The sequence below is a fragment of the Nuphar pumila genome, chromosome 5 (genome assembly GCF_984573655.1).
Source record: "Nuphar pumila chromosome 5, dmNupPumi1.hap1.1, whole genome shotgun sequence".
NCBI classification, from domain to species: Eukaryota; Viridiplantae; Streptophyta; class Magnoliopsida; order Nymphaeales; family Nymphaeaceae; genus Nuphar; species Nuphar pumila.
Window position 1 is genome coordinate 4,468,349 of NC_143253.1, and position 60,948 is coordinate 4,529,296.

General features: G+C 38.0%; 1 protein-coding gene across 4 annotated transcripts; it reads right to left on the bottom strand.

Moving 5' to 3' along the window:
- Positions 1 to 6,047: 6,047 nt before the first annotated feature.
- On the bottom strand, positions 6,048 to 37,285 carry LOC149836541 (putative LRR receptor-like serine/threonine-protein kinase At1g07650). 4 transcript variants are annotated; one of them, XR_016431805.1, is made up of 25 exons: positions 36,667 to 37,285; positions 35,070 to 35,241; positions 26,229 to 26,300; positions 25,597 to 25,665; positions 23,780 to 23,851; positions 22,471 to 22,542; positions 22,081 to 22,152; positions 21,731 to 21,802; positions 21,451 to 21,522; positions 21,056 to 21,127; positions 20,899 to 20,970; positions 20,497 to 20,568; positions 20,311 to 20,376; positions 19,477 to 19,539; positions 19,358 to 19,396; positions 19,141 to 19,190; positions 18,650 to 19,020; positions 17,618 to 17,813; positions 17,097 to 17,249; positions 9,188 to 9,306; positions 8,451 to 8,661; positions 8,159 to 8,262; positions 8,025 to 8,079; positions 7,410 to 7,560; positions 6,140 to 6,600 (listed from the first exon to the last, which is right to left on the bottom strand). XR_016431805.1 is itself a non-coding variant. In XM_090005416.1 (24 exons), exons 1-24 carry the CDS (start codon positions 36,803 to 36,805, stop codon positions 6,397 to 6,399), a joined length of 2,889 nt encoding a protein of 962 aa, XP_089861542.1. In that variant the 5' UTR covers positions 36,806 to 37,285; the 3' UTR covers positions 6,048 to 6,396. The 4 variants fall into 4 exon arrangements, 3 of the variants coding, with proteins under 3 accessions (XP_089861542.1, XP_089861543.1, XP_089861544.1); XM_090005416.1 differs by having other exon boundaries at positions 6,048 to 6,600; positions 8,025 to 8,262; XM_090005417.1 differs by lacking the exon at positions 22,081 to 22,152 and having other exon boundaries at positions 6,048 to 6,600; positions 8,025 to 8,262.
- Positions 37,286 to 60,948: the final 23,663 nt, after the last annotated feature.

A 60,948-nucleotide genomic window follows, 5' to 3' on the forward strand; every position in this document is an offset into this window, starting at 1 on the left:
AGTACAATGGTATTTTACTTCTTCAAATCCGAGTCCCGGTTGGCCCAGAATTCACGTTTTTCTAAAATTTTAGCAGTTTGTTGGATCGGATCCGAAATTGGATCGGATTGAATCCAAGGTATAGGATCCAAATTTTTATGGATTTGGGCCCTAGTTAGGTCCTACAAAAATCTGGAATGGATATAAGTCTTAATCCAAATCTTGTATGAGTATGGGTTTGGATCTTGGATCTTGGATCCGGATCCGATCCAAAATCCAAGCTTAACATTTTTGTTTTATGACTTTATATTCAGCTGGGAGCTTTAAATTGGGGTTGTTTTTATATAAAAAGTCTCCAGGGTCAACATGACCAATTTTGGGAACTTTTGAATACCTATTAATAAGTAAATTCAAAAAAATGTATTTATTAAATTAATGATTTTTATTAATTTCGGGAATGGAGTTAAGAGGGTTTAGGGTTAGCCCTCTTCCCTAATTAAAAAAGGGTATTGAGGATTCCATACCTTTTAGGATTAGGAGGTCAAATAGTCAACCAAATGTACCTTAGGGAAGGAGTCTAGAATTTGGAAACTCCTTAATGTGGGAGACCCAAATCTGGAAACTCACTAATGAGTTTCCAGCATTAAATAGGAGAAGGAAGGGGGGCGGCAGCCCTTTCCCTTTCTTTTGGTTGGAGAGAGAAAAAAAAAACAGGAGAGAGAGAGAGAGAGAGAGAAAGAAAGAGGAGAAAGCAAAGAAGAGTGAAGGAGGTAGAAGAGGAGGTTAGAAGCATTGGAGCTCAGCCACACGCCCCCAGAGCCTCTATTCTTTTCTTTTTCCAAAAAGGTACGGGTACTTCTTCTTGAAACGAATGAGGAATAGGGTAAATATTGGATTTTCCATGCTTCTTTTGATGGAAATCCATAGAAGAACAGTGGACCCTCGATTTTCCACCGTTATTCTTTTTCGTATATGCTGTATTTTTGTTGTTTCAGAAAAAGAATAAATAGGTATATATATATATATGATACTACCGGTGGTCAGTTTTGCAAAATAATTGGTGTGCTGTTGTTTTTGACAGCATACACAGGTCCAAACGGGACCTGTGTACATGCTTTTGGACCCAGCCGACAGGGTCGGCTGGGCTGGGTATTCCTCTTTTATAAATATATATATATATGCATTAAATAGAAAGACCAGTTTTGCAAAATCTGTGTACGCTGTTGTTTTTGACAACATACACAGGTCCAAACTGGACCTGTGTACCTGCTGATTGGACCCAGCCGATAGGGTCGGCTGGGCTGGGAATTAAAAAAAAAAAAAAATCAGTTTTCGTGATCAATGGTGCTGCTGCTGTTGACAGCATACACAGGTCCAAACTGGACCTGTGTACATGCTGTTGGACCCAGCCGACAGGGTCGGCTGGGGCAGGTGTGTGTTCTTTAAAAAAAAAAAAAAGGGGGTTATATGCAGTGATAAAAAAAAAAATCAATTGCTTTCGTAATCTGTTTTGCTGCCATTTTTGACAGCCTACACAGGTCCAAACTGGACCTGTGTGTGTATGCTTTTGGACCCAGCCGACAGGGTCGGCTGGGCTGGGCTTTGGCCTGTCAAAAAAAAAATTATATAAACATATGATATTGTTAGTAGGCAGTTTTGCGTAAATGTTTTTATGTTGTTGTTGACAGCATACACAGGCCCACACTGGACCTGTGTATATGCTGTTAAGCCCAGCCAATTAGGTCGGTTGTGCTGGGCAGGGTTGTAACAAAAAGAATATATATATATATATATATATATATATATATATATATATATATATATATATATATATATATATATATAAATTTTGAAGTCTTCTTTGTTTGCAATGTCGGCTGTTGGATTGGCTGGCTGGCAGCCAGCCGAGTGGCACTCGGCTGACTGCCAGCTGCTGGCCGAACCAACAGGCCTAGCCCAGTGCTGGGTTGGGTGTGTTTCTTTTAAGAAAAAAAAATGTATATAAAGTAATAAAATGTTGGGTATCGAAATTTATTATGCTGTCGTTTTTTACAGCATACACAGGTCCACCCTGGACCTGTGAATATGCTGCCAGACCCAGCCGATAGGGTCGGCTGGGCTGGGTTTAATCTCTTCACATACATATATATAGGTCTGTATATATATATATATATATATATATATATATATATATATATATATATATATATACATGTATATGAAGATATGTAAGCAGGGATGTTAGCACATGGCTTCCCTTTTTGTGAGACGTTTCCGAACAGCATACACAGTCCCTGTTTGGGCCTGTGTATATGCTGTCACACCCAGCCGACAGGGTCGGCTGGGCTGTGCTGTTAATTATATATAAAAAAAAAAAAAAACTTCTCTTATGCTGGGAATCATGCCATGTTTGAAACATAGGTTGTTAGCATATGAAAACCTGGCCTGGCTATGTGATTGGTAAAGTTAAAATTTTAATCTTTTGATGCATGATAAATCTTGAGCATGAATTATGTATCTACAGTTTTATTTCTCTTTATGTTAGAAGTTGAGATGATTTACCTGACCCTTGAAGCATGCTTACATATTGATTAACATGACGTGTGTTGTTACATATACATAAATACTTAAATGCTTCTTTGCCCATCTCAATACAAATCCTGGTTAAAGGCATATGTAGCAATGATTGCACAAAGATGCTTGCATACCATGCATATGCACGGGAAAAAGGGGTATAACATGGGCAGTTCAATTTGCATATGGGAATGTCATATTCATTATCAATGGATTAATTTGGTACATATATGACTATACCTTGCAGGCATGTTGATACCACTGCACACATTTCATATGATTGTGATTCTTGCATTAGTGCTCCGGTGATCTAAATGAATCATCGAGGGCTTGGTAAACCCGAGCTGTGGAAATGTTTTCCCTGACTCATTTCAATGCATTGCAAAGATCATGCTTTATTAATATTTCAGTTTTATTGCACTGTTCTATATATTTCCACAGGCCGGAGTCCTGTGATGGCTCTCGCGAGGTAGATGCGAGCTTTTATCTTTCTTTTTGCATATGATGTTGCAAAACTTAAGAAATTAAATTTTAAATAAAAGAAATAATAAAGCACAGTGTAATACACCTTCTGGGATCACCCATCTGAAGAATGGGGATCTTAGAAATCCGGTCTTGGGGAGACTGTGAGGATACAAAACTCCGTGTGCGTAATTTTGGTCCCCTGAACCCGATATTGAGGTTCCTTCTCCTGGCCACGGTTTTAGGGAGAGTCCGCCACTTTACCCGGGAGTGGTGTGTTTGACACAGCTGTTGTTTTTGGTACCAAGAAAGTGGCACTTGTGGGCGTGGGGTGTCCCTTGTGTCCCCGACATTAGATGTGGAGGTCTAATGTTCCGAAGGTGATTCGGTCGAGGGCTAAGTTAGAACCCAGTAATAAAATATAAATTATGTGCTAAGCTACCCTGGGAACCTAACTTAACCTCGGGGTTTGTACCCGTTTGGTGTATCCGCGGGCAACGGTAATTAAAAAGAGAAACTTAAGATTGTATGCATTTAATAGGGCATGCATAAGGAAACAAAAGACTTAAATGGAAGATAATAAAATGATTCATGCATTGCATAAAAGACATGCATTTTTCCTGTTATGCATTAGACCATGCATACTTTAATGGTTTCCTTACTCAGTACATGAGGGTAAGTGTTGAATGTTTAATTCATGTTGCATGCTGAAATTTTAGTAGATGCTACTGCTTTACTGTCTGTGGATGCTTAGTAATTATGATTGTTGCATGAATAAATTCTCAATTTCTATAAACTGTCTTTTATGTATTTCCATTAATTGTTGCATGATATCTCATCTTGACTCTTTATCTCACTTGTTTCATTAAGAAGTAGCTGTGCTCAGGATTTCGATTCTGACACCCTACTTTATTGGTTTTTCGCAGGAACAGGTGATCAGTGAGGTCGACAGCTACTGGGAGGGCGCAGGAGTCACAACGAGTTTTGACAGTCTTCTTTGTGGACAGAGTGGCTCCTTATTTTGGTTTTTCAGTCTAGTGTTCTTGTTATTTCCTTATTGTCATCAGTGGTTACTTGAGACATACACTTTATTTTGAGATTTGTTTTTAATTCATGAATAAAGGTAATGGTTAGTTATGGATGTTAATTGCAAGTTGATTTGTGGTTTGTGGCTATCCAGTTGGAATTGGAACTGTGAGGACCCCGGGTCTCTGGGAAGTTTTCCGCACTGTCTTAGAAAAAAAAAATTCCGCATTTTCAAAGGGGATGAGTTGGGGTCGTTACATTGACGGCATTGTAGGGTTGTCATTTTCCTTTTCGTATGGTCGGTTGGCAGATAAAGATGTTTCACATCATGTCATTTTCTTTCCATGTAGGATCTTGGATTTTCGGATTTAATCCGATATCGCTTCAGGTTGGGTCTATACTGAACCTAGGAATCCAAACAGTTCAGATATAGGTCGGGTCATGCTTAAACAGATAGTGCATCTGGCATCATAAGATGGGCGTACTTTTTAATCCAGAGCCTAAACAGATTTTACAATTGAATCCTGGATCCAGATCTGATTTGAGCCTCTGGGATATTGAGTTTGGCAAAAATAGAGAAACTCTATTCATTTTATTGAAAAGGCAAACTAGTCATCATAGGTCATGACTCATGAGAAATTCTGTATTTATATTTACATTCATATTTATTGAAAAGTGAAACAGATTTCATTTGTACTCTCTCTCTCTCTCATACATTACACTTATATGTACAAATCAGCAAGATTTTGGCTTTCTGACATCACATCGTTGAAGTCATAATAGAATTGTGACAAATTCAAAATCTCCCCTTTCTTTATATATTGCAATTCTATAGTGATTTTTAATATGTCCCTTTATAGTTTTCTGTACATTTTTTACATTTCTTGTATTCTTAATTATATATGTACCAGGATTTTTTTTGCAAAAAAATAATTTATTTGCATTTATCATAAGATTTTACCTTGAGAAATGTCCCAAGAACAAGATTTTTGACTGTTATAGATCCAGATCTGACATTGATGTAAATGAATCTAGCCTGGAAATTAAACAAGATCCTAATCTTTCACTTTATCACATAACTAATGCGAAAGCTATGTCTTTTTGACTCTTATTTCTCACTACAGCAATTTCAATCACCATGTCAATCTGTTGACTAAGGAACAGTGTACAAGTGGTTTAGATCTTTAGGGTTGGCATTCATAGTTAGGGTTACTAATTGAGTTGAAAAGAGAAGGGGTTCATTGGACCATTGTACTCTTTTTTTTTATAGGCAAGCTGGGGTTAGGGCAGACCCCTACCAGTTATACAACTATACCATTGGGTTTTGAACCTGCAACGCCCCCAACACAATGTGACGTGCACTAGCTGCTCCTACCAGACAGCGGAGCTCCCGTTGGTAATTTTACCATTAAACTTTTCTCTGTATGCATGGACAATTTCAAATAGCCAATCGTGTTCACCATTCTCCTTATTCAAGCTATTGAATGCCCCACCAAATGGTCTTGGACTCTTGGATAGGAAGGTCTCCCGGTACCCTGAGTTCGAATTCCTGTATGGGCAACTTCTTCTGCAAGGCAAATCAGGAAGCTTTCTAGGGTCGAGTTGGGCACCCACAAGTTTTATGCCGTCAAAACCGTGGCTTTAGGTATGGCAGGTTAAGACCAGAGAAGCCATTTTGGCGAAAAGTTAGTAAAAGTCAATTGTTATACCAAATAAGACAAATAATGGCCCACAAGGGCTCAGCTCATCTGGTAGGGGCGTATTGTGTGAATGTCACCAAGTGGACAGGACATCACAAGTTCGAAACCCACAGGTGGCGTCCCTGCCACAAGGTCGAAGCTGGGTGTACTCCTCGGTGGGCAGGGGGACCTCCAGGGTTTTAACAACCTGAGGCCAGCCAATGTTCGGTCGATGATGGAGGGGGGGTTTTCCTTGAATTATCCAAAAAATAAAGACAAATAATGTTACCATACAATTAGAAACAGAATAAATTATGTAAACAATTCCAAGAATAGAGATCAGCTGGCTCCAAGAACCGTTAAACGCCAAGACTGGGCATTGTGATCCAACGATGTGTATGCACTATGAAGTCAGGGAATTAACAAAAAGATTGCAATGAATCATAACACAGGACAGTACAATCAGAACTGCTCCTATAGCATCTATCTAACACTTACATTGAGCTAATACACAATTAATAAATAATTTCACAGAACTCTGTAATATATCCATAATATTGATTGTTACTTCTTGCAACAATTTGTTACGGTGGATGACACACTTGAATTAACACGGATGGAGAGTACTTTACCTGCACTCACTTCTTGAGAAAGCTCCACTCCAAAATGATGCTGCTCAAAAATTTAGGACATGGTGAATTGTTGTTCGCCCTTCAAGGATATCCACAATCACGGACATTTTAGGCCTAAGTGAAGGAGAAGGGCTGGTGCATACAAGAGCCAAATTCAGCATCGTTGTTGCTTCTTCCTTCGAAAAATTTGAACCTAACTTTGGGTCTACCAATTCCAAGAGGTCCCTCTTTTCTTGTAGTACATATGCCTGTGGTGTTATCTTGCAGATGTTAGCATTGGCACATCCTTTTATCACAGTTGCAGATTTAGCAGCATTAGCAAAGGAATCGTTACTTTTCAACTACTTGTTATTATAAATAAACCTCTCCAATCATAGCATGAAAATGTAACACTGGAATATCAGAAGATATCCTTTATTGAGTTTGGAGTAAAAGGATAATCTTATAATGAGCTCATTGATTCAATATTAGGAGCCTCCCACTAGGAAGAATGACCATTTTTTCTTGTTCACCTGCCAAGTAACTTCAATGGTTATATTTGCAGGTGACATTTTTGAACGTTTGCAAAACAGGAACGCCACTTGAATGGAATTATGGAACCAAGGAGTAAATGATCATATTTCCATTTTGACAAAAAGACAATATGTCAAAGCATCACCCTGCTCGCTAATGTATCCTTGGATTAAACATGGAGTCTAAGCTTTTCCTCGATACACAAATAAACATTTCACAGTTAAACCAATAGTCCAAATAATCCCAACCAAAACCCTTCTAAGTGATGATGAAATTTGCCACCTTTTTATGACAGGGAAAACTAAGTTTCTAGACCGAATAGGTTATCCAAAAAAGAAAAAGTCCCAATTAAAGCTATTTTGCCACACACTGACAATTTAATGTCAAGATATAACGGCAATCGTTCTCATGTATCTTGGTGAGTACTTTCATCTTTTACTTTTACTTATATAGTTCACTTTTTAGTATTTTCACCTTGTACTTTTCTTTTTTTATTACCTAAGAGGTTGTTCCAAATTATGAAAGAACAAGTGAGGAGATATACCCTGTCCAAAAGGAAAGCACAATCCTCCTTAGGCAAGGCACTTGCATTGCTTTGGCCACTCACGATTTCCAAGACTACCACTCCAAAGCTGTAAACATCTGCCTTATCTGTTAAGTATCCCCGAGTTGCATACTCAGGAGCCATATATCCTCTGCAAGGATAATTAACAATGTCGACCAAGTTATCATGGTAAATCGCAACCAGAAAACATGAAAGGATCAGAGAGTGAATATATATATGTAGAGAGAGAGAGAGAGAGTATTTAAAAGCAAAGATGTGTATTAAAGCATATGTCAAGGGTTTCCATTAGAATATTCAATGATGACAATTCTAATTTATTTGAACAGTGATTCCACCTTAGTGCTCTTCTTAAATGATTCTTTGAAAAAGGAGTTTCGATACCATATGCAAGGGATCTTGTAGAATATAGTATACATGTATGTAATATGATATAGCGTCGATGGAATTATGGATATGTTGCCCAAGTTTATGACAATTTCTCACGTACTAACTTCACTTGATAATTCATGGAAAAAGAAAGACTTGAAAGAACAGAGATGGCTGAGACCTAACTTTCTACTGAAAGAGAGAGAGTACTTAAAATTGGTCACTCACATAGTCCCAGCTATTCGCGTGCTGATGTGTGTATTTTCATCTTCATCAAGCTTTGCTAAACCAAAGTCAGATATTTTAGCGTTGAGGTCCTTATCAAGAAGAACATTTGTAGCTTTGATATCTCTGTGAACTACCTTTAGCGTGGATTCTTCATGAAGATAAGCTAGACCTTTTGCAATTCCAATGCAAATCTTGCATCTTGTTGCCCAATCCAAGTTTAACTGGTGTTCAGGTGGACCTGCAAATTACCAATTTGCTATCACTGGCCTGAGATGGTGGATGATATTGTATCCTTTATAAATCATTTCAACAGGATAATTGATCTTAAAGATCACAACTCTGGCAAGTGGAGGGGCTCCTGCAGAATAATACATGGATGCTTCCAGCATTATACAAGTTCATGTCAAGTAGATTACAAAAGCTTACCAAAAAGAGCACGTGCAAGAGAATTATTTTCCATGTACTCATATATTAGCATCAACTGGTTGTTGTCGATACAACAGCCCAATAACTTCACAAAATTTGAGTGTTGCAGAGCAGATATCATGCCTATCTCATTCAAGAATTCTCGATTCCCTTGTCTTGACTTTGATGAAAGCTGTTTAACTGCAACCATTCTACCATCTGGTAATGTACCCTGTGTTTATGGAAAGCATGCAATATAAGCAAGAAAGCAAACACGAAATATTGATTCTGATCACACACTTCAGAGTATTGGTGTGGAGTAAAATGAAAAGTTTATTTTGTGGAGACCGAGACGGCCAGGTTACTAAGCCTAGAATAAATATTAAGTGTTATCTCTTTCAAACTATGCTACTATGGAGGATTGACTATTAGCATGTGCTTGCCTGGTATGAAACTGCTTTAAGATGGATGGTACACAATAAAAACATAGTTTGTGGTAGTCTCCCTATTAACCAAATGCACAATAACATTGTAGGGAACCATGCACAATTATTATCATGTTTGACTGCAGACGACGTCCATTATCCATTTCCTAAAAGATATTAAACATGTTGCAGTCATTTCTTGTTAAGGTGATTTTCATAGAAGACAAACTCAAAGTTACAGAATAACAAAACACTTGTAATACAAACATTTCATAAAAACAGATTCAGTATGAACAAAAATAATAGTGTTATTTCATGATGTTAGAAGTATACCTTGTAAACCGGTCCAAATCCACCTTCTCCAATCTTGTTTGCAGGATCAAAGTTTCCTGTTGCTGCTTTTATCTGCTTAAAGCTGAAATACCCAGTTTTTAGTTTTAGGTCTCTGAGTTCTGCCAAGGACAAGAAAACAATCAGTAAACTTCATGCATAAAACCTAAATATTCAACTAGGGGTTTGGACAACATTTACAGTTGCAAATTATCAGTAGCACTCAAAAGTTAGTACTGAAACTTGAAGGCCTACAAGTCACAGGAATCAGCACTTTTAGTTACAGTGCCTAAGAATTGACTATGAGGAATATATTCAAGCTTTCTCAACCATTGTTAACCTATGTAAAAGTAGTTACTTTAAAATGCACAGACTACCTGCATTAACACTGGTTCTTCTGGGTGCACAAAGTGTGTCTAGGTTCTGCTACACATAATGTATTGTATGTTTCAATACAGATTTCAAATTTCTTTTCTTCTTTATTAGTAGAATGCTCCACTTCCTCTATGTGTGTGTATGTGTGTTCAAATGTGTATGTATGTGCATGTTGCATATATACCCAGCCAATGATGCGGCCTTCGTTTTGGAGAACAACCGTGTTGTACCAGCTATACCTGGAACATACTGTTGGATTAACCACCACGATTAACGTGGTGGTTATCCACAATGTGGATACATCCCCATTGAGGGATGATCATGCCGATAAATCAGCATGAGATAAAGGGGAACGGTGCGTAACCGTTCCCACCTTATGCATATAAATGTACAGGGTATCATGAGCGACCCTGTGTGTGTGAAAAAGGGAGATTGAAGGTCTGCTCACCGATTGCATACGGAAGCCTGGGCTCGTGAAGGGCTGCAGTCCGGCTGAGCAGAAAATTCCGGCGACTAACTCCGGCGACCTCCGATCTCAGTAAATGGCAGCATCAGGTACGCTGTCTACTGCTTTTCTTCTGTTTTGTTTCTGCAGGGTCACTGCTACAGTGACGCCGTAGGTAATGCCTCCTCGCCAGAAAATCCTCGCCGGGAAACCCAACATTGGGTTATGGGCCCACACCCCGTTTCCGCTGCGCGGGGTGTGCTCCGGTTTTGACCAGAAACGCAGGTCACCGGCGCCTGTCGCCGGCACCGGCGACTATCGCCGTTGGGCGATAGTATATATATATAAAAAAAAAAAGGTTCTTACCTCTGTTCATGGGGGTTTTACCTGTCGGCCAGGATCCCACCGGCGTCTTCATCTTCATCCGCCATCAGGAGGCTGCAGGAGCTGTCGCCGGCGACTATTGAGTCGTCGGATTTCTGGAAGTGCTTCTGCGGCATCAGGTTTTTTGGCTGGCGGATGGGAGTTTTCGCCGGAGAAAGGGCGCCATCTGATGGCGGCATTGGTCGCCGGTGGATGGCGGCGTTGGTCGCCGGCGCGAGGAGGCAATGATCGCCATCAGGCGCCGGCGTTGGCTGCCGGCAGGCGGCGGCAACATCCTGCAATTTTAGAAAAAGGGCGAAATGGGTTTCTGTAAACCCTAATTCGACCCTTAATTTTGTTTTTTCGGGTCGGGTTCATTTTTGAACCGGACCCGCCCACCCGAATCCGATCCATAAGGTGATTCGGATCGGATCAAGGTTTCGGGTGGGGACCCGCTCGGGTCCGACCCGGATAAGGTAAACCCCGGGTCAGACCCGGATCCAGCGATTACAGGGTCTGACCCGGATCCGGCCCTTACCGGGTCCGACCCGGATCCAGTAATACCGGGTCCGACCCGGATCCGGTCCTTACCGGGTCCGACCCGGATCCAGTAATACCGGGTCCGACCCGGATCCAGTAATACTGGGTCCGATCCGGACCTTACCGGGTCCGACCCGGATCCAGTTATACTGGGTTCGACCCGGATCCGGTCCATACCGGGTCCGACCCGGATCCGGTCCATACCGGGTCCGATCCGGATCCAGTAATACCGGGTCCGACCCGGATCCGGATAACCCCGGGTCTGACCCGGATCCAGCAAGCAGTCGGGTCTGACCCGGATCCAGAAGGGTCCAGGCACTATTTGGCCTGAACCGGATCAAGGACTGACTCAGTCCCCTTCCGGGACCGGTTCGGAGCCGTTTTTGGCCGGTTCCTTCAAGTTTCTCACCGGTTCCGAGATGCTAAGACCCTGTTTTCTTAAATATAAGAAAATATAGGGGTTTTGGCATACGGTTATAGGGTTTTAATGAACTTTTGTTCATATTTGACCTGGTTCATAAGGTTCAGAACCGGTTCGGACCCTTGGATGACCGGTTCGGGGTTGTTTCAGACCGGTTCAGAGTGCTTTAAGACCGGTTCGTGATACATATGACTGATTCATTCAGTTTAAGAACCATTTCGAGGGTCATATGTCTAGTCCATTCGGTTTACGGACTATTTTAAGATATAAATTTGCATATTAGCATAAAGGATAGTTAAATGAATCAGTGTTTTCATGTCACCAAAGTGACTGAATACACGTGAGTCATGAATGAATTTTATACTATCATACAGTTCCTAAGCCGATATGCACATTGTACTTATATTCATGAAACGATAGACGACCCAAAGGTAGTTTTATCGTGTTTGGAATTTAAATAGAGTAGAATAAGGTAAATGTGTCGAGATACATCACACATGAGTATCCAAAGGTACCTTGTGTTGATGGTCTATCTTCACAAGAACCTTAGTTTTACCGAATATGGTCGGTAGGCGAAGTGGTTTCGCGTGTCGGAGCTCTTACCAAAGTAGGACTCCGATGACCCCCTTCACTCGCCTGGAAAGAAGCATATCAAGGGCCTTTATCATTTTGTTTTTTCCACTAAAGTTTTTTAAGTCTCGTATGAATGCTTCCTGATACGTGTCTTTTGTCATGCAGTTTCTAGTTCTGTGATTTTAGATGGCTCTAGCTCAATTCCTTTTCTAGATGGATCCAATTTTAGTGATTGGAAAGAAACTGTTTTATTTGCATTAGGGTATATGGATCTAGATCTGGCCCTAAGGGTAGATGAACCTGCTGCCCTCACTGATCAGAGTACTGTTGATCAAAAGATTGCTTTTGAGAAGTGGGAGCGCTCGAATAGACTTAGCTTATTGCTTTTGCAATCTAAAGTAGCTAAGAACATTCGAAGTGCTATCCCACAATGCAGAACAGTGAGAGAATTCATGAATGTCATTGAGGCACAGTTTGTGAGTTCAAACAAGGCCAGAGCCAGTACCCTGATGTCAAAATTGATATCTATGAAATATACTGGAGGGGGAAACATTCGCCAGCACATTTTGGAGATGAGAAACATAGCGTCTCAGCTGAATGACATGAAACTCACTATCTCTGATTCTTTCCTAGTGCATTTAGTTCTAACGTCTTTACCTTTGAAATACGGACCTTTTAAAATCTCGTACAACACACATAATGATGAATGGACATTTAATGAACTCATGTCCAAGTGTGTTGAAGAAGAAGAGAGGGTAAAAGGTGAGAAGGTGCAAAGTGCACATATGGCTTCTCATACGTCCAAGGTAGGACCAAGGAAGAATGCATTTAAGAGAAATGCTAGGAAGAAGCCAACTGGGGATAAGTCATCCCAAGATAAGCAATCCAACTCTGCTCCCATAAAGTGCTTCTTTTGCAAGAAGAAGGGACACATAAAGGCAGATTGCATAAAGTACAAGAAGTGGTTGGAAAAGAGAGGTAATTTGTCATTTGTTTCTCATGAATGTAATTTATTACAAATTCCTGAAAATAGTTGGTGGATTGATTCTGGTGCTACTGTTCATATTTCCAACTGTCTACAGCTGTTCCTGAGCAGAAGGGAACCAACAATGCATGAGAAAAGCATCTATTCGGGAAACAAGATGCGTTCACATGTGAAGGGTGTTGGAACCTGCAGGATTACTCTGGATACAGGCGTAGTTTTAGATCTTCATGATGTCTTTTATATTCTATCGTATAGTAGAAACTTAATTTCAATTTCAAAGTTGGATAAATTTGGATATTGTTTTAAGTTTGAAAATTCCAAATTGTTCATATTCAGAAATTCAATTGAAATTGGTTCTGCATCTGTTTATGATGGTTTATATAGATTGAATGTGAAGATCCAAACTCAGGAGTCTTTGACTTCTGAATACGCATTGGTTGAAAATAAACGTAGCATGACAGATGATAAATCTTACATGCTTTGGCATCGAAGGTTGGGTCATATCTCTGAAAAGAGAATAAAGAGACTGGTAAATGAAGGGATCTTGCAATCTCTAGATTTTACTGATAATGACCCATGTGTTGATTGCATAAAGGCTAAGCATACAAACACATATAAAGAGGGTGCCAAACGCAGTAGTGAGATATTAGAAATAGTCCATACGGATGTATGTGGACCGTTTTCCCCATGTTACACAGGCGAAAAATATTTCGTCACCTTTATTGATGACTATTCTCGGTATATGTATCTCTACTTGATTTTTTAAAAATCTGATGTTTTTCAGATGTTTAAGGAATTTAAGAAAGAAGTAGAGAAACAAACCGATAAGGTTATTAAAATAGTCAGGTCTGATAGAGGTGGCGAATATTATGGTAGGTTTACTGAGATGGGGCAAAGGGAAGGACCATTAGCGCGATTTCTTAAAGAGGAAGGCATTGTGCCTCAATATACCATGTCTGGTAGTGCCTATCAGAATGGTGTAGCTGAAAGGAGAAATCGTACGCTTAAAGAAATGGTCAGGGCTATGTTGAATTATTCAACACTTCCCATAAAGTTGTGGGGTGAAGCCTTAAGGACTGCTGTGCATATTTTGAATAAGGTTCCTACGAAATCTGTGCCTAAAACTCCTTACGAGTTGTGGACAGGTAGGAAACCATCACTGTCTTATATGCACATATGGGGATGTCCTGCAGAGGCTAAACTATATAACCCACACATTAAAGCCTTTGATCCAAGAACAACCAGTGGATATTTCATTGGTTATCCAGAAAGATCAAAAGGGTACAGGTTTTATTGTTGAAACGGATAAGGCTAAATTACTAGAAGATGGTTCAGTAGGATTAAGTGCACTTCAAAGCATTGGTTTTGAGGAAATACAGGATCCAGTTTTATCACCTGTTAAAGAAAACATCGAAAGATACCACATTGTTATTCCTAATGATAGTGTGGTTGATCATTCGATTGTTAATACACAAATCCAAAGTGAACCTATTGTGGACAATGCGGAAGAACACGAGCAGGATGATCAGGTTTCATCTGAGCCTGAGGAACGACCCTTTTGGAGATCCACAAGGGTTAGGAGATCTGCCATACATCCTGATTATGTGGTGTACCTTCAGGAGCCTGGTGATTTCATAGATATGGATGATGACCCGTTGAATTTTATGGAAGCCGTTGAAAGCAAACAATCTTTGCACTGGATTGAAGCCATGAAAGAAGAGTTAGACTCTATGGCTAAAAATCAAGTGTGGGATCTTGTCATGTTACCTAAAGGAGTAAAGCCCGTAGGGTGTAAATGGGTCTTTAAGACCAAGAAAGACTCCAAAGGTAACATAGAGAGACATAAAGCAAGATTTGTTGCTAAAGGATTCACCCAGATGGAGGGCATTGACTATAATGAGACATTTTCTCCTGTCTCAACTAAGGAGTCAATGAGGATTATTCTGGCCCTCGTAGCTCATTATGACTTAGAGCTACATCAGATGGATGTGAAAACAGCGTTCCTCAACGGGGATCTAAATGAAGAGGTATACATGGAACAACCTCTTGGTTTCTCTGAAAATGATCGTTTGGTTTGTAAGCTTAACAAATCAATATATGGACTTAAACAGGCCTCCCGACAATGGTATATTAAATTTTCCCAAGTCATTGTGACTTTCGGGTTTACAGAAAACATTATTGATCAATGTATATACCTTAAGAAAAGTGGGAGTAAGTTCATTATATTGATGTTGTATGTGGATGACATCTTACTTGCAACCAACGATATGAAGTTACTTTCAGAGACAAATCAGTTTCTTGCATCACATTTTGATATGAAAGATATGGGTGAGGCTGCTTATGTTCTTGGCATTGAGATTCGTCGAGACCGAGCAAAAGGGTTTCTAGGCCTCTCCCAAAGATCCTATATAGAAAAGGTGTTAAAGCGATATGGGATGGAGAATTGTTCTCCTACTTCTACACCCATATCAAAAGGTGACAAGCTGAGCCTAAAGGATTGTCCACAGAACGATATTGACAAAGCACAGATGAGTGCTTATCCATATGCATCAGTTGTTGGCAGCTTGCAGTATGCGCAGACATGTTCTAGACCAGATATTTCTTTTGCAGTAGGGGTACTTGGCAGATTTCAGTCTAATCCAGGTTTACCCTATTGGAAGGCTGCAAAGAAAGTCTTGCGGTATTTGCAAGGGACAAAAGACTATATGTTAACGTATCATAAAGTTGATCACCTCGAGGTCATTGGCTACTCAGATGCGGATTTAGGAGGATGCCTTGATAGTAGAAAGTCTACTACTGGGTACGTCTTCTTACTTGCTGGGGGAGCGATCTCTTGGAGGAGTGGAAAGCAGACGACCACTGCTGCCCACACCATGGAGGCAGAATTCATTGCATTGTACGAGACTACTTCGCAGGCTATATGGTTAAAGAACTTCATATCACAGTTAAAGGTGGTCGATTCCATTGGGAAGCCACTGAAGGTCTACTGTGATAATGAAGCTGCGGTGTCCTTTTCAAACAACAAAAGTACTACGTCATGCAAGCATATGGAATTGAAGTATTTTGTTGTTAAAGAAAGGACGGAGAATCATTTAGTGCATATTGTCAATATTGGTACCAAAGAGATGATCGTTGATCCTCTTACTAAAGGGCTAGCACCGGGATTATATTCCGAACATGTAATGAGGATGGGATTGTTAAACTCTTTTTGACATATGCATGTAAATAAAGTGATCACTTCCAGTCTTTTGATTCTCATTATGGTTGTTGTTAATCTCATAAGGATTAGAGATTCAACTAAGGACCTTTAGAATAGAATTTAAAGGCCATTCTATTCATCAAGTTATTTCCATAAGGTTTTTCTGGTTAAAGATTTATCGTCGGATCAAGTGAGAGAATGTTGGATTAACCACCACGATTAACGTGGTGGTTATCCACAATGTGGATACATCCCCATTGAGGGATGATCATGCCGATAAATCAGCATGAGATAAAGGGGAACGGTGCGTAACCGTTCCCACCTTATGCATATAAATGTACAGGGTATCATGAGCGACCCTGTGTGTGTGAAAAAGGGAGATTGAAGGTCTGCTCACCGATTGCATACGGAAGCCTGGGCTCGTGAAGGGCTGCAGTCCGGCTGAGCAGAAAATTCCGGCGACTAACTCTGGCGACCTCCGATCTCAGTAAATGGCAGCATCAGGTACGCTGTCTACTGCTTTTCTTCTGTTTTGTTTCTGCAGGGTCACTGCTACAGTGACGCCGTAGGTAATGCCTCCTCGCCGGAAAATCCTCGCCGGGAAACCCAACACATACCACATATTTTGCACCCACACCTATGTGACATGGCTGCTAATTCAACTAGATTTCAAATCTCAATGCCAGTTAAAACATATATTATCGACACAGATAGAGGTGTCTATGTCAGGATAGAGGTACAGAGATACATCAAGGATTCTTTAAAAGCTAGATATATGGACATAGTTACATATCAAAGATGACACCAACTGTTGGACAGAGAAAATTGAGCATCCAAGTAACATGGCTTATAGAACTTTAAAAAGTAAACCTTGTTGTTTGTCAAAAAAAAACAAAGAATCCAGCTAGAAATCATGATGTGAAATGATAAGCATTGAAAAGAATATATGCATTAATCTTCACGGAACTTATTTCAATAACAGAAGGCACTTTGGTGTTGATTTCTGTGCACCTTTGTCCAGTTGACCTCTGCCCCCAAGATAGCCCTTTAACCAAAGGACTACTAAAACTAAGAAGATGATAACACAGCTGGCAATGACTACCACAATGATGACTGCAACGGAGGTCCTCTTTGCATGCTTATCAAAGTCGAAGGGTGTAAAGTCTGCAAAAAAGTAGCAAGTTCAAACATCAGGCAAGGATATTAAGGCTGTGTTTCAATTGGACAGCCAAGAGAGGTTTTTGTCCATTTATGTCAAAGCAGGACTCTTCATTTATAACTGTTGGAATAATTAAATTCTGGTGCCCACATAATTCCACTAAAGCAATGGAACCAAGTTGCTTTTTTTTATGGATCAGAAGTTTCCCAGATCCAAAACCAACATAATTATATTTTTTTTCATGCTATTGCGGAAAAAGATACTTTTTTATCTCTCTCCTTGTAAATACTTGTCAAGAAATTTTTCCCATAGAATAATACAGACCTCTGTTTTGAGACAAAAGGAAGCTAACTAAATTTGAAAAAAGACCCACTAGGCGTCACTGAGATAGCCGAAATGAGGGGACCATAAACTCCAGCTGTAGGAATTGCAAGAGTCCCTTTCCCTGGCCAATAGAAGTTGATCTCCAGTGTGTTGGCTGTCACATTGGCATTGAAACTTTTAGTGACTTCCTTGCCTGGGCCACCAGCTTCATTTTCAATGTTGAAATTCTTTAACACTCGTTCATGCTGCAAGGGAAAAAGATCAAAGAATTCAATTTTGAACATGAGAAAGCATAGTTGGCCCACTCAGTAACTTGGGTAAAAACCGTTTGGGGTCTAGCTCGTGATTCGGCATGACTCAGCGAGTAAAATTGAATGACTGGGAATATTTCAAAAAAAAATAAAAAACATTTAAACTATTAAAATATAAAAATAACAATATAATTAATATTTTACGGGTCCATTTCAAGTCAATCCATTAATACCCCTGTTCCAAAGGTAATATGGTATGGAGACTAGAATCCCAATTTTATGCCTGTGATTCTTAATACGCTCAAGTCAACCATGAATTCATTCGGCCTGAACATTAGCTATAGCCATAGGTGCCCACGTTTTGTTGGATCTTTTTTTCTTGTGCACTTGGTCCTACAAGGTCTTGCCTGTGTGTGTGTGTGGTCTTGGCACAGTTCTCATGGGAACCCAAATTTTGGTCAAAAGGAAGTACATAGGATTCAAAGAAAGAGCCATCAGTGATATGGCTATGCCTAGAGCTTACGACAGCCATCATTATTACCCGTTTATGGGTATGTGCAGTCGTTTATACTTTTCAGTTTCACTTATGCCCCCATCATTATTACCCATTTATGTGTATGATAGCGGTTCACCCGGAACTTGGCCGAGTGGACCGCTTTACACCGGTTCAGACTGATTTTTAACCGAGTAATGGACAAAACCAAGTTAAACCAATATTGGCACTCGGTTGGGATGCCACTCGAACCGAGTCACCGAGTTGGGCAGTTCAAACCGGAGAGTTTTCCAACTATGTGAGAAAGGTTTACAAAAGTGGCTGGTAAATTAATCACCTGGATGGATACATCAAATACGCGCTCTCCAGTACTGCTAAAAGTTTGGTCATCAGTGAAAATTATTTCAGCAAAGTGAAGTGTAACGTTGTAACTTCCACTCTGTAAGCATAGACCATAATATGTCAAGGTGATTGCCGTAACACGAGCACTCATGTATAGTGTTGGATCACTCATTAACAGTCGAGTTGCATTGGTTACTACATAGCTCACGCTAGCAGCATCCATAAATTTCCCGGTACTGGTGAAAGCCCAGTTTTTTTTTGTACTATAGAAGAACATAGACTCCCCCCTCTGTTCTGTGTCTGCTTCATACTTATTCCCATTGAATGTATATTCGCTCCCTCCACAGTTTATAAATAAGGAAGAATCTGCCAATAACATGTCAATGGCTAGTATAACTAAATATATACAAGGATTATGATGATTAATGTAAATATTGGTCAAAAGCTTTGAATATTGTCCTCAGTCTAACCAGTAATTATACTTACAACTTGCTAAATCAGAACAAGGGAAATCCTTTCTTAAGCATGTAGGCACACTACATGAAACAAAAAGGGGGAAAAAAAGAAACATTGTTAGCATTCTTGTCATGCTTGATACAACCACTATCATTATAAATATGGTAAGAATGGTGGCATGTTGGCTGAATTAAGATGACCATTATCATCTCAAAAGTTCAATTCAGGAAGGAAAGAAAGATCTTACGGTTCATCATTTGTGGAAGAGAAGCTGGACACCATGTCCCTAAGGCAATAAGAAGAAGCATATAAGCAAGTTCTAGTTATACTTAATGATGATGATCTCACATTGATGAGCATTCTTACAAGTTTCCTTGCGGACAAAACGATGATGAGGTTGTAGCCGTAAAAGAGTTTCCGGATAAATCCCTGCAAAATGATATTTTTTCATAATTGTGTGTTTCTGGAAAAACATACAATTGGTCTAAAAACAAGTTACTGACACAATTGGTCTGAAAAATGTACAATTCGTCTAAAAAAAGTACAATTAAACCAGCCATAGTATTTAAGTGTCATTATATATTCAAGATCGGGATTATCCCCAGTGAGATTTGAACCCAAGACGCTTGGTTAAGATAACATGACAATAACCAGTTTTTATTCAACCCCTTGTTGAAATAATTGGTATCTCCAAATAATGCCGGAGTGAAAATTCAAAAGCATAATTAAAAGTTGGTTGGGAAAACTAGACGTCTTAATGGGTACCCTTTTATTTTTTCACTCCCTCCAGAAAATGTCCTTGATCTATAACCCAGACAGAATCAGCATTAGATGTAGTCAAGCCATTCCTAGAAGTTTTGTATTAAACAACTTGAGAGGCTATTCTGGAAATAATTTATGACAACTTATTCCAGCATGGTAAGCTAAGACATGTGTATTAAGAAATGAAGATTATAAGTAGCCAACTTGATAATCGATTAAAACCAAAGATAAGTTGCATAAGTTTCAAGGAGTATCTTGAAAGATAAAGGCTCTTGAGATGTAGTATGAAAATCTTATGACTGTGTGTAGAAAACATTATGATTCAACAACCACACAAAATGTGCTGATAAATACAAAGTTAATGCGTAATTAAGATATCACTCAAGCAAACAGCAGTTAAAAATTTATGTTAAAAGAAACTTAAGCCAGAGCACATACAAGTTCCTATTGCTAGTATAGATCCAATCAGGTATTGTTCCAGTCAATTTGTTGTTACTGAGGAACCTGCATCAGGAATAATGAATTGTGTCTACAGCATGTTGAAGAGAAAATAATAGCACCACAACAAAAGTAAAGGCATGAAACTAGTTTCAATGACTTATAACATAAAGCCACTCAACTTACATATCTTCTAGACGTGCAAGACCAGAAACAGATGGTGGGACTTGGCCTGTCAAGTTGTTGAATGAAAGATCACTGCAAAAGGAATGTAACAAAGCCGAAAATTGACTACTTTGGCTAGATTGCAGGAAGATCATGCTTTACATGTAAATATGACATTTTCATGGTAATGGCAGTTTATCCAAACCAATAAAGGCAATTCTACAATTGGTGTGACGAAGTACTTGATACGTTATTACTAAATCCAAATGTCATTATCACATTTCCATTTCTTATTACAGGGATCCACATGCATAGCTAGAATCTAATCTTATCACAGAAGTTTACTAATGAAGTGCCAGAGATGACAATTAATCTTGTTTACAGACAGGCAGGAACTTTTGTATCTAGGAATACTAAACTCACAACATTTTTAGATTGGTCATGCTCCAAATGTATGGTGGAATTTCACCTGAAATTGAGCAATTTCTCAGTATCCTGCAAAAATACATCAATTTTACATGATTAATGAGAATTACACAACAAATCAGTCATGCAACAAGAAGTGATGGTGGAAACTCACAATGTTATCAAGTTTTTCATATTTTGCAGTGGTGGGAAAGTCGAACCTGGACCATTTAAGTCACTAATTCTCCTGAAAATCATGAAGGAACCAGTAGTTCAAGATAACATGCATTCCAGATGTTTTAATCAGCTCAGGCAACTAGACCATGCTTGCTAAGGTACTCGGACTTGGCAACCCAGACAGACTTGGTGAGTCTGTGAAAGAATTGTCACCTCAACCACACCAAGTCCCACTCAAAACCTTAAGAATTTGAGAGGACATCCATGAAATACGTGGACTGGGACTGGGACTGGCACTGGCATGACACAAGAATATTCTGAACCCCATGTTGCCACCAATTAGTCAAAATTTGACAGAAACATTTGGAAAAATACCAGGAAAGCTGCACTTACAGGTCAGTCATATTCTCCAAAGCAGATATGCTCGAAGGCATAGGCCCTTCAATGGATGTGCCTATAATCATCCTGTATAAGTTGGAAAAGGCAAATAAGATGTGTTTATGAAGAAAATAAGAAACCTCAGATGACAAGACTAAGTTGGAAGCCTGCAATATTCTAATTGGAAATTTCCAAATTGGTACGAGTCAGGCATAAAGGTCCTATTATTCAACTTGGTTGAAGTATAAGACCAACTCAATGCAACTGATTCGTATAAAGGAAAATATGTGCCTACAAGGTTTGAAGCTGAGTCCAGTTTCCAATGAAAGCAGGAATCTTCCCAGTGACATTGCTTCCGCTGATCCGGCTGCACATACAAAAATCTATAAGACTAAATTGTTCAATGATGCAAAAACAAATTGTTCAAATGATGCAATAATATGCATATCACTAGATCTTTAGTGGATTGTGTTTCATCCACCACTTATTTTCAGATTTGAGTGTGGAAGCCCCTAGAGAAAATATGGTAGTCACACCAAAGATTATGCCACCACCATTAATTTTGAAGATCAGAAATCAAGTATCCATTAAAGATGCAACAATATGCAGGGAACATGGTTATTTATCTAGGTGTAGTTCACTTACAAGTCAGTCATGTTAGTGAATTTAGCAAATGTTGATGGCAACTCTCCTGTAAACTTATTTGAATTCAGGGACCTGCATGAGCAGCACAAAGACAGGTATAACTATCTATAGATAATTGAACATAATCCTGTGCAATGCATGACCAGTTGATTAAACCATATTTAACATCGTGCATTACAAGCAACCTAGGATACGAGACATAGCAGTGGAATTCTTTTCACAGTTTTAAGTCACTACTCATCAACAAAATGAATTACAAACAAAAGGGGAACCTATCTTTCATCTCCTGCATGGAGGATTCTTGACATGACTCCAGGTTGAATACTCGTGGAATGAAACTCTTAATTGTTAAAATTCATGTAGCAAGTGAAAGTGATTAATAAAACATACAATCTCTTCAATCTGGATAAATTTCCAAGTTCCGGGGGAAGAATCCCTTCAAGCTTGTTTCCATCAAAGACCCTGCATTTTCCCATGGAATAAACAATGGAGATCATGCATATATAACATTCATTTATTGAAATTAGTATTCCAAATATCTTCTGAAAAAGGAATAATTCTTAACATCCACTAGTTCAGTATTGAGTCACAGGTGGTTATAATAGAACATGAAAACAGCATTTCTATCTTGCTTTTTTTAAGTTTTCAACTTATATGAAGGGATGGGGGGTTGATTATATGGGTTGTCGAATAGGGATGCTCCATTCAATTGCAATAGCATTATCCTCCTACAAGGAAAATCCACAAACAGTTCTCCAATTCTTTCCTTACAGTTAATAAATAAGCAAACTGAATGCAGAGAAGAAAATACATTATAAGATAAACCTAACAGAATAAAATACAATATAAGATAAATGTAACTATGCAGACCTCGGATCAAATTAATGGTATCCAAAGTTGCTAAACTAAAAAATAGAACTCAAAAGTGATACAGGAAGTGGAAGGAGGAAGACACTCTACATTGTCTAAGAAGCAAGAACTGAGAAAAAAATGGAACATGATTAGAAGCAAAATCAGAATTAAACCCAAAGTGGAAAAAGAATCAAATTAGAAGTGAATGATTTTTTCTTTAACTAATCAAAACATATGATCTATGTATTGTAAAAATATGAAAAAAACAAAATTATGATTCCCATTGATGGGACATGAGAACCATGATTATCAAAATTGGATAATCATGCTTCCCATTAAAAAATCTTTCATTTCCAATTGTTTTTGCATGTGAGAAACTTCTAGCTTCATCTTCTCAAGTGTGCTTTACTTAAACCATGTTTTCCACTATTACGGTGCTTTCAGTAACTAGTATGATACAATTTGGATGATCTAGACAGTAGCAGCAGAATTCTCCTTCAGAAATCAACCTAATTATTAGCCCTACACCACTTGGTTATAATAAGATTGCAAATGAATTATAGCAACGATACCAAAGAGATGAGTGCACTAGGTTGACATTGAGTCAAATCATTTGAACACTCAATGTTGCTCCTTCATGTGCAGTAGGTTGACATTGAGATACAAGAGTCAAAAGATCATAGAGGATATTACAGTAGCATGTAGATTAGAAGGCTGTTGTATTTACTAATGAAAAGACAGCTTAGTCTATGTGGGCATCCCTGGAACTAATTTTAATAAGCCCCTCTGTACAAAAGAAACTCGGTATTATTTAAGGCAGCAACCAACAAGCCAATTTGAAACTTACAGCTCTTCAAGGGTGGTGAGATTTCCAAGCTCCTTTGGGATCTGTCCAGATATGCGATTCCCCATAAGGGACCTATAATCGGTGAACTGATGAGATCAGCAATGTAAAAAATCTCAAGTAACAAGAATGATCTATAGTTTACAGTTGTCATGCACAACAACATTGTGCTCGATCTCTGACACAATTAATCAAGGCAACATGAGTTGGCTGTATGACTGCCACCCATACCTCCTTTTTGGGACCAAGTATAGTAATGCCATACAGATATGGGTGATATTTTAAAAATATCATGTTCTTACTGCGATATTCTAAAAAACCAGTAAAATGCAAAAGTACACTATTTGAAAATATCAACTATTTTCAAAAAAATCCTAATGTTATCAACTTTTAGTTTCCAGTATTTTTTATATTTTCATATTTTTACATTATTTTTCAATATTTTTGAAATTTATCTATGCCAAAATTTTCTTGAGATTTCCTTTTTTTTATTTATTGCATGATTTTTCCTTCAACAAAAAAAATCCTAATACCGATATTTTCGTGACATTGCTCCTCAGTAGCATATAAATGCAAATAATAGATATAGAAAGGAGTATATGCATGATGTTATTAGTTATGATAAAGAGTCAACCATGACCACATGTAAATTACTAAATCCATGAAGAACTGTTTGTTAAGATATATGTATTGTTGGGTATGTATTTACATACCAAAGTATACCTAAGTGTACTTGGTATATCTTTTGTCTTTGTATATCTTTTGAATTTCCTTTTGTATTCTAGGTATATCTTTGGTATACCTATTGAGTGTTTGGACATTAGCTAGGTATTGTATAGATTGAGTATAATTAATGTATACCATTAGGAGTAGAATAGGAATTTTATTTTATTTCTTAGTCATTATTCAAATGACTATTTTGTTATTTTTTTTTTGTTGGTTAAAATATGTTGACCAATCTAGCCATTGGACCTCTCCCAACTAGCCGTTGGGCTAGTCCCTCCTCTTTCTCCCTCTTCTTATCTTATATATTGTAAAGTGAGAGAGTGATGGGTAGTTTAGGTGTGTGTATGATTGTGTTTGTAATGAGGCCTACATGTAATCTTTGTATATTTTTTATTAATAAAAATATTTTTTTTTAATTCTTAGTTCCTACTCTTGTTTATGAGTTGTTTGTTGCTTGTATCCAAATGCATTTTGTTATGGCATTTGGATTTCATTTGTCCAATAGGATTTAGTTTTATTTTATTTTCTTGCATCTTGGATTCCGTGCCACTTCATGGCATTGTTCTGTCTTCATATCAGGTTGTTTATACAGTTACTTGACACCAAATAATAGATCCATCTTTTAAGGTGAATAACACAGATAATATCTTTCATATAAGGAACTTATATTGAGGTTTGGCGTAGTGGGATGGGACCTAGGCCGCTAGGCAGGTGGTTTAGGTTTAAATCCTATGGGCGTCACCCCTTGCGCAAGCCGAAGCGTGGTGACTCCCAAGGGGCAAGGGTAAGCCCACAGAGTTTTAAGCTGCCAGGACAACGACCGTAAGTACAGCAGGCAAAGCCAGTGTGGCTAGGTCTCTGATCCTGAGGGTGGTTTCTCTGTGTAAATATCAAAAAAAATATAAGGAGCTTATATTGGGACTCAATTCAAATAACAAAACTACAGAAAAATAGTATGGCCAGATTTGCAGTTATCATAAAGATAAAACAAATACAGAAAATGTACACTTCAAAATAGTGTACAGGATCCTATATAATTATGTATAAATGATTTAGAATAAGTACAGAAGGCATTAATTGTGACTTGAACTTACAAAATAAGCAATGGCAAGGACGCCCAACTTGCTGGAATGGTTCCATTAACATAATTAAGTGCTAGGTCACTGTAAGATAAAACATCAATATTAGCCAGACATGCAGACACTGAGTTCAATACATATGGCATGATTGGTCTACATTTCACAGATATGAATCGGATAAATGGGATCCAAGTAGAGAACATTTGAGGATTTGGATGAGATTGTGAGCACTAGTTGTTTAACCAGCCGGACATGGATTTGGGTTGCAAATAGAATTTAGATGTGGATCTAGGTCAAAAATCAAGCATAAGTTTTTTGGTATCTGATCCTGATCGTCAAATTTAGCCAATAAGAGACAATATACTACAATTTTTCATATCGATATCCAAAAGCTTCAGGATCTGGACCTATTTTTATCTAAAGTAGATCCATCCTAGAGGATATGCCTTCAAATCACTAACAGTATGCAGTTTACGTCCAGATACAGGTCCACTGGATCCCGTTAATTAACTGCCCTACAAAAAACACATTTTTTTCAGCAGAAACATTTCTTTCACATCTATCTTCTTGCTTGGAGTAGCTATCATAGTGATGAAACCTACACATTATAAAAAATACTATCCTATCAAAATTCAAGAATTGCTTACAATTTGTTTAGGAAGTTTAGCTTGTTCAACTCCTCTGGAAGCACTCCTGTTAGATTTTGGCTCTTCAGTTCGCTGGATCATACAAAACAATATAATATATTTGATTAACACCACACAGGAAAGAATAAGTATGACAACTACTGATGTATTGTACATACATACTAACAAACATATATATATATAGAGAGAGAAGGGAGTAGCTGCCTACGGCAGCCTGTCGTGAGCGAAGGGGGGTTTCCGAGTTGTTTTTCCCAAATCTGACCATGCAGATGCATTTGGCATAGTCGATTGACTAGGAAACGACACTTGGATAGTGTTTTTTCGATAAGAAACATGATTTAAGCCTTGAATATTTATGATATTTATAAAAAATTTACACCGTTGATTTTCAAACCTTATAAAAACCTACCTGTGTGTTGGAATTGAATGATGCAAGAGTCCATTCCCATAAAATCAAACATGTGGAACACATCTGTACGGTCATATTCTAAGAAAAACATGGAAAAGAACCCTTCAAAGGCCCCATAGGCAGCGGAAGGCGTGGATTGTTGTAGGCAGCTACTCTCTACTATATATATATATATATATATATATATATGGGGGGGGGGGGGGGAGGACAACATTGGCTAAATTAGAGTCTGTTGTACTTACTAGTAGAAACCACCTGTTTTTCACTTTTTCATGATAATCTGGGGAGCAAACCTTATGGATATCATCCACATGGTCTGTTTAGTCAACAACAGGCTTTGGATATGTCCCATTGTATTGGATAAGCAGGTTTTTAAAAACTTCAAAAATCAATGGTACACAATTTTGTCAAAATTTTACAATTAAGAAAACTATTTATTTACATAGAAAGAACTCAACCCAAAGTATGATTCTTAATAAATGAACCACACTGAATGCATCCGTGAGTTCAAAATTGAGTATATGAAGCTCACATCTGAGTTTCGGTTAAAGAGTACAGTACATCCAAATGTAGCCTCGGTGTGTGTTTCTGTAAACATTTGCTATTGATGGTACAGAACTATCAAGCTGGAAATCTTAGGCACAAGCTGCATCAGTTCAATCTGACCACGTAGATGCGCACAACATAGTTTTGTTTGATAGGGATCACACCATGGTTCATGTTTTTCCGATATAAACATATGATTTTTTTCATAAAATTTTGGTTAATTATGGGCCATTGATTTTGAAGACATTAAAAGGCCAGCTTGCATGTTGTGAACACATGATCCAAAACCTGTTTTCTACTAAACAAATTTGCAGACCAAATCTACAAGATCTAATTTATAAAAAAGAAAATCAAAGAAACAGAAAAAATGCTAATTCACATAAATAGTATGTTACCTTCAATAGTAGCAACATATATATATATGGGTAAATATTGGCTACTAATGAAGGTAAGAAACTAATGAGTAAAATTCACATTTTTCTTCAAAAAATTCTGATTTTTTGTACATCAAATGTTACGGATGTGATCTACATGGTTTGTTTAATAGGAAAGTTGTTTTCAATCATGTGATTATGACAAGTAATTAGGTTTTAAAGGGGTCCAAAAATCAACGGTCCACAATGTGCCAAAATTTCACATTTTTACATCAGAAAAGCACGATCCAAGGCTTGATTCTTAGCAAACAAACCATGTTGAACACATCTATGTGGTTAGATTGAGTCAATACAACTTGCACCTATGATTTCTAGCTCATTAGTAGCAAATATTGTAAGGAAACAAGGAGTCTTCACACACCTCACTCGGCACAAATCACACCCATTAAGGGCTTATGAAGAACGCAATCACAAAGTGCACATGCACAAGTCCACTATAGGACAATCCAAAAAGCACTAAGGCTTACACAAGCACAAGAGTGCATATAATATCAAAAGAGAGACAACACTTAAAAATAATGAATTTATTCATTAAGGAGCTTCAAAGAAGCTTGCAAATACAAGGGGCCTTAAGCCCTTATTTATAGACAAGAAGAGGCTAAGAGGGAGACTCCAAATAGACTATTGGGAGTACTCCCAATGACTATATGGAGGCATTTTACAAGAATGCCCTTACACCAAGAGATAAAATACAAAAAATTAAAAGAAGAATAAAGAAAAACCTATTTTCTAGCATGTACAAAATGCCCCTAGTGGGCAACCTAAATTACATTATTAATTATAGTTATATATACGTATATCTTGAATATATATATATGGAATTATACATATAACTTAACACCCCCTATCAAACTTACGGTAATGTAACCGTAAGTTTGCAAATACAAAAGAACCCATGTCTTTAAAAATCTTCATAGTCTCCATCATGTTTCTTCATTAATTCCTTCCATTGAATGGTATATAGAGTCCAGTGTTGTGAGAGGCGTAAGCCTCAGTACCTGAAGCATACGCCTCAGAGGCGAGGCGCACGCTCAAGGTACTGAGGCGCACCCTCAATACCTGAAGAGTAAGGTTAGTTCAAAGTGTGGCTTAATGAAGTTTTTTTTTGTAGTTGGGTCACGTGCGACGTTTTAATGAGCGCACCCGCCTGCACCATGACGGTTTAATGAAGGTTATTTCACTGAAAGTGTCTACTATCCTGCGAGTTGCTGATGCATTTATCACAATGTTTGTTTATAAATATTTTTCATATTCTGCATTAAATAGGATTGTACTTTCCAATATCTTTTTCTTCTGAAACAGATTTCGAACACAAACTTGTTTCGGTGTTGTTCATGTGCCTCAATCTATTTATTTCAGAAATTGTAGAATCTGATTTGCATTTACATGAGAATCCTAAATTTAATCAGAATCAGTTCCATCATTTAGTTTCTGAATATTAAATATGAATTTGTGAAGTCTTTGCGTGTGCTTATCCAAAAATTAATTTTACAGAAGTGGGAGAATTTCAAAATTGCAAACGGATCCGATTAGATAAACGGTTCGGCTTCATAAGCTCAAAATTTAAAACATTACTTTAATATTTAATATGATTTTGATGCCTTTAATAGTGTTTCACTAAAAATGTAAGTTTATCTATCAATTATCAAAAATAAGTTTTATTAATTAAAAATGAAAAATCAATGTCCTCTTTAATATTATATATTTTATTATTTTGATCATGAAGCTTACGCTTCAACACCTCGAGGCTTACGCCTCGCTTCATAACATGCTCAACGCCTCGCTTCGCCTCATCGCATTTAACAACCTTGATAGAGTCTTCAATATTTTTGTTCAATCATTTGCTAAAAAACGGCTCTTCAATCCTTGGAAACCTGTAAATAGATCAACAAGCCAAATAACCCAACTATACAAAAGAACATATATATCATAAAAAGAAAGAACATTTTAAAATATTATTTATTCAAAAAATATATTGATATTATGGAAGGAGGCATGCTCATAAATCATAAATCACTTTAAACATTCATGAAAACATTTAGAAAATATGCACAATACCCCAATACTTCGAAATGCGAAAGTAAAACCTACTAGAAAAACTTCATAGTCATGCATAAGATGTGAAAAACTCAAGAAACAGCCAATAAGAAAGTTAACTTTAGGATAATCAATACATATATTTATCAAGAAAAAATACATTAATGCATGCAAGACATGAAATATGATTTGTCGAGTAATATTAATACCATGAATAAATTACTCACAAAAGGCGTTTAACTCATAAACTTCCACAAAGAAGAGTATTTGACTCATAAATAGATTTTCTTGTGAGAACAAGTTATTTTTACACAATAGAAAATACAAGAAGTAATGTGTTTAAATCATTCAATAAAGGTTAAGATAGGACAAATATGACCGACACGGATCAATCAAACATTATGTTTTAAAAGCAACTAATGCATATATGAATGAATAATGTAATAGTTTAGAACTTTAGAGCCAATAAAAGAGTCACTTATGGACCAATTACAATAAAACTTTTTCAAGAGAAAATAAATTATAAGAAATTTAAAATTCCATAAATATCATGAAATAATATTTTACAAATAGTAATATAAATGCAAAACATACAAGATAGCCAATCATGAAACAAATTTAAGTATCCTTAATCATGCAATTAAAGCATATTTAATGCAAAATGCATGAAAATATTTCAATAACCATTTTCATATAAGGATAAATGAGTAGTAAAAATTCAGAAATTTTTGTGGAGAGATTTAAAAATCTCATATAATACAATGAATGATGTTTAAAAATCTCAACAATAGTTTGATCATCACAAGCAATCACCTTACTAGACCTCCAAACCTCAAAATTTAAATGTATCAGCTACTAGAACAAGAGCACAATTACAAATGTCAGCAACAATCATCTCTGTGACTATGTACAAGCAATACAGGGCTCCCTGACAATACAAATTAAGAGATTAATCACAAATGTCAGCAACAATCATCTATGTGACATGCACAGGAAATACAGGGCTCCCTGCAGTTACAATCCACAAGAAGTGCACATAACTCACCTAACAAATGATTGCAAAACAGTAAACATCAGTTTCAACAGGTGCACATAACTCACCACACTGATAATCAAAAATCTTTTTATAAACAATATCAATTTTAACGGGTGCACATACCTCATCATACTGATAATCAATGTCTCTTGTCTACATAAAGTGACACTTAAATAACAGGCATAAAAATGAGAAGTCACTTAAGGTAAGAAAACCTGTAATGGAAGCACAGTAATGTCGCCAAAAAGAATATCGATTTTAACAATCCTTCAAAACACTATAGTTTCAAACAATAGATTGTCATCACAGATAAATAGAGTTATAAGCATCCATAATAAAAGCAATGGTCAATCAACAAATGATTAGAGCTAAACCACAAGTTAATAATCTAAACTGACATAAAACGAGGTGCACACAACTCACCCCAACAACATCTCTAAACAAATAACAAGTTCAAGAGAATGATGCATCATATAAAATTTTGTGATGGACAATCCAGATGCAACAATAGGCAATACATACATAATTCAATTTCCAAATAGGTGTGAGTTCATATCAAATATCCGATTTGAAAAAACAAGTTTCAAATCAATTCCAATAAAGTTAAGTAAAAACCTTGTAAAGATTTGTGCAATCATATGCACACAAGATACTAATTTATAATTTTTCATAAATCTTGTAAGTAAAGACAATCAAGGTTACATCAATAACAATGAAGAATGAGTATGACCAATATAAACAAGCTATATAGAGAGATAGCTCAATCTAGATTATAAGTCTATTATGAGATAACAATGGTATACAACATAAAAGGGGTCAACACTTACAAAGGTTCTCAACTAACCATACACAAGACCAAGAGCATACCCAAGCACAATCAATCATGGATACTCTCAAATAGATTAAAATTCATGCATATCCAATAATCTAATAACTTTAAGTCCACATAAAATCCACTATAATATTTAATATTTTATAAATAAAAAGAACCGTTAATCAAAAAAATTAGTGTTCATTAAAGATCCAAGTGGACAAGCACAACAAGTATCCATTAGGGGCACACCAACAAAGCCCACAAAGGGGCATCCATAAAAGGTTCAAGATGAAAATTTTATTTTTTCAACAAAAAGAAGAGGCATAGAAAACATACAATCATAGTAATTAGAGTCCTTAGAAACTACATACTTAGAACATAATTTTTAATATATTACAAGAATATACACAAATAATTATAAAGACATTAATATACCCAAAATATACTTTGAATTAATATGCAACAAAATGAAAGTCTCCAAAGATGTTCACTAATGAAAGGAAACAAAGTCCTCCAAAAGATATTTACCAAAACAACAAAGTGGACACTCAAAGAGTTCCACCAAAGTACGAAAAGAACATTCACAAGCCACAAAATGGGTTCACACTAAATCACCAACAATGGACATTCAAAAGAGTTCTCAAAAAACCACAAAAAGGTTCACTCACAAACACCCACTAAGGGGTACAAGAAGAAGAACAAAAGATAAAAAATATTGATTTTATTGATCATAACATATGCATAAACCATTAACTTGTTTTTTTAAAAACTCTACATAGATTTCAAAGATGCCTTGACATATGCATGAAATTATCAATAATCATAAAAGTGTTCAATTTTTTTTTCAAAAATATATATACTTTGAATGAATACGTGCACAAATTTACTAATAAATGTACACGAGAGCATAGAAAATATATATTTTTTGTAGAAAAGTAAAAAATAGAGGATTTATCATAAAGAGCTCAACAATATGCTACTTATGAGTTAATATCAAAACACAAACTCTAGTTTCAATTTAATTTTTAAAGAAAACACATTTTGCACGCTTAAGAAATAACCATAATATTTTAAACAAAATTTTCAAAAATATATAAATACCTTTTTAAAGACAGAGAACTAAAAAATAGTCATATATATATAAGGATTTTAAAATACATACCGAAGCCCACATCATGCAGCTCTATTTAACTTGAAAGATTATAAGAGAGAGAGAGAGAAAGATGTAGACAATAAAACCTCTTGGGCACCACAATCACCATGACCACACGAGTACCACGATCACGTGATGATCATACTTCAAAGGTTCAAGAATAACCTGGCTTTGATACCATGTAAGGAAACAAGGAGTCTTCACACACCTCACTCAAAAGGCACAAATCACAACTACAAATGGTCCAAAGCACAAAAACTACTATGGGCTTATGAAAAACGCAATCACAAAGTGTACATGCACAAGTCCACTATGAGACAATCCAAAAAGAACTAAGGCTTAAACAAGCACAAGAGTGCATACAGTATCAAAAGAGAGACAACACTAAAAAATAATGAATTTATTCATTAAGGAGCTTCAAAGAAGCTTGCAAATACAGGGGGCCTTAAACCCTTATTTATAGACTAGAAGAGGCCAAGAGGGAGCATCTAAATAGACATTGGGAGGCTCCCAGCGATCATATTTGTGACCGTTGGGAGTACTCAAATATGACCGTTGGAAGCCTCCCAACATCTATTTGGAGGCATTTTACAAGAATGCTCTTACACCAAGAGATAAAATACAAAAAAATAAAATTAGAATAAAGAAAAACCTATTTTATAACATGTACAAAATGGCCAAAATGGCCCTAGTGGGCAACCTAAATTACATTATTAATTATAGTTATGTATACATATATCTTGAATATATATATAATTATATATGGAATTGTACATATAACTTAACAAATATTTTTCTTATCTTTTCCGTGCAAAAGACATTGTTTAGCGTCAAAATCACACAAAAAAACCTTTAGCGGTAGTTTTCGACCGTCACTAAAGGTCCGTTTTTCGACTGCGGCGGTCAAAACTGCCACTAACGTCCCTAGGGACGCACGCATCATTTTTTAAAAGACGCTTTGGCGGCAATTTTGACCGCCGTTAAAGGTCCTAATGGGAAAACAAACTTTTAGCAGTGGTCAAAAATTGTCGCTAAAGGTCTTTTTGCACGATTTTGATGTTGAACAACATTTTTTGCGTGGAAAAGACATTGAGCGTCCATCACTTGCAGCAGCATTCCACTCGTAGATGCACACCATCACTCATATATATATATATATATATATATATATATATATATATATATATATATATATATATATATAGAGAGAGAGAGAGAGAGAGAGAGAGAGAGAGAGAGTAGGGTGTAACAGTGGATGACATAGGTCATCCACTGTTAGCAGATGTGTGCCCACTGCTGATCGTGGGCATGTTTTACACTTAAAAGGTTTTTAGCGACGGTCCTAGACCGCCGTTAAAGACGGGGTTTTCCGCCTAGAGACCGCCACTAAATGTAAAAAAAAGAAGAAGAAAAAATTGCATCGGACATGCTGGGCGCGTCCAACATGAGTTCGACGACCCAATCGTGTGTGTATATATATATATGCATTAAACTAATTATGTTTAACATTATATAGATTCAATAATATTAGAATAACTAAAATACCCATAAAAGTAATGCATTTTGAAAATGTATGGTTATTTTTTAAGGTCAAAAAGGTAAATTTGATAAATTCATAAAGTTACTTTTTTTTAAAAAGGTGTTTGACTTTTCAATTTTCTCCAAGTTCAAATTAAAGACCTATAATGCTAAAAAAGATAGCCATGCATTTAAAAAAATGCCACAATTTTATGAGTATTTAGTTATTTTAATATAGTTGAATCTATCTAATATTGAACACAATTAGTTTAATGTTAGATTAACCCATGTATAAATATATATATATATAGAGAGAGAGAGAGAGAACACAAGTATATTTGTTGTGCATGCCTCTGTGTGTATGTGTGAGCACGTCTGTGTGTATATAGTTTATTTAACATTAAACACTTTCTATTGACTTCAGAATTGTTCAACTAGCATAGGATTACCAAACGATCCCTAAAGTGGTGGCACATTAAAAACTTGGGTTTTTTTTTACAAATTAGTTCTCACCTTATTCGCCGGACACGCGATCAAACACACCCTGACGTTAACAGCCGTTCCTCACCACTGCAATTTGTCCATGAGGTTAACGTTTGCACATTGGTCGCTTTGGTTAACAGCCGTCCCTCAACCCTTATAGTTGCATGTTTAAAATTTCCGTTTATTCCTTTTAAGAGTGGATCATGTCTTCTTTTTTGGAGGAAAAAAGTAAAAAATCAAACAAAATTTTGGAAAAAAGTGGCAAAAGATAATTTATCATTTTAATTTGATAGAGTGTAACCACTAAAAGGGTATTGGAGTAGTTTGGTGATTATGCAGTTGAATAATTCTAGAGTTCATATATATAAAGAATTTAAATTTGGATAAATACACAAGCACAAGTAAACTTACATGCTTACTACGTGGCAGACGGTTCCATTCGTAAAAGAGCAATCGCATGTAACATTGTTCCGATGCGCGTAGTCCGCATCAGGCGTGAGCCAACCCGAGTTTCCAGAGCATGGGTCCACACTAAAATCCCAATCCTTTTTCAACTTGCTTGCAATGGCCTTGAGAGCAGCAACTATTCAACAAAACGAAGTTGTGACAATCGTCGTCAGATTGCGTTAATGAGAGCAAGGGATAAAAATCAAGGGATAAGTCATTGCTTATCCCTTGAGCCACCGGTTTACACCGTGGGAAAAGCGACCTACAACAGGCTTAGCCAGCGCCACTAGGTCTCTGATCTCGAAGGTGAAAAGACAAAAGTTGTCAGATGGCATTGCATGTACACAAAGACCATAGCACATTACGAACTTGCATGATAAAAAAAAAAAAAGAAAACAAACAAGCAAGAAAAAAAAATCGTAACTACGAAACGTACAATACACGACGAAGTTTATTACTGTTCGTACGATTCCTTGCATTTATTACTATTTATCTTTTGTAAATACAATATTTTATTTTGTAGTGTTTTAAAAAAAAAATTTTTTTTTTTTAATTTCAACCCAATAATCATGTAGGCCAACCCTTAATAATTCTGCCTCATTTATTTTTTTAATTTATAACTCCAAAAAACCACACCCAGCATGAAGACCTGGTCGTGATGGCTCAGTCCTATTGTTGTCATTCCGGCAAAGTAAAATTCCGACGCTAGGACCCTGCCTCAGGGGCTATGCTAAGCATTGGCATGCGCAGAGGGCGACCGACGCCCATGAGAAGAAAAATAAAAAGACTCGTCATCACGCACTTTGACGGAAAAAGGCGTCGCCTTCTGCACCATCTTTTTCAAAGGGACAAAATTGAAAGATGATCACGGCAGAGGCAGCGCTGACGGTAGCACTGCCGGTGTTGCCTTGGATGTCGTTCAAACGACACCCATAAAAAACAGTGAACAAACTCATTGTGAGCCGTTCATTTTAAACCATTCGGATGCCGTCAATCCGAAACACGAACGAACGACATCGAAAAAAAGGAGTGGGGCCCAACCAAGTGCCGGGCATCTATTCGTTTACGCTTTAGACGCCGTTCATCTTGAGATCAACGGCATCCTCCGTCAGAGCACACTTTGACCTGATCCCCGTCTCGATAAAATTACTAGCGCTACCGTTTCCCAGGCGAACTGCGATCTACCAAAATGACAATTCTACCCTGAAACTACTCAAATGATAGAAATGCCCTTAGTAAACCAAGAAACGACACCAGAAGAACGAAGGCTCTGCCGGCGATTCTTCCACGGAGAGATTTTCCACGAGGACTAAGCTGCAATCCTACCCAATCATTCCAACTAAAGGAGACTAACGCGGGTGGAAAAGAATTTCGCCGATCGGAGGCGAAAAATCCGTTCGCTTCAGTGAAAATCTCAAATTCGTAGCAGTTTCTTCCAAACAACTCGTTAATGAAAAAGAAAGACAAAGAGGTGGAAACTTTTCCCCAGCTGTAACTTCAGCTCAAAAATAGAACAAAAAGAAGGAAAAAAATCAGAAAAATTTAGGGAGAAAACTCTTACCTTCGCTGTCGGGGAGTTTCGCGGCCTCGGATCCGAAATTCTTATTCGAATTCGCAGTGAGAAGCAAGAGGAAAACATAGAAGAAGAAGGGTGAAGAGAAGAAAAGCCTCGAGGGAGAACCGTTGTGAATTCCATCCATTTTCTTCCTTCTCTTTCACCGATCCTCCGCCTTCTTCATACGAATCGATCCAGCGATGGGAAATAAGAGAACAAAAGAAAAAGGGTTCTTGCAAATTAGGAAGCAAAAAAGTGGTTTTCGTTTGGGATCTCCCCGCTTTTTTTCTGGTTATTGTAAGAGCTCAGAAGCCTCGAATATAAAGAGAAAAAGAAGTACAAGGCGTCGAGTGCACGGATTCAGAGGATATCAAGTAGAGAATCACTAGGCGAGACTCAGGGGCGTTTTTGGAAATACCAAAGAAAGAGGGTGAAGAGGTGTAAACGCCGAAACGCGATCGCGTTCAGTCTGATGCGGGCATGATTGAGACCATAATTACAGTTACCGTAAGCTTCTTGTTACGTGGGGGAGCTCACTTTCGAAGGAGACATCTCTTGGCTTTACTAAAGAATGAAAAGCTTTGAGAAAGCTAGTTCCAAAATATAAGAAACTCGATTCTCTTATTGGGAAGCCGGCTTCTCTTGGTTTCACAAATTAATTTTCTTGGGCTTTCTTAATGTTTTCCTCATGCTTCTTGTCACCACTTTCCACTGCTTATTCTTCACTTCCAACATTTCTCCTGTTAAAAAATTATTTTTTCTGTAATAAGCTTATATATTGGTTTTATATAATTTTATATTTGTGTTTTAATCATTTCCTATTTGCTTTTCTCCGTTTTTCATATTGTTTTTTATGTTTTCGTTTTTCATGCACTTGCATAATCACTTTATAACCGCATCCTGCTTCATACTACGTTTTAACCCTCGTTTCCCCGCTTCCGCTTCACGCATCACTTCTCTTATCTTTGTTAGATTCCAGAGAAAAAATAATATTAGATCCATATGTGACTGCTTAAATAACTCATAGGATATACTCATAATCAGATCCGGATATCCATCTATATAGAAATCTGGATCTGATTGTAAATTGGATGATGTTTATTCCATTGGTTCCGAAGTAAATGAGTTTAGATTCGACCCAAATCCAAATATTGACATCTGGTTGGGCATTTACAGTTTTCAAACCTTATCCTCAAATCTTGGGGTTAGGGATATCAATGGATCGGATACTATCCAATATCTGACCGGATCCGACTTCATTTAGTCAGACCAAAACCATATCCGATTATGATCGATGAATATGTGGATTTGATGGATATCCAAATCCGTTTACATGTAAAAAAAAAAGTGAATTTGGTATGTCCTTTTTATCATCCAAGTCTGAGTCCGAATCCATTTAAGCAACATCCAACTAATCGAATCTGGTATTGACCACATGGTCCACATCCTATCCGAATCCAAACTGTCTGCATCCCTAATCGAAGTCGAATGAGATTGCTGGATGATTGGGTCCCAATCCGCACTATAATAATCAAGGGGTCTTGGGTTTAAATTCGAAGAAAGTTATCACCATTTCCCTACTAAAAAAGGCCACATACTACCATAGTTAGCAGCGTACTATCTAGCAAAAATTATAGGCGCAATACGCTCCGTTGCAACCAAGAGATCTTGCGTATGAATACCACAGAGTTATCCCCATTTGCCTATTTAAAAAAAAAAGAAATAAAGGAAAAAAAAACCCACATGCATGCTGCCATAGTTAGCATCATACTATCTAGCAAAATTTATAGGTACCAACTTTGATTAATTTACCCTTAAACGTATTGGACATGATCTGTTTTTCAAGAACTGTATTTTCAATTGTCTTGCTTCAGTGTGAAAACCTGGCTTTTTAAAATATAATTTTTCGTTGATTTTTTAAGTTCTTTGGAAAAACATGTTTAGTCATTCAAAACGCAGAATCTAAAATATGTTCTTTACAAAATGAACTGTGTAGATCATAGTTTATTTTGTAAAAAGAAAATAAAATTAAATATTGTAGATCATATTTGTAGAGCTTGGTTCACAAGACATATGGATGAGGTCTACTAACTAGGAAAATGGGGAGCTTTATTAACAAGACAATAGTTGTTCCCTTGCGACTTACAGTGTACAGTTGCGCTAGAGTCTGTTTTGCTTTTGTTGAGTCTGATGTAAGCTGCCCGGTTCAGGTGAATCAATACCCCGAAGGGACAGCCCGTATACTTGAACTGTAATCGCCTGCGGGCAAAATTGTGAATGAATTAAATGCGTTGAGCTTTCTTTTGTTCACCCTCATTGTGATTGCTTCTTGTGATTGCAATTTCTCTCCCTGTATTCTCTCTTGCTCTCTTGCACTCTGATTACAAGCTTCCGCGACCGGCAAGCGAGCTGACGAGTAGGCTTGCGGCGGTAAGGAAGGACCATCGTGCCGCGCTGGCCCATTGAAGGAAATATGCCCGTGACAAGTGGTACCAGAGCCCGTTCTCGTGCTGGGGAAGGGACTCCGGAGTCGGTGTCGACAGACACGCCGACAGGCTGCGATTTGTGAGCAAGACATCGTGGCGCCTTATCAACACTTGCGCAACACCAAGGGCAAGGCAGTTGCCAGAACTGAGGAGATGGGTTCACCTCGGGGCCAAGAAGAGTTGACTGCAACTGTTAACAAGCTGGTGGAAGATGTGACTTCGCATGATGAAGCGATTTCACGCGCATGTGAATCATTCAATGGATTGAATGATGTGGTGGCGAGCCTGCAAGAGCAGGTGAACTTACTAATGGGGCAGGTCACTTTGTTGACGACTACAGTGACCGATCTTGAGTTAAGGAACCGTACGTTGCAGCGGACGGTGACCCTGAATGGCGGAAATGGTGAGAGACCATCAAGGATTGATGTACCTAGACCAACAAAATTCAATGGTTCTCGCGACAGCAAGGCCATTGAGAACTTCTTGTTCCAAGTAGAAGACTACTTGGATATCCAGAATGTGACCCTTGAAGATCTGAGGATCAAGGCTGCAGCGGCCTTACTTGATGGTGATGCTATCGCTTGGTGGAGGCGGAAACGCAATGACATGGAGAGGGGTCAATGTGTGATACACACCTTTGACGACTTCAAAGTAGAGTTGCGCAACTACTTCATGCCAAGAAATGCGCAGAGACAGGCTTACCGGATGGTTCGTGAGCTCAAACATACTGGTTCGTTGCAAGACTATGTCAGAACGTTCCAGAAGCTTATGTTGGAGATACCTAACATGCCAGAAGACGACATGCTCAACTGGTTCATTGTGGGACTTCAACCATGGGCACAGTCTGAAGTGGAAAGGAGTAACCCCCGTATTTTGGAAGATGCATATGTGGCGGCTGAGCGCTTAGTTGACACTCAGCGCAAGCCTTTCACCCCATCAACCAAAGTTGGGAAGAAGCCTGACCACGGAGGCAAGAAGGATGAGCAGCGCAACGATAAAGGTGAGGCGTCGACACGCCATCAATCCGAAAAGAAACAAAACTACACAAAGCATAATAACAGCAACAAGGGTGCGGTTGTGACATGTTGGTTCTGTGGTGATAGACATATCGCCCGGCAATGCCCAAAGCGCCTTGTAAAGGACGACGGGCAAGCCAATGCTGCACAGGAAGAATGCAGCGACACTGAGACCATGCAACCGAGGATGGGCGCCATGCGATCGATTAATGCAGCCAGAAGTTGTGCAGCTAAAAACATGCAGGTCAGTAAGGAACTCATGTACGCTGAAGTTATTATGAATGGAAAGTCTACTTCAGCAATGATAGACTCCGGGGCCACACACAACTTTGTCTCGCGGGAAGAGGCAGAGCGGTTGGGCTTGAAGCATGGGCCAAAGCAGAGGACCATTAAAACGGTAAACTCTGAGGCCAAGCTCATCCTTGGTGAAGCAAGGGATGTGGCTATTCAAGTGGGAAGTTGGGTCGGTAAAGCCAACTTCTCTGTGGTGCCCCTGGACGATTTCAAGATGATTTTGGGTATGGAGTTTCTGCGAAGCCAGAATGTTATGATGTTGCCAAAATTCAACACGTTGACGATCATGGAGTCAGACCTGTCCCACACAGTGCAGTGCCTTACGCAGAAAGGCAAGTATTCAGTGTTGTCGGCAATGCAACTAAAGAAGGGTGTCAAGCATGGGGAGCAGACATTCTTAGTGGCAGTGCGCACAGATGAAGGGAAGGTGGAAGCAGCAGTGCCACCGACCCTAGCCCCACTGTTGGAGGAGTTTCGAGGGGTGATGCCCCCGGAATTGCCAAAGCGTCTTCCGCCAAGACGCGAGGTCGACCATAAGATTAAGTTGACCCCGGGAGCAAAGCCTCCCGCAATGGTTCCATACCGTATGGGGCCAGCAGAGTTGAAGGAGTTGCGCAGGCAGCTAGATGAGATGTTGGACGCAGGCATTGTTCGTCCATCAAAAGCCCCATTTGGTGCCCCGGTCCTTTTCCAGATGAAACATGATAGCTCTAAACGGTTATGTGTGGATTACCGTGCTTTGAACAAGGTCACGGTGAAGAACAAGTACCCATTGTCATTGATAGCGGACTTGTTCGATCAGCTAGGCAGTGCCCGTATCTTTTCCAAGTTAGATCTGCGATCGGGTTACTGGCAGGTGAGGATTGCTGAAGGTGATGAGCCGAAAACAACTTGTGTCACCCGCTATGGTGCTTACGAATTTCTAGTAATGTCATTCGGGTTGACAAATGCTCCAGCCACGTTCACGACTTTAATGAACCAGATCTTCTACCCTTACTTAGACAAGTTTGTGGTAGTCTATCTGGATGATATCGTGATCTACAGCAGTAACATGAAGGAACATGTCTGACACTTGCGAACAGTGTTTCAGGTGCTGAAGAAGAATGACCTTTGTGTTAAACGAGAGAAGTGTCTCTTCGGGCAGGAGGAGATCAGCTTCCTTGGCCACGTTGTAGGGCGTGGTGTGCTGCGTATGGATGGGCAGAAGATAAGGGCCATCCAGGAATGGGTTCCGCCAAGCAAAGTGCCAGAATTGCGGTCATTCCTCGGCTTGGCAAATTATTATCGGCGTTTCATCGAAGGTTATTCTCTCATTGTTGCGCCCCTCACAGATTTGTTAAAGAAGAATCGGGTATGGCTCTGGACAGGAGCGTGCCAAGATGCCTTCGAGGGCTTGAAGAAAGCCTTAGTGAGAGAGCCAGTGCTGCGACTGTCTGATCATTCGAGACCCTTCGAAGTCCACACGGATGCCTCAGACTTTGCCATTGGCGGAGTTATTATGCAAGATGGTCATCCGATCGCATATGAGAGTCGCAAGCTGAAGGATGCAGAGAGGCGTTACATAGTGCACGAACGTGAGATGACCGCCATTGTGTATTGCCTCAGGACCTGGCGGCACTACCTTTTGGGTGCCGAGTTCGTCGTCAAGACGGACAATGTGGCCACGAGCTATTTTCAAACGCAAAAGAAGTTGACGCTCAAGCAAGCTCGATGGCAGATGTTTTTGGCTGAGTTCGACTTTGCCTTAGAGTACAAGGTTGGAAAAACCAATGTTGTGGCGGATGCCCTGAGCCGTAGGGCTGAATTAGCTGCTGCGCGCGCAGAGCCTTCTGAAGTGCATTTGGAGGGTGCATTGCTGAGCCGCATCCGCGAGAGTACGCAGCAGGATCCGACCGCACAACACCTTGTTTCTCTGGCGCAGGCAGGGAAGACTCGGCGATTTTGGCTACAGGACGGCCTCCTCGTAACAAAAGGGGGACGCATCTTTATACCACGGTGGGAAAGCCTTCGCCGAGAACTACTCAAGGAGTGCCATGATACACTATGGGCCGGCCATCCTGGCCAGGAGCGGACCTTAGCACTCCTTGAGCGCGGCTACTATTGGCCGCAGATGAGAGATGATGTTGAGGGGTATGTGCGGACATGCCTCATCTGCCAACAAGATAAGGGGACAAACCAGAAGGTTGTCGGTCTCCTTGAGCCTCTACCAATTCCAGAACGTCCTTGGGAAAGCATCTCTATGGACTTTATTGTTAGTCTGCCAAAGGTAGAGGGCCTCAGTTCTATTTTGGTCATGGTGGATTGTTTCTCAAAGTATGCCACCTTCATCTCAGCTTCCAAGGAGTGCCCTGCAGAGTTGTTCGTAAAGCATGTGGTGAAGCACTGGGGCATACCAAAGAGCATTGTGAGCGATCGCGATGCTCGCTTCACGGGCAAGTTCTGGCGTGAAGTATTTCGGCTACTTGGCTCTGATTTGCTGTTTTCAACAAGCTTCCATCCGCAGACAGATGGGCAGACATAGCGCATCAACGGGATACTGGAGCAGTACCTTAGGCACTTTGTTAGTGCCAATCAGAAAAATTGGGTGAAGCTCCTTGATGTGGCACAGTTTTGTTATAATCTGCAGAAGAGCGAATCTTCAGGCCACAACCCGTTTGAGATAGCCACGGGGCAGCAGCCACTGACCCCGCACACTCTGCCGCACAAGAAAAGGGAAGGCCATCCTTCGCTTATCAGTTTGTTCGCGACTGGCACGAGCAGAATGAGTTGGCGAAGGCATTCTTATACAAAGCGGCGAAGAGAATGAAGAAGTGGGCGGACAAACACCGTCGGCCCGCAGGGTTCCAAGTTGGGGACCAAGTGTTGGTGAAGCTATATCCTGGTCGCATAGGCATCTTCCGCGGGCGGCACCGCGGACTACTCAGAAAGTATGAGGGACCCTTCACCATCACAAACAAGGTGGGCAAGCTGACATACAAGTTGGAGTTGCCCCCAGACTTTAAGGTGCACCCGGTGTTCCACGTGTGCAACCTCAAGCAGTTCCATCCAGATGATGGAGACCCAGAACGCAGTGTGCCACAACGCGCTCCCATCATGCAAAGAGCCCCGGCAGCACAACGGGCCGAGAAGCACATCAGTCAGATCCTTCGCCACAAGGTCAACTACTTGGGGAAAGCGAAGAAATACTTGGTGCAGTGGGAGGAAACAGCAGAACCAACGTGGGAGCCTGCATTTCGAATGAACAGCCGCTACCCGGCTGAAGTCAGGGCTTACCACGAAACAGATGGCGCCGAGGACGGCGCATGATTTGAAGGGGGGAGCATGTTCCCTTGCGACTTACAGTGTACAATTGCGCTAGAGTCTGTTTTGCTTTTGTTGAGTCTGATGTAAGCTGCCCGGTTCAGGTGAATCAATACCCCGAAGGGGCAGCCCGTATACTTGAACTGTAATCGCCTGCGGGCAAAATTATGAATGAATTAAATGCGTTGAGCTTTCTTTTGTTCACCCTCGTTGTGATTGCTTCTTGTTATTGCAATTTCTCTCCCTCTATTCTCTCTTGCTCTCTTGCACTCTGATTACAAGCTTCCGCGACCGACAAGCGAGCTGACGAGTAGGCTTGCGGCGGTAAGGAAGGACCGTCGCGCCGCGCTGGCCCATTGAAGGAAATAGGCCCGTGACAAAAGTAGTTTTACCCATGCCCAGTCTACCTAATGAGACCCGTTTCTATCCTTAACGCAACAAAGCCTATTCCTAATCATGGCTTCCGAAGGAAACTCGTTTCAGTCAACCACACCCAAGATGGTCATCCAGGAGTAGTTCAATCTCACTCTCAAGATCACAACGGTGCCTCCCAACAGCACCAACTACCTGTCTTGGTCTAAGTCGGCAACCCTGTACCCATCATTCGATTAATGGAAATCGTTTGACCATCTCATGATGGCATGAGCCTCGCATCACCAAAGGATTTATTTTTTTAAAGACTGCTGCCGGCATTTGGTACATGACGACAGAGGGGAAGGGGGGGGGGCATGAAAAAGAGATGATAAAAAAAGTCAAGTCAAGTCATGGGTGTAGAAAAGGAGGAGTGTCTCCTTAGATTAAGTGAGTGCATAGTGACAAACGTTTTAAAGGGCAATTTTTAGTTTTTGAAAAACTTGCGAGAAATTGAATTTTTTTCTTAAATTTGGCATTTTTTTTGGCAAAATCTTGGAAATAAAAAAAATAAATTAAAAAATATAAAATTTATTTTTTATAAAAAAATATTAATAAAAATATTTAAAAATAAAAATGCATGTTTTTTTCAGGATAAATAGCCGTTTAAAATATAAATATCGCATTTAAATCACGGTATTTATGTTTTTTCATAAATCTTGCAAAATTTTGAAAATCTCGCAAGAAATTGCCGTTTTAAACTTTCAAGCAATTTCTCATGATATTATTGCAAGATTTTCATAAATCTCGCGATATTTGTCACTATGATTTTGTCCCTATATATATGATTTAAACAAGTTTGGATCATGCGACTATGATATACATCTAGGGTTTTTAGGATCTTCAAAAAGTAATCGTTTACAGTGTATCAAAGTTTCATAACTTAAAAAAAAACCTATTTTGATGTCAAAAAACTTGATTCAAACCATGTTTTTCATCAAATATATTGTGTTAAGTACAACCCACAACTATGATTTGTAGTAAGTGGGAGCAGGTCGTAGCATTGCTATAGATATAGATGGAGAGAGAGACGGGGATGGAGTAATTTATTGAAGATGTAAGAGTGATGTATATAGATACAGTGAATGGAATAAATGAGAGAACTTCGGCTATCAAAGGACGATGGGTGACATTTAAGATGGACAGAATGGTCCTGATTTTCGGGGATGTCTTTGACTAAAGATGTTTGACTTTAAGGGGAAATGACCATGTTGATCCTATTTTTTGCCTACAAGAAAGTAAAGATTTTGATTTCACTCTCTAGGCAACCCACAAAGTGGGGGAGATTGGATTTCACAGACTCCTACGCCCTTACCTCCTATGATCCCATAACTATTCTTTCAAATGTTGGCCTTAATCGAAGCTGACTATGAAGCCACCCTCAGTCACATTCTGATGTCTCAAAAGACTCCCTCTCTCAACTTCGTCTGCTCGCTCATCCTGATGGAGGAAACTCAATGGACAGTTACGAGCAATCATGAGGTTGGGCTTCCAAAGTCTGCCTTCATCGTTGATAAGAACGAAGACAACTGTTAATCCCCTCTCGCCCTAACAAAATACAAAAGAAAAATATGGACACATCATAGACAAATGCTGAAGCTCACCAAGAAAGCATGAACATCTAAGAATGATAAAGATAAGCCTAAATCTGTTGCCCACATGACCAACGACAACCTGGAGGGGACACCTCTAACGATGGAAAAGCTCGCTCAAATCTTACAAAGTGTTCTCAAACCTAGCTCTGCAGGCATCGCTGCAAATGAGTGCCCCAACAAACAGTCCCTGGGTAAGTCAGGTAAATTCCTCTCATTTTTATATTTTGTTTCTTATAATGCGTGGGTGATCGACTCTAGAGCCACTGATCATATTATAAAAGTATATAAAATCTTGCATATTATTCGCATTATGAATTTGATCTTTGTGATTAGGGTGTGCTAGGATATGTATATTCATGTGTATGACATGTTTACATTAGATCAAAATCATGAAATGCATGTTTAATATTTTTTTATGAAAAGTATGTATTTAAATATATGTTTGTTAAAAATACATGATGTCCTTTGATTTCTATTCTAACAAATCTGAAAGAAATGCATGGTTCTCCAAAATACTGAATTAAAAAATACTCAAATTTTATAAGAATATTTTAATCATATATGAGCAGTCTCAAAAAAAAAATTGGGGTTCGTTTGAGGTTTGGATTGAGAGATACGACCTCTGAAAGTCAGAATGAAATTTTTGTTATGATAGAACTTTTGTAATAATTAACTACATAATTTTGTTGATTTTATTAATCTAAATTTGCTTCATGTTTATGACCAATATATTTATCAGTTTATATATTGCAGAAAACACGATAAAAATTCTATGCATAGATTCATTACGGTTTATGAATTAAAAATCAAGGAAGTTAGTTTCAGAATCTAGTATTTCTGAAACACAGTTTGTCCCAAAACATAAACATGTTATAGTTCATGAATTTTAATTTTCAACTGGGATAGAGTTTAGACCTGATTTCTATTGGAGATTATGTCAGACAAACTCATCTAACTACAATAAAATTTGCAAAATTTATTTCATTCTGTAAATTCATTGGTAGATAGTTCTTCGGTAAAGTCAAACTGAACAAGTTTGTTTTTTGAATAAAAAATTAGTTTCAGTAAAAGATTTATTTCTTCCTGATCTAAAATGAGATTGGACTGAGGTTTTTGTCTATATATATTTAACACATATGTGCATCTAATGTAAAAACTTTAGATTTTATTTCATTGTATTTTGACTATAACATAATTTACACAAACTGATAAATTATGTCCATGTAGTTCTGAATTGAAACTATTGTTTGCATTTATGTTATGTTCAGAAAATGCACCAATTAAACACATATGAGTCTGATGGACATAAACTATATTGGAGTACAATGTGTAGGCCCAATGTGGCTATATGGTTGTGCTTTGACTTGAAATCATGTATTGATCCATAACCTATCATTTTTGGTTTCAATAATAACATAATTTGCATGCCTATAATTTATGTATGTGATGGCATATGCTGAGATGTTATGTATGTTATGCATATGATGATATGCAGTATGCTGCTATGCACATGATATTAATACGTTGATAGAATGGTTAAGCATGGTTTGATATGTTAATATGTCATTATGCACCATGTTATTGCAGATGTTGATATGCATGCACACAGGGTGACTTACATGTTGATGCTATGTTTGATTTATTGCATACTTAGGAGATCATTGTTTTGACCTATTTGAATAATGAAATGCATATGTGTTGCATAAATGAAAACCCGATAAGAACTGGGCCAATTGCTGATTGAAGCCAAATTGATCTTATGCATGATTGAGTCCAAAATAGCGACTATGCATGTACCCAAAATGGAGGCTATTGACCCTGTGTGTGGTTAATTGTGTATAGCATGAATAACAAGAGAATTAATTAAAATCAATATGAAATGTGCATTAATTCTCGTAGTCTTATAAGGAGAGGGTAAGTGATACTCTAGGCTCCGTAGATTAATTTATAGCACGAAAAATTGTTTTTTCTCCGTAGATTAATTAAAATCATTCAGGCTTGATGAGTCTGACCTCTTTAATTTTAACATTTTTAGGTGATGAGGCTTGATTGTATAATTCAGTTGATTGGACGGTGGTGGGAACTCACATTGGCATACTCTGGGGGTTTGGGGTTTGGCAATGGTATATGGGTTTGGCTAATCGATTTTCAAAACTGAACTATTATGATCATAATATCTAATTCAATGTAATGAATGATGATTTTTAAACTTACGAATTTACTAGAATTGTTGGTGTTGGTATTGTGACTTATAACACCTGCAGATATCTCATAGAAGAGTGGATCTCGTATGATCAACTCGTCAACCATTATGTGGCATTTCTCAACTATTTATCTGCCCATCAAGAACCAAAAATGTCAATGAGGTTGGTGTGAGTTTTGAAAAATGATTTTTAAAACAATATTTTTAATGAAAACTAAGTGAAAGCTAGACACCAAAATAAATAAAAATTGGCTCACACAAGTGGTGGAGTCTTGGTCGTTCGCAGGGAACTGAAAAATACTTTGTATTCAAGTAAATAATCAACTACTCTTTATTGCTAAAAATAAAAAGAATTAATTAAATAAATAACTAAGAGAGTGTTGTCCTCTGCGGAGGACTGAAACAAATAAAATAATAGTGCCTTATTACAAATCCAATTAATGAAATAAAATAAAACCTAATCTAAAAAGAAGAGAAAAGTCTTTAGTGATTCGAGTCTTCTTGTCTCTCTTTCTTGTTTTCTTGAACTTTTGCTTTTCTTATTTTCTGAGGGCTCCCTGAGAGGCTTTCTGAGGGCCTGGAAGGCCTTTTGAGGGAACCTCAGATGGTTCTTTGAAGGTACTTTCGAGGGCTTATCGCACGTCTGAATGCTTCTCTGCAAAAAATCATAAGACAAAACACAAAATCTCACAGAAATCTAATGTTAGTTTCAGCCAAAAATCACAAAAAAATGTGAATTAAGCTAACATGAAATAAACTAACTACATGAAACAATTATGAACTAACTAATAACAAACTAAAGTGCTAAAAGACAAAATACTAAAATTAACTATGAACAAGTAAGAATCTATTTTGTAACCATTAACTATCACTTAAGCAAGAAATCAAGAAACTAAGTTAACCAAAAATCAAGAAAAGAATCAACTTAATATGACTGATTAGCTAATGAACTAATCTAACATTAATAAGTAATAAAAAGTTATCAAGAATTAACCACCACAAAAATTAACTAACAACTAATGCTAATCGACTAACAAGAATTACTTGAAACTAGCTATGGAACTAAATGCAAAAATTGATAACTAACTAAAAACCAAAGGACAAATAAAGAAACATGTTGTATGACATTCACAATTAAACTAACTACCAATTGTTGAAATAATATAAGGCCTAACCTATTCTACTTAATATAAAAAATTTGTAAACAAGAGAACGTAACGTAGCTCGGCTATTAACATTCAACAAAGGACCTAACTCTAAAAATATGATTGACATAACAACTAAATAATCTTACCATGGATAATAAAAAAATTAATAACAGCTGACTAAATACATTAAACTAAGTTTACCCTATAGCTTAGGTATTAATATTAACTATATTCATTAAAGGCAACATGTTACTTAAAATGAAACATAATTCGGCTACCACAATACTTTTAATTCCAATCTAGACAATAAGTTAAAAGCTAAAAAAAAGTATTGTCTAACTAAGAAGAGATAATAGAAATCAAAACTACGTTGTTGGACTGAATAGAATAACTAATCATAAAAAACATGCTACTTTCTATGCCACCGATTTTTCCTAAACTAGTAGGTAATTTAACAAACTAAAGAAAAACTAATCTAATTTTTTATAAAAGCTTAGTATCAGATATTGAATCAGTAAATAACTAACTCAGAATTGAGCATAAACACAGAAATTCAGATCTACTTGATGCCATACAAAAAAAAAATCAGAAAATAATGCAAGAAGCTAAATCGACTAATAAAAGAAACTTTTTACGTGATCTATCAAACACTGAATATTAACAACATGATATGGCCTAACTCTAAACTAGATCTAACCTAAAACTAATCAAGAATCGAGAAAAGATGCGAGGATGCTTTGTTAAAACTATCGATTTGCCTAAATTATTGCTATTTTATGCACAGATCAAGAAAACAACTAATCTAGATTAAGTGATATATATATATATATATATATATATATTATTTTCAGATGCTAAATCTAAAACTAATCTAAACTAAATATGTAGATGATGCAATGACATGATCTATGATATGCAAAAACTAAAACTACAGTGAAAAGGGGGAGAATAAGCAAACCGTACGATCCACTTTTACCGAAAGGATTGAGAAGAAGATGGGTTTTTTCGCTGCAATCAAACAAACTCCGCTCTCTCTCCGATAGAGGGGATGCGAGGAACCAACGACGATGGAGACTAAAAGAAAGATTGAAAAGCATAAGAAGCAAGAAAAACATGGTAGGCAACTGATCGATCGAAAAAGGGAAGAAATGAAGAAAGGGAGGCAGAGATGAGAGAGAGAGAGAGAGAGGTGCAGGCTATAGGGATGGAAAAAATTGTTTTTATCTCTCTTAAAAAACACTATTTATATTATGAGAATTAGGTTAACACATTTTTTCAGAAAACTCTAATATGTTTTCAAAAATTTCAAAATAGTACTTCTGAAAAAATGTGTTTCATAAAACTACCTCTCCTAAACCCAATAAAACATGACTAAGACACTTTTACGCTAATTAAAACACTAATCAAAATGTCCTAAACAAAATCAAACATTAAAAAATGCAAGAAAGTATTTAAAAACAAGGTTTTTCCTTTATTTCCAATTTAAATGTAGATTCTCAAAAATACCGATAAGACTCAATTTTTAACATGATTTTTCAATGAATCATGCATAAAAATAGAATAAATAAAATGTGCAAATATATGCATGATCAGAGGCCAATGACGTTGTATGGAAGAAAGACATGAATGAGGAGCTAAGAGATCCCGACAGAAACTACACTTGGGACATCATTTCTCTTTCAAGAGGGTAAAAACCTAGGAGTGTCAACGAGTCGGGTTTACCCGAACCCGACCTAAAACAAACCCTATAGGGTCCAGGTATGGTGATAAATAATAAGACCAGGGTCTAGACCCAAAGGTCTGACTAATACATGGACCCGACTTAGTTTACAAAATTTTATACCAGACTTGAACCCGACTTGAGTTCCGATTAAGGCTCGCAAATTTTCAATATAAAAATAATAAAAAATAAGGTTTTACCGGGTATGGTCTGGGTCTAGTTCTTGCAGTTCTTATCAGTCTGGGTATGGTTTTTCTTATAGTGAACTCGACTTGACTCAAGTCCAGACCCGATCCCCTACTCGAAAATCAGGTCCAAGTCTGGTACCACCTAGGTCCAAACCAAACCGACCCGTTGATACCCTTAAAAAAAATGGCCAGGTACGGATGAACCTTCAAAATAAAATTCAGCAACGATGGTTCCATAAAATTATATAAAGTCAGGCTTTCAGCTAAGTGTTACACTCAAACCCAAGGCATCAACTACTTTGAAACGTTCGCTCCAATAGCAAAGATGAGCTCTATTAGAATTCTACTTTCTATTACTAACAACTATAACTAGGATCTCTACCAACTCGATGTGAAAAATGCATTCCTTCAAGAAGAACTCAAGGAGAAGGTTTACATGCACCTACCTCCCAAACATTCTTAAGAGGGAAACCCCAACGTGGCCTGCAGGCTGAAAAAAGCAATATACGGATTAAAACAATCCCCCCGAGCTTGGTACTCAAAGTTATAGTAAGCTCTCCTAAGAAAGTGATATAAATGTTCCTCGTCAGACAACACCATGTTCTATAAAATCTCTAATAATATGAAAGCTTTTCTAATAGTATATGTGGATGACATCGTAATTGCTGGGAATGATAAAACGAGAATTCAGAGTCTCAAATACTACCTCAATCAAGTTTTTGACATAAAAGACCTAGGAAAGCTCATATACTTTCTCGAGATAGAGGTTGCTCACTGCAAAAAAGGTCATATTCCTCTTGCAAAGGAAATACTCACCGGATCTCGTCAGAGATACCAAAAAATTAAGGGCCAAACCATTTGACACCTCCATCAAATAGAACTACAAGTTTAATGACGAAAGAGAAGTCCTCAAGGACATCAAGAACTACCATAGGTTAGTAGGAAAGTTCATTTATCTCACTGTCACTAGACTCGATATCACGTAGCCAATTCATGCATGCCCCAAAACAACAACATATGCATGATGTGGATCGTATCCTAAGATACATCAAGAAAACTCTCAAACAAGGCATCTGGAAAAAAAGGAACAAACATCACAATATATTAGGATACTCTGACATCGACTGGGCATAAAGCAAAACTGATAGAAAATCTACCATTGGATATTGCATCTTCGTAGAGAGAAATCTAACCTCTTGAAAAAGCAAGAAGCAAAGCATCATTACTTGATCCAGTTTCAAGGCCAAGTACAGAGCCATGACATCCACCACCTACAAACTTACATGAGTCAAGTCCCTGCTCATCGAAATGGGATTCAAGGTGGACAGTTTGATTAAGATGTACTGTGACAACCAAGTTGTCATTCGCATTGTTGCCAACTTAGTCTTTCACGAAAGTATGAAACACAGAGAATTTGACTATCACTTCATCAAGGAAAAAGTCCAATCTGCAAAAATTTGCACACCATATACTCGAAGTTCAGAGCAACCTGCTAACATCTTCACCAAGCCCGTGACCAAGTCTCAATTTTTTAGTATTCTAGACAAGTTGAGCTCGATGGCTATCTTTGCTACAACTTGAGGGAGAGTGTTAATTAAGGCGACAAGTCTCTCTTACATTCGAGCAAGGTTTCTCTTTGAGGTTTCACGACATCTTCGTTGTTACTATTGATAAGGCTCATAGGTCAGGACTCGTTAGTTGCATTTGGATGAGAGTCCCTGGTTTCTCGTCGCTTCTTTAGAGATACGATAGGGATATCCCAATTCCTATCGTTTGGTGCTCTCCACCTTTTAAGTTGTGTAACCTCATGTACATTGTATGCATGTGTAATGGAGCATGACTTCTTGCCTATTGGACATAGGTCCTCATGGCTAAACCATGTAAATATTTCTCTATGTCTCTCCCTCTCTCTAGCATCTCAATCTGCCGCTATAATGAGAGTCATGTCATCCATATTACTATTACATAAAGAGCCCTCGATGGATCAAAACAAACTTGATAGATGCAGTGAAGTTCTATAAAAATCAAAGTTCCTGAAAAGTAAATTGATATTCAAGATGCTTTATCGGATTTCCTCCTGAGAATCCTGCTAGTAAAGTCCACTTGAAAGGAAAAAGTATTTCATCATCGTGTTGATGAGAGATTTTCAGATGATGCCTTTGATGCGATCCCTGAAGGAACAATGCCTTCAACAGTATTGGCCCAAGTACATTGAGCTTGAAGATTGGGTAGTCTACTTGAGTTATGAAAGGCATCATGCTTCTCTTCGCCCACTAGTGGGAGCAGGTTGAAGCCTTATCTATTCAACTTAGGCCAGCGAAGTGCAGTAGGGAGCGATTAGGCAACAACATCCCCTATAACAATCAACCACACATGCTTTTTGTTGTAAAGAATGAGGGGAAGTTATAATTGGTAACTCATGGGAGAGGTGTTTGAATATTCTTAAAAAAAAATATTTATGATCATTATTAAGAGAGAGGTGGTTACAGGTTTTTGTGTTGGTATTGTTTGATCCTGGTATAGATCCAGTGTGGCCAATGGGTCTCACATGGTATCCAATGATCCACTTGAGTATTGGGCCATTGAGATAAGAACCACCAGGATAATGGTGGGCCCACTCCTCATTGGATTCTCAGCATATTTGGGAATCCAATTAAGTTGGTTATGGCTAGGTAATGACTACCCAGAGGAAGATAAATACTTCAACCCCTGCCTCTAAAGGATATACAAAAGTTCTCGATAATCACATCGAGGATCCCCCCTGAAGCAGGCTGCTAATATCAACAAATTTTCTCTTCTCTCTCACTTGCACTATGCACACCTTGATTCAAGATCCTTCAGTGGTATCAGAGTTGTTTTTTTTTTGGTGTGCAACATGGTGCCTGACATTTACAAGAACCCCTTTGAGGGAAGGTATAAGGATGGACTATACCACTCATTTCATTTTCTTCTGTTTCCCCTCTTCCTTTTTCCTTCGATGTGATGAGCATTGTGCCACTGTGAAGCTCGCCATATTCTACTCCACTTGGTTTTCTTGTGGCTTTGGGCTTATGGCTTTAGTGTGAGTCATCGGTGGTGGATCGATGCACGATGATGTTGTTTCGATGCTTCGGCTAACCCGACAACCGCACCCATGACGGAGTCCAGTGTACGGAGGCATTTGTCTGGTGACCAAACCAAGCTAGGGTTTCAACACAACTGGTGTTGCTCCGCGGTCACCACTACGAGCTCTGACGACCACCACTACCACCATCCATATTTGCACTACCCAAAATCCTCCTCCAGCACCCTCAAATCTGGCTCCAACTCGCTGGAATCCCCCGTCTTCAGCCACCTGAGGCTCAGGTTCATCGACCACTGCCAGATCATCTCCTCTGATAGGGTTTCTTTGATTGAAATGACCTCAATGTCGTTCGATCCAGAGACGAACCAAGGCTCTCCTTCTCCTCCTCCTCAACCATCTCCACCTCCTCGGCCTCTGGTTTCACCCGATGGGAGTTCAGAGGCCGAGGATGCCTATGTCGCTCAAGGCGGCCCTCGTAGGGAGGACATCAAGCCGTTTGAGGGGTTCCAACGAGTGAAGAACACCCCCGCCTGGGGTTGCGATATGAGGCTCAGCTTGAGGGGAAGGTCAGGGAGAGGATCCTCATGGATCTGCACTCAGAGGTGCTCTGCTCCCGAAGCTCGATCTTCATCATGAAGATCTCGAAGTCCAGGGTGACCGTTGCGCCCAGACCAAGGAGATGTTGGGTGGAGGTGGCAGACATGAGCAACCTGAAGGCTTACAGGGAGATGATTGAGCTCATGTATAAGAGGAACATCTCTGTGAGGCTAATACAGGCCAAAGTTTCTTGATCCATCTGTATACTTGAGGTATCCTTGTGCATCATGTTTGAAGCAGGTGCGAGGTCATGCCTTCAGTATCTCGAAGCCATCCCATGGACTGAGGAGGAAGAGGAGGCGCTGCGAAACCTGTTTGTCAAATATAAGTGATTGAAGGAAGGTTTTTCGTTACGAAAACAATAAGGATCTGTGTGGTGTGGGTTACAACAACCTAAGAGCTTGCACTTCCTCGAATCCTTCTTCACAACAACTCATAAGGCCTGAACCTTATGGGGGCATTCCTCCCAAGATCCCTGAGTATGCTAATGTTCAGCAATCCACAAGGTGCGATGGAAGGAGTTGTCTCCAACATTCCACCTTTGTTTCCTCTAAAGCTTTGAGGGTTGCATTATTGGTGGGTGTCATGACAATTGATGTTGGGAGCTTGGTGTGCAACCTCTTTCTCTTCTCGTGGTATCAGCAGCCGAAGCAGAAGATTGGTATCACCTTCGAGCTGAGCGACATCTGTGGAGGTGACGACCATCAAGGACTTAAGCAGAAAGAGCGCCTCTCCCTTGATCAGCCTCGAGTACCTCTTATCATTTTTTTTCAATATTTTTTTTCTTAATGATTCCCTTTTGATCCCTATGTTTTACATAACAAGAGATACTATTTGTAAAAAATTCATAAAGCCTTTTGCATTATTCTATTTAACTAAAAAATGCTCTGATTTGTAGATTTTACCAAGATCTGTTTTGACTTTTCTGATTTTGTAGAAAAATACTTCGGGTTAGTGGAATACCTCTTAGAGCATTATCTAGATAGGTTTGGATCTAGTTGGTACATTTAGTTTCTTGATCCATCTGTATACTTGAGGTATCCTTGTGCATCATGTTTGAAGCAGGTGCGAGGTCATGCCTTCAGTATCTCGAAGCCATCCCATGGACTGAGGAGGAAGAGGAGGCGCTGCGAAACCTGTTTGTCAAATATAAGTGATTGAAGGAAGGTTTTTCGTTACGAAAACAATAAGGATCTGTGTGGTGTGGGTTACAACAACCCAAGAGCTTGCACTTCCTCGAATCCTTCTTCACAACAACTCATAAGGCCTGAACCTTATGGGGGCATTCCTCCCAAGATCCCTGAGTATGCTAATGTTCAGCAATCCACAAGGTGCGATGGAAGGAGTTGTCTCCAACATTCCACCTTTGTTTCCTCTAAAGCTTTGAGGGTTGCATTATTGGTGGGTGTCATGACAATTGATGTTGGGAGCTTGGTGTGCAACCTCTTTCTCTTCTCGTGGTATCAGCAGCCGAAGCAGAAGATTGGTATCACCTTCGAGCTGAGCGACATCTGTGGAGGTGACGACCATCAAGGACTTAAGCAGAAAGAGCGCCTCCCCCTTGATCAGCCTCGAGTACCTCTTATCATTTTTTTTCAATATTTTTTTTCTTAATGATTCCCTTTTGATCCCTATGTTTTACATAACAAGAGATACTATTTGTAAAAAATTCATAAAGCCTTTTGCATTATTCTATTTAACTAAAAAATGCTCTGATTTGTAGATTTTACCAAGATCTGTTTTGACTTTTCTGATTTTGTAGAAAAATACTTCGGGTTAGTGGAATACCTCTTAGAGCATTATCTAGATAGGTTTGGATCTAGTTGGTACATTTAGTTTCTTGATCCATCTGTATACTTGAGGTATCCTTGTGCATCATGTTTGAAGCAGGTGCGAGGTCATGCCTTCAGTATCTCGAAGCCATCCCATGGACTGAGGAGGAAGAGGAGGCACTGCGAAACCTGTTTGTCAAATATAAGTGATTGAAGGAAGGTTTTTCGTTACGAAAACAATAAGGATCTGTGTGGTGTGGGTTACGACAACCTAAGAGCTTGCACTTCCTCGAATCCTTCTTCACAACAACTCATAAGGCCTGAACCTTATGGGGGCATTCCTCCCAAGATCCATGAGTATGCTAATGTTCAGCAATCCACAAGGTGCGATGGAAGGAGTTGTCTCCAACATTCCACCTTTGTTTCCTCTAAAGCTTTGAGGGTTGCATTATTGGTGGGTGTCATGACCATTGATGTTGGGAGCTTGGTGTGCAACCTCTTTCTCTTCTCGTGGTATCAGCAGCCGAAGCAGAAGATTGGTATCACCTTCGAGCTGAGCGACATCTGTGGAGGTGACGGCCATCAAGGACTTAAGCAGAAAGAGCGCCTCCCCCTTGATCAGCCTCGAGTACCTCTTATCATTTTTTTTCAATATTTTTTTTCTGCATGATTCCCTTTTGAGCCCTATGTTTTACATAACAAGAGATACTATTTGTAAAAAATTCAGAAAGCCTTTTGCATTATTCTATTTAACTAAAAAATGCTCTGGTTTGTAGATTTTACCAAGATCTGTTTTGACTTTTCTGATTTTGTAGAAAAATACTTCGGGTTAGTGGAATACCTCTTAGAGCATTATCTAGATAGGTTTGGATCTAGTTGGTACATTTAGTTTCAAAAAGACCTGGTTGGATCCGGTAAAACTTTTTGGATCCTGAAATTTTTTGTGTTATTGCATTTTTTTTATATGCTTAACATTATGTTTGGATCATATTATATCTGGATCCAGTATGGTTTGTATTGATCTAATTTTTTTTAGATCAAGTTTAATTGTAAGATCTATTAAATATAATGTTAAGGTTAAGATTAGATTTGATCGGTATTAGATTAGATGTTTGGATCCAATAAGGTGACATAAACCTTGATTTGATCTAGTAAAATATTATGAATATGGTTAAATCTGTATGGGTCTGGATATATCAAAATGAGAATACGATCAAGTTAATTAAATATAGATCAAATTGAATGAGTTTAGATCCAAGCTATGCTATTGAATTCTCTTATTAAACAGCTCTAGTGTTGGGTTCGAATGCTCGGATATGGGATATGAATCTTGTTTGATCTAGTTTTGTGATGGATTTAGGTAAGTATAAATTATTGTACATGGGATATGAATCCAGAATTGATCCAGAGACATTTTATATATATATATATATTGTATGGATCTAGATTTAATTCAAGTTTTATGTTGAATCTGGATAGTATCAACCCAGATATTTGGACCTGATAGTGACATATATTTTATATGGGTCCAGGTTTGACACGATTAGATCCAGATAAGTAGAATACTAGATGTGTAATATGGGTTCACTTGCATTTGAAATATATAGTTTTGGATATAGATTTATATTATGGTCAAATCTTGAGTGATCCATGATTTTATTTAAGCTTGTATGGAGATCCATTTTAATATGGATCATGTTAGACTTGATAGATAACATCTCAAGTCAGATTTGGATATGGACTCCTACAAGTCCAATAAATTTGGATATATATATATATATATATATATATATATATATATATATATATATATATATATATATATATATATATTTGTGGATCCACTAATGGATTTGAACTTAAATGTTCAAACTTGTGGTGTGATTAAAGCCTTGGAATTGACTTATCATATTTGGCATATCCAAATGATAATGAGATAACTCTCAATGGATATAGATTTGGTGTATATCTAAAATTGATTTTGGATATAGAGATTTATGTTTTACTTCATGATGAAAAATAAACCTAGTATGTGAATATCCTCATGATGGTGATATACCATGAAGTAAAAGTCGAGCTAGTGTATGTAAAACTTCGTGATGTCATGGTTTAATGTAAATATTGCTTAAATGCAATGCATTGAAAAAGTGAGAACTGAATTATAAATTTACATACGCATGTGAGGATATTTATTTGTATATAATGATAAATAATCATTATAAATAATGCTTCGTATGGTATGCTTGTATAAATGCATGAAGGAATATTCTGTTTTCATGCATGAAATGCTAAATTGTGTTGGTCAATCACATTTATGACTACTTGGATCCGGATATACTAATCTAAACTGATCAAGTGGTGATCAACATGTGATAATGCACATGGAAAGTGGAAATATAAGTTATAGTGAAAATTTGAAAAGTGAGAGTATTTGCTATGTTTGGTAAATCATAAATTTATGAATTAATAAAATTTATAGTACTTCACTAGTGTGTATGCCTGTGCTATAGTCATGGAAGAGATACAAGAATATCATGACTATATGAGACACACATTATGATGTATTCATTTTTTATCTATGAACTACATGACTTAGTATGCAGTAAATGGTGAATACTTAAAATAAATTGTTACACAAAATAAATGTTATGATAAAATCTATAACATGATGAAAAAACAACCTAGTTTGTAGATAACCTCATGATAGGGACATATCATGAAAGATAAATCCAACTAACGCATGTAAAATCACATAATGTCATAAGTGCAATACATAATGCACTGGTTATGATACAATGTGGGTGTTCACCCTATATAGCCAAGCGAGAGATGTTGAATCCTGATATGGATCAAGTATGGCCAATGAGTCTTACATGGTATCCAATGACCCACTTGAGTATTGGGCCATTGAGATAGGAACTACTAGGATAATGGTGGACCCACTCCTCATTGGATTCCCAACATGTTTGAGAATCCAATGAAATTTGTTATGGTTGGGTAACGGCTACCCAAGGTAAGATAAATACTCAAACCCTTGCCTCTACAAGATATACAGAGCTCTCGATAATCATATCGAGGATCCCCCCTCAAGTAGGACATTAATATCAATAAATTTTCTCTTTTCTTTCACATGCACTAGGCACACCTCGATTCAAGATCCTTCAAGTACAACTTATAATATATCATGTTGTTGCTAAAGATTAGTGTATGCCATGTGAGTAACAATATTTAAAAAAGAAACTATTGAAAAGGGCAAACAAATTTTTAATCACACTATTAAAACACTGTGAAAGAGCATCATTTGCCATTGTGACTTACTTTTTAATAAAATTTCAAACTCGTGTCAAACTCAAGTTGCGTGATAGAGTTGCATTACAAGATAAGGACAAAAACATCATTGTGCAATCGGTGGCGGATGCTAGATTTTGCTTGAATGGGGCAAAATTTTTTATAATAAAATAGTCTACAATATTGTTATTTATGAGACTCGTTCCATGGAAATACATACTAAAAGAATAGGTGAAATGGTTAAAAATAGAATTTCAAAAAACTTAAATTTCAAGTACATAAACTGATAAACCAAGCAATCAAACATTGTTTTCAAATACATAAAGGCCTTTCGTTGGACAAAAAGTTCAAAATTTGGTATTTTTTGACATTTGATGTTTCATTGAATGTTGTAATAAGCAACCATATATCGAAAAACCAAGAGTTTAAACACTGCAAACATGTAATGCAAAAGATTTCATGTAGGTTTTAGGATACTTTTTGCCGATCAGCAATAGTCAAACACTCTAATCGAGTATGGCTTAAAAAAAACACTATACTTTGGGGTTGTCGGGGACAAAGAACTTATCAGAAAATGAGTTTTTTGAACTAACTTGGATTTCACAACTGGCTTTTTGGATAATGGCTTCGTGCCATCAGAGAAACTTCTTCTAATAAAAAATGAACTTTAAAGAACTCAGGAGCCCCATGTACCAGAACTAGTCGGCAACAAATTTCATTGCAAGATATTAATAGAGATGAGGGATCGAGAATGTCAATGAGAAACTAGAGGTGTGAGATTTTTGAGAGAGAGAAAGAGAACGCAAAGTCGTGCTCATCCCTTATCAACCGTTGATCTCGGTTAAAAAAATATATTTTATACGATCATCAATGAAACCGTATTATGTAAATGCACACATAAGAACAAAAATAAACAAAAAAACAAGAAGTTTATTTCAATGATTTCAAAATTGCTGCACAAACTAAAGTCCTCGCTTTTGTGAACTTTGAGTCCATTGATCGTTGAAATACCATTCTTTCTCCGATGGTCTAAGACAAATCCAAGTCAGTTGTGATGATAAACATGCGTACTACAACAACGGATCTCAAGAGCTAAAGATTGTGACAAAGAGAGAAATAGCAATATTGATAATTACAATAGGAAGAAAAAAAGGGTAAAAATAGAAGGATAAACAAAAGCATATTGCAGTTGAAAAAGTTATCTTT

Excerpts from the sequence above, each read along its gene's own strand:
- LOC149836541 (XM_090005416.1), bottom strand. The coding sequence starts at position 36,805 with ATGGATGGAATTCACAACGGTTCTCCCTCGAGGCTTTTCTTCTCTTCA. Across the intron at positions 19,021-19,140 it reads TTGTTCTGATTTAGCAAGTT|ATTCTTCCTTATTTATAAAC; the intron begins GTAAGTATAATT and ends TGTTATTGGCAG. Across the intron at positions 7,561-8,024 it reads ACGCGAATAGCTGGGACTAT|AGGATATATGGCTCCTGAGT; the intron begins GTGAGTGACCAA and ends TTATCCTTGCAG.